Source organism: Rosa chinensis, chromosome 7, assembly GCF_002994745.2.
Source record: "Rosa chinensis cultivar Old Blush chromosome 7, RchiOBHm-V2, whole genome shotgun sequence".
Taxonomy (NCBI): domain Eukaryota; kingdom Viridiplantae; phylum Streptophyta; class Magnoliopsida; order Rosales; family Rosaceae; genus Rosa; species Rosa chinensis.
Window position 1 is genome coordinate 61,638,913 of NC_037094.1, and position 72,089 is coordinate 61,711,001.

The window sequence follows — 72,089 nt, forward strand, 5'->3', positions numbered from 1 at the left end:
TTAAAAAATTAAGAAAAATCACTCAAAAGAAATAAACATTATTTAACCGGTTAACTATCTTGTTCGTGCTAGAATTTGGTTACTCAAGTATATTCGACTTTTCAACTATTTCCATGCAAGTTTCAACAAATTGTCATATTATTGCGTCATATTTTAATTTTTTAATGAACTTAAAACATTGACAGCTTCTTGTTACGAAAACCTCATAGTCTTAATTTTACTCTTTCGACACCATATTTGACTTTGAAAGATGAAGAATGAAGCCTCATAAGGATGAGGGTCTCTACATTCTTATTCATAATTAAGCTTCTGCTTAAGCATATCTAGGGCTCAAACCTTACGCTTAAGCCTCTTCTTTATGCCTTTGTATACTTAGGTCCGTTTGAGATCACTTAAATTATTTAAAAAGCTGCTTAATATATGAGTTAAGTATAGCAAGCAACAAGAGGTGTTTGGTAAAATTTTATAAATAAATTTATTTAAAAAAATTAAGCATTTGACACCAGCCTATTGAAGTTAGTCAGAGACACAGAGGTATAACTTCTGAAAGTTCAACACTCCGACTACTTAATGTTCAAAAACAGTTATACCAAGACCTTGACCTGCCGATCTGAATACGAACTTGGGGGGCACCAATCATACATGGGAGTTAATTTCCGGATGTATTGACCCTTTTGTCATAACCCATGTGAAGATCTCAGATGTCTCAAATAATTTTTTTAATTTTGTGTGAAATTTTAGAAGAGTGAAATGACATGATAAATTCATATAGTTTTTTTTTTTTTTCCTTCTTATTTCACTAAATTAGATTTTTCTGTTGCAAGTTCTTTGTATATGCATTCCACATTTCTCATCACATGCTTGGCTGGGGAATTATGTGCAAGGCGGTGCTGTCTCTTTCTATGTACAGCATTTATGTTCGGGTACATCTCCTCTAATTCAGGTCAAGGCAAGGCATCAATGACAGAGTACACGTGTACGGTGGTGCTGACCGTCTTTCCGTGTCGTTTTTGGTTTGATCGTCTAAAGTTGAAAACCTGAAAACGACGTGGACCATGTGGATAATAATGGGTTTACGGATCATGGCCGCCGGGTATGGGTTGGTTTTGTCTCTGGGCTGGACCCCTCCGCTATTCTGCTTCCTTTTGTTTCTTTTGTCTTCTAAGAAGAAGACTCTTTTTCTTTCGTACTCTTCTCTTTGCCGTGATTGACCTTCTGTGCCATTTATTTCGGTCAGCAACGCAACACCTCTTTATTTGGCGCCTACTCCTGAGTCCTAACCCTACAAACCCCCCACGGTTCACTTTCTATTTTTGGTCGGCCTTCCCTTTTTTCTTTCAGCTCTACTAAAAATTTCAACCACTAAAAATGAAAGATCTATAGTGCTCCGGAGTATTAAAACTTTAGAGTCAAGAATCATTAGATTAGTTATTTTTTGCGGTCTACCTCACGAAATGTGCTAATTCAACGGTTCCCGACTATAGAGTTTTCCCACCAAAACAAATCCATATAAACTTGCCATTTCAAATTTTTGTTAGTGATGAAAAGATTCTCACGACCAATTCTTGAGCCATGACGGTTATGATGTAAGAACAGTTCTTATCATCAAGTTAAGCCGCAGACCCGCAGTGCCGGTGAGTTGTGAACTTGTAGCTAGTCTACAAGGGGTGCTGAGGAAAAAACTGAAAAAAGAAGTGACGCAGCCGCAACTGAAGGAGGTTGGCCAGGACGGTTGAAAGGAAAAAAATATCAACTCTGCCAAATTCCAGAAGCAAGAAAAAGCCCAAAATCCAACTTTGACCTAGTGTCGGCAACAAAAATCTGGGGAGAGCTCGAGAATTATACATTGTCTTCCCTGGTCGTATTGTTAAATATATTTGACTTGAAACTTATAGGCGGTAAGGCAACTGCACAAAATGGTGGCCGATTTCTATAAATTAAACCAGCTAATGGTAATGGGTACATTACATAAAAAGCCCCTCTGTTCCCTTATTTTTACCGCTCTTCCTTAACTGTGATAATCAAAAGCCTGCTGTTCATTTGATTTTCTAAATTTTACATTGCTTAAAGAATCAAGTCCTAATCTCTCAGAGTCGGTTTCCCTATATCTACTGCTGCTGCTACTACTACTACTGGCTACCTTTCTACACTGTTTAGTGATGTCAGAATTCAAAATAGGACCACTCACTTTGCCATCTGAATCTGCGAACCCACGGCTATCCCCAATAGGTCGACCATCCCAAAGACCTGTGGTTTCGCTGGAACTTGATGCGTACCGGTTTGAATCAGAGAGCGGCGAGTGCTTCGAACTCAAGGGTGAGGAAGAGGATGAGGAAGAAGTGTCAGAATCCGAAAAATTTCCCCAAGGGCTACTCCACCCACGTCCTGAATCACCGAATAAATAATCGGAGAAGTCATCGGTGCTGGTAGAATACCTAGTGCTATCAGTACTAGAAGAACCTCCATCAGAGCGGCTGCTGATAAGGGAAGAATTGTCACTTGATGAGTCCTCTTCTGAAATCCTTTGCAATGGTGGATAACTGGTGGAATTCTCTGGAGGATTAGAAGTTGGGAATTGAGCACCACTTGGATGTGTGGAAAAGGATTTTGATTTCAAATTGGTACTCTTTCCACTGATCCATGCAGGAAAGGCTCTATGTTTGGGATCAGAAGATATTATTCTGTTCCTTATTAATCTTGGGGCTCTTGCCGAACACCTGCATGGTAGTTTAGTCAAAAGCCGAAACAATGAAAACTAGAAAAGTTATAGAACCAAAGAGGTCCAGGCATCACCTTGAATAAAGAAGCATGTACGCCCCTTTTGCCAAGACATTTTCAAGTTCCACAGCAGTTACCTGCCCAACCATAGCCGACAAATTATTTATACTGGATATGAAATTACTAGAATATTCTGGTTATGCATTAAATAGATTAAAAAAAAAAGCAAATAATAGGACACCGAAACATGATACATGAAACAGGGCTAAATGGACCAGTATATACACTTTATAGTCCTTAGACGCATTGGAGATTAATCAATGAGTACCAAAACTTAAAACACTATGAGGCCTTTATGCTTGTCGTTAAATACATTTTCCTTGAGGTAAAACAAAAATGTAGTAGCCACATATACATTGATGTGCATAGACGTAATTAGTAAGGCAAATGCATCATAGCTGGGAATTCCTATAATTAAATGCATTGCTATCCTACATATTGTTGAGAAGCACTACTAATCAGTGAAGTACTCAGATAAGCTCAAGACTTACAGTAGACAGCCTTGATAACAAGCTTAAAAAAATGAGAATGAAAATAGAATGAAGTTGCAACCCTAATAAAAACAACAATTTTTCTATGAACATACCGTGCTATCATCAATCTTGAACCACTTGTTCTGCAAGTTCTTAACATAGCACACATAATGACCAGAAAATGCGGCATTCATGACATCCAAGTGAACAACCACCCCATAAAGCTTGTATATGGGTAATTTATCACTTGTACCACTCATGTAAGGTGCCAAGTCCAGAATTTCAGGAAACCGTACAGGCTTATTGATCTTCCCAAATTTCCCTGACTGTTTGAGGAAAAATAAAAACAATAAATATGAGAAAATACATAAACTCTAAAACACCATTTAATAAGTATCAATTACCTGAAATCGCTTCAATGCAATAGTAAGGACATTGGGAGCTTCCAGTATTGTCAACTTCTTTTTGGCCTTCTCATAAGATTTGCATCTGTGATTCATATAACAATGTAAAAGATTAAAGTTGGTGCATGTCAAAGCCAATGATTTCATACAGATAACAACTCCAATAAGGTATCAATAGTTATCCAAACTTTTAGGGAATATCAACGAGCAATCAAGAGGCAGATTACAAAATGGGTAAAGAGGGGATAAAAAAAATTACTACAAGTTAACCATTCAAAATTCTTTGTAACTATCTCAAAATTTTATCTTTCACGATTCATTATGCTACTACTAAAATAATGTGAGATTATTTTGCTAACCTTGCACACACTGAAAGTGTATGTGAGACAAGCATCATGGCACAAGAAAGAGAGTCTAGCATGATTTAAACTACATTTATAGAAAAAACTTTTGATCTCTTAGGTGTAAAGGAATACTTTCCCTGGCATCTCATCTTAAGATATTGTTTTTTGTTTTTAGTTTTCATCTATGTACCATTGAGTACACATTCTCTCTCCTTTCTCCAATATATATCCTCTATCTCTAAGTAGAAAAATGAAAAGTAAAGCAAAATGATTGTCAAAGGCGATTTACATTTTCTAATTATCTAATGCATCGGCAGAAGGACTTAACAGTTATAGCCTCATCAGCACACTTAACATATAGATATTCTATTTTGTTCTTCTTTTTTCTTTTCCTTTTTTGGAGAAAATAAATATGTTACATATAGTAAATAGGTACTCTCAAAAGCTTTAAGAAACACATCTAACCTGCCACATTGGTATTTATTTTCACCATCCAAGACCTCAGTGCCAGTAAATTGCCGAAGAGCCTCTTCCAGGGTTCCTATGTCGCCCTCGATTTCAACAGTAAGATCCATCATTCTTTCTTGCCGCTCAGACTTGCCTTGGCACCTTGTGCATTTTATCTGAGGCCATAAAATATTGTTTAAGTATTTTCCATTAACAGTTGCATGGGAACAATCAAACAGCATCCAAACTCAGACCAAATACAACAGGAGCTTCCTTGGTTGTAAAATTTGAAATCATGTTGGGTAATACTATACATTACCTTCGATCGAAGGTAGCCTCCAAAGGTAAGGCCTATTAAAGTTGTTTCCTCTTTCAAAGACCGCGAAGCATTAACCCCAGCCTCCATAAGGCAAACGGATTGCATTGTGTCAATAGCATATCTGTGAATACAACTCATGAATTAAAAACAATGTTTTGATGGAAGAAAAGTACTGGTTTGACTAATGCAAAGACTTGGCTATAGGCTCCAGATACATAGAGAGCTAGCACACCTTAGAAATTCATGAGCATCTTCTTCTCTCCCATTACCAAGTTGACTTCCGATATTTCTTAACTGGGAAAGTATTCCACTAGGAGACAGTGGAGACTTCCCTTCCTTTGCCTTCAAAATTAAACATTCAAACTCACACATGAAACACCATTCCTTGTTTGCACCTGACAAGGAGTAAGACTCATCAATGAACTTTGCATAATACAAACTGCTAGTGGCATACTAAATAAGAGCTCAATAAAATCCATAATGTAGAGCATGCTTGAAAACATACAAAATTTAGAATGGAGTCCCTGAAGCAAATAAGCAGTCAGAGGGGGAGTAAATGCCAAGCATTGGAGGACTGCATTGGCATAGCAGCTGCACAATAGGAATAAAGATCCTGTTAGAAAGGGAATTGACAAAAATACAACAAACAAGGAAACCAACAAGAGAAACAAATCAACTTAGGATCTCCACATAAGAAGTTTATATACTACTCAATAATCGATCTATTAGATAAACCTTGACAAACTGGGTTTATACTTTATATTATCAGACTCATTAAAGGATATCAGTCAAGGATGAATTGCATAACGTGATAACTCAGTAGAGAATAGTCCTAGCCAGCAGTTCCTTTTCTGATAGCCCACCAATTAGAAAGACACTACTGGACCCATAAACATGCACATGAGCACGCATATACGTTAAGGCATGCTTCATTTACACAAGCTCATATAGAATGCTTCAAGATATGTAATCACTCAATCATAAAACCAAACTAGATCTCAGTATATGCCCATGTGCCTAGCCAATCAGTGAACATGCAAGGGAAAATACAATGGTTGTAAACTTGTGCCAAGTGTTTGTTCTTAAATCTTTTCTGGGAAGGGGGGAAAACACAAACTCAACGACACAGAAATTTGATGTCCTCCAATACTTAATATATCATTACAATATAAATTAAGATAGTTTTCGGGTGGTTGCAGAACAACCCAACTTTCTTAGGTATGCCACGTTCCTATAAATACTTGCAGAAGTCTTATTTGCAAAAGATGAGCCATTTTTCAATAAATAAACAACCAGTTAATACAGTTCACACACATAGCAATCTTGCCAAATTCAGTAAATAATGTCGTTATCATACAGTATCTGGGCCATTCACAACTCTGGCACAGAAGACTAGTGGATGGTATTAGACCATACATATAACACTTACTGATACTGACTACTGATACTGACTACTATGCAACAAGACAAGTAATGATTTGCATCCACACATAGTTAATAGATAAGACTTCAAAAAGATCTACCCAGTCATATAGCTACTCAAGTTACGCATTAGGCTGAGGGCATGCCTGCCTGGGCGTCGCCCGTTTTCCAGAAAAAAAGAATATATCCACAGAACTAGCATGCATGTTCTACTCTTTTTCAAACATGTCCACAGAACTAAATATCAGATGCGGTTACCTGTTACCACAATTTATAAGGCCAGAAGGTTGCAATTCCACCTTGTTCCAATTGTAAAGCTTGACAAATACTTCATACGGAAAGAGCTCCTGCAGACACAAGACAGATAATTAGCTACAATATACTGCAAGACAGTTTGAATATTAAAGGTGTATATTCATAGTTATAGGATAAAATGTAAAACCTTCTCAGCATGTTTTCCTGCAATTTCACTCCCAACTCCCAAAGGATAGTGCTTTGAAATTTTAGGTCCTCTAAACTGATCGAAAACTTTAAATACAGAGGTCTTCGAGCCAGTCTTATCATTTGAAGATTTTGTAACCTGAGATGAACCAGTATCACTAGCCTCAACAGAATGACCATTTCCAGATTTTACACTTGGTACTGAGGAGCCTCTACCACCAGATGCAAGACAAGCATCAGAAACAGTGGATGACTGACAATCAGCTTCTCTAGACTTCAAAGTTCTACTGCAGTTATTAACATTATGATTCAACCTTTCTGAACTTGTAGGCACCACTCTACTAGAATGCAAAGCATCTGTACTTGAAACTCTTTTACTGCTAAGAGATTTATGATCATAAGAAGAGGAGAATGGCATGGATTTAGTTTCTCTGAAGTTGAAGGCATGTGAATCACTGCTAGGTCCACCATCATCATTATTCAACCCATCAAAGTTCAGGGATGGGGAGTTCCTGACCTTTGAAACATCTCCACTAGTCTTCACCAATAACTCAGCCCCAAATACAGACTTATTGGGCCCTGAAGAATCTGGAAGAGCATCATCCAATATACTGCCACTTGACTCAGAGTCTACTGTATGCTGGGGCAGAGCAGTGGATGAATCAAATGAAATGTGTAAGGAGGATCCAGAAGGAGCAATCTTGCTTTTACTAGCTACACAGGAACCGGACACATGATCATCACTCTCAGACTCAAAAGAATCGAGAGCTCTTCCCCAGAAATCAGAAGATGCTGTACAAGACTCGGTAGCTGGACCCTCCCTCGTGCCATTATGGTTCACACCTGAAGAAGTGTTTGATATCTGCTCAGTCTCCCCATTATTGCAACTAGGTTTAACCTGATTTGACTTACTTGGTTTTGCAAATCCATCAACAGAATCAACCAAGCTAGCAAACTTTGGGGATAATGGCCTAGATTGATCGATTTGCTCCAGATTAAAGGAAGTCTGCAGCATGTCAAGGGTATCATTAGCAGATTGGTGTGCATCTGCTCTGTCAGGTTCAAATGAACTAACACTTTCACTGACAGAAACATCGTCTGAAGATCCACTACTGTTTGTAGAAGTGGAAAATCCAGAAAAAGAGGTAGCTGATGATCCAGAAGGAGAATTTGTATCTTTTCTATCGGCAAGATATTCATCTTCACTATCATCATCCTTTACACACTGAACCTCGGGAGGGCAACCAGGATTAGGAACTGCAGGTTCCTCGGAGAATTTTTCAGTTGACTGGCTAGCTTCAAACTTGTCAGCATTAGTTTCAAGATTTTTCTTGGTCACCTTCAGGCCTTCATCATTTTCCCCATCAACATTTGTATCAACTATGCGTGCAGGCTGGCAATTATACCTGTGACCTTGTCGCCAGTGAACAATTTGACATTTCCCAGAACTGAAACATTTGATGCAGGTGTCACAAATCAATCTTGTAAAATATTATACCTATTATAAAAGCCTATGAGAGAGAGAGAGAGAGAGAGCATAATATGAAGAGGAGTGTGTGTGTGTGTGTGTGTGTGTGTGTCTGATGAACCTACAGTATAACAAATGAGTGACATTATAATATTATTTTTAGTTTAAACTATAAATATAATCCTCTAGCTTAAAGTTTAGAACATTATAGCCTGTTAAGGTTTCCAATGCAGTCGAAAATTTACATGTCCCTCACTTTGGTTTACAGAAAATTTAATTTTGCTCCAATTTCACCAATGTAGAACCAATATGACGTAAAAGTGGAATTAGGCTAGTATGAATGGTATACTTGTTCACTTGTGATCATTTTTCGTCAAGCAACAGGAGTTGATTTATCTTTGTATCCAATAATGATAAAAGCAAACTAAAGCTATAAATTTGTGGAAATTAGAACCACAGCGGCTTAGACAGTATTAAGCCTTAAACTCCAAGGACCGAGAGTGTAGCTCGCCATGCAATCAATTGGTAAGGGTGTAGAAACAAGAAAAGCTTGAACAGTCTCTATATGAACAAATAGGATAGTCGTTGAATAATACTAGCAATACAATCTTAAGCCTAGTCCATCATTTGATAAGCTCTATGAACACCTACCAGAATCATAACAATTAACAAACAAGTATGTATGTATTACCATCTTCAGCATTGGGAATCATAGCATTGTGCATCAATATGGATAGCTTAACTAGAAAACAAAGTTAACATTAAACAACTCCACACAATTTCTGATCAAATTAATTGGGGGTTGGCTACAAGGACATTTTTGATTCTGTGCTAAAGCCTTAATTTCTCTCTGGTGTTAATAGATGTGAAAAAGTTTCAACAAAATCTCTCAATTAGTAGGCTCTGCTCGACTGTCTAAAACTCACCATATCCCAAATATGACACCAAAAGGCTATTTTATGTTCAGTTTTGTATATAGTGCATTTCTTCAATCAGAGCACCGGACTATCGTGAAAAGAAGGAACACAAAAAAAAAAAATTACTCTCAGTAATCTCTAAATAGCTTCCTAATATTTTAGATTTTCCAAGGAATTGAAAGACAGAATCAAATTCACCACCAGACAAAAGAGAATTCCCAATCCAATCTTCTCCACCGCTTAACCTCATTCGAGCACAACAAATCAAAAAAGTGGGCATCGCATTTCAAAAAATCCAGCGCATTACAGAACAATACCACGCCAATTCATAGAATTGAAATTTCAAATTTGACGAACTCAAAATGACCAAAATCCAGGAAGAACAGAAAATACAGATATCACAGGATCACGTACCAGTACCGGACGGCCTTGCAGCGGGCACAGCGGGTGGTGGTGGGGCAGTAGCAGACGGCGCAATATGAATCCCTCTTCTCAGGAGCAAAAACGACGTCGTAACCAGTAGTGACCTCAAACTCGGCTCTAGCAGCTTCCTGTGATGCCAACACCAACAGCCTCTTGATCTCCTGACTTCTGGCCGCGGCGACGCGCCATTTGTGGCGAGCGACGAAGAATCCGATCACCGGCAGCAGGATGCAGGCCACCACTACCAGGCTCCGAAACCCTAGATCCACCGATACATGCATTTATCCTCGGCTGAATAACACGCGCATCCAAACAGAGCCCCAAAACCTAGGCTCCAATCGGACATAGATTTAGCAAAAATTGAGCCTGCGGAGCCAATCGGAGTCGGTCGGAAAGGGACAGCGGCGGTTGCGAAATTGTACAGAGAAATTCCGGTGAGGGAAATCGGAGAAATGGAGAAATGACGAAAATGGGGTCGGTTTGGTTTGCTTGGAGAGTAGTGCTTGTGTGGCCGTTGAGGAGCTCTTCTTTTCGTGACGGTTTTTTTTTTTTTAATTTCCTTTTTTTTTTGGGGGGGGGGGGGATTCGGACAATAATGAAGAAATCGTTTCAGATTTTAGGGCTTGTAAAAGATGTGAGTGAGAGTGAGAGTGAGAGAGAGAGAGAGAGAGAGAGGTAATCGGGAATATTAAATTGAATTTAAGGATTAATTAAATATTTATATTTATATTTTGTGTGGTTCGGTGAGAAAATTAATGGTCGGAGGTAAGGAATTTCGCAGCATCGAGAAACGAGAATTCTTTGCTTTTTTTGACATATTCCGGTTGGAGGGGTCCGGTTCGGACCGGACGATGGTCCCGTTTGGGCTGGGCTTTGGAGGGATGCGTGGTGTCATATGCGAAGGAGAGTCAAAGAGAGGGGAGATGGACGGTGGAGATGGGTTGTTGGTGGATGATGATGGTTTACTCACCATTTTGGGATTTTGTCATATTTTGGAGAGGGGAAAATCCACATTTATGGGATTGGGAGTTCCACAAGTAACTGCCTTGCTAGGTATAAAATCGGTGGAAAACTAGAAATAGACAAGAAATGATAATGATACGTGTTCAATGAGTTGTAAATTCATAAGTTTAGTTTTGAGTTCAGTTACGTATTGGTATGAAATTTATAAATTTACCTAATGTATCAACTCTATCGACTTGGTGGAGATGTCGAGATAAACTTACAAGCTTTTAACTTTATCTTTTGGAGTTTACTTTACCCTAGGCAATAGCAGAGATGTTGTCCAAATATAATGAAAATTAGTTTTGTAGTTTCGGAAATAGCAACATTTTTATTTAAGATCATTTTAGTACAATTTTGTCACTATCTTATATAATTTTGTCCAATAATCGAAAAGCTCAATTTCTATACATCACTATCAAGAGTTGGGATCCAACTATTTATTTTTGTCATGTTCTTTCTTTATTTCAAAATTTCCATTCTCTAGTCTAGCATTATTTTAGGTCAAGTTACTAGAAAATACCTTCTTCTTCTTCTTTTTGCCACGTCCTAAGGGGGGTGTATTGTATATGGAATTAGTGGAACTTCTAAAGAAATCTGCGGAATTTAAAAGTCTGAATATATTCAATATAGACATTTAGTAGTTCATGAAAGTTTTGAGGTATTCAATTAGGATTTTTAAAGACTTATAGGGGTATTCAATTAGAACTTCTAAAAATGAATAAAAGTACATAGGTATTCAAAATATCATTCATACTTATGGAATTAGAAAATCATAGATAATCATGGACTTTGTAGTATTAACTGTACATACCAAACTCCAATAATTTTCTAGCCTCCAGACCAAATATTTGAAAAAGTCTATCAAAGTTCCCTCTTCAAAAAAAAAAAAAAAAATGGAAGGTCTATCAAAGTTCTTCTCTCTGCGCACGAACAGGTTGGTCTTTCTCATCTCTCTTTCTTGATTTTTGTCTTTTCTCTAATCTTTTATGATATCAACGTTTTTTGATACCCAACATGTTCATTGTAGTTGTTGAATGTGGATTTTTTTTTTCAATTGCGATACTTCAAACCCTAATTGCAATAAAAATGATTTGTGAAACCCTAAAACCTAGATATTGTGGTCTACCCCAAAAACCTTGATCAGTGTTGCTATGACATACTAAATTTTATCTTATTAATTATTCTCATCGATTTGAATTATTATGGTTCAAAGAAAGGTTAAACAATTGAATTTCAATTGATTAATTAAAGATCAAGACATTGACCAATATTGTTATGATATATGTTAATCGGCGAAAGCAAAATTGATGAGAATAATTAACCATAAACATCAAGTGATCTATATTGTATCTTTATGTTGTTGGGAGATTAGGAATGAGAACAAACTAGCTAAACAGAATAACAATCATTCATTTTGGTCAATTTCTATTAGAAGATATTTGAGCATTGAAGAGGCAACAAGTTATTATCTTGTTTTGTGTTTGGATTGCATTGATTTTGTTTTTGGATTTTTATTTTTATATTTTGTACATGCTAAGAAATCTGTAGAAATCATTCATAATAAAGTTTATAGATTTTCATAAATCAATAAAAGTATGTTGCTAAAATCAATTGTTTTAAGAATTCAATAACAATCTATCAACTTTTTAAAGAATATGTGGACTTTTCAAAAAGTCTGTCATTTAAAAAAAGTCTGCACAAATCCAAATACAATACACCCTCCTAAGGCCCTAAGTGATGAATTACTATTGCAATTTGGCAACCCCTGAATCAAATTTTGGCCCCTCTCATAATATTAGTGGCTATACCTTGTGACATAAGTAAAGTTACTCTTTAACTAATATAGCTTTTGATTGTAATGAGAAGCCATTTCTAATTTGACAAAAAACATAAGAATGCAACATAATTATAAAACATTACCAATAGCCCAATATTAGTTTTTAGTTTATTTTTCAATATTAGGTCGGTTAAATTAAATAAAAATACCCAACTATTGTATTGTTGCAAAGGTGACTAGGATTACATTAGGCGTGGTCCAAGATAACATAGAATAATGAATGGGCGTGTGTGTCCGGGTCAAATATGTATGCAAAATTTTCTATGGTATTTGCTCGAGTTCCACCATTTGGACTGAAAGCTTCAACAACCGGCGAGATATTAATAAGATAAGAAATGAGAAATTATAGAAAATATGGAGGATTGACTAAAACGAAGGGAATATCTCGTTTTTTTTTTTTTTTGAAAGGAGTTTGGAATCCAGCCTAGCCGGGAGGCTCAGCCCCACGCCCGGTATCATTTTTCTTTTTGAGTGATAATTTTTTCTTAACGAGAGATGTCGTGTTTTGAGGGTACAAAATTAGCTGAAAAGACTATAATGGAATATGACGTGGAAAAGAATCAAATATAGTACACTTATTACAAGCAAAGAATTATTGGTGCCCCAAAATCTAAGCAATTATATGATGTGAAATGCGTTCTGTTACTACAAGCTAAGGTACCAGGTTTTGATTATTCTACATTTATATGTGTATCATATAAGACTAGTAATAAGTGAACTTAATCTTATCCCTTCAACATTAGAATTCAACATTCTCGAATCTTGGTGCACACAATCAGGAATATATGTCACACACAGACGACCTTTTGAGCCATATTTCCATGGAAAATTATTATCAGAAAGAGAGAGAAAAAAGAAGAAGGACTTTTAGCCTTAATTAGTTAGCTATACTTAGCTTTGACCAAAAGATCTCGTGCACTCGGCTTTAAGCCGTGTTTCGCACACACTATATATTGGGGCAAGATCGTTGCATTTTAGTCATTTAGTTACATTGATTCATCAGTTATAGCCCGAGGTTGAAAAAATTGATGGTAGGTATCCACGTGCACTCTCAATCTCTTCCATATTTTCCGCATTCTCTTCTATATTTTCTGCGATCCTAAGGTAGAAGGTAGTTGATGGTCGCGGATGCCCAATTAATACTTCGTCGTTCCTAACTGTGATACGTGGAAGTCATGAACATCGATGGTGAAAGTTCAACTCGGTCCTAAGTCCTAACCTTATACCCCCAAAGCCTCGATGCCAGCTGGTGGAAGTTTTGGAATTTTATTTCGTTTAATTACCCTAATAGTATTACGATACTAACCCTAAAAAGTTCAATTATTTTTTTAATTAGCAAAGCATCATGTACGCAATCTATAATCGAAAAGTAGATTTTCTTTTCCCAAGCATGACTAAAAGGTTATGCCCAAAATTTGCATGGTCTTTAATCTGTTAGCCAACCAGTGAAGATAATGGAACCAGCACACTCCATCCTTGTTGCTTTTTACCAAAAAGAAGCAAAAATTAATGTCCCTCCGGTCCTACATGTAATGAATCGTTTATTCATTTTCTACATATAGGAATTCTTTGGAACTTGAGCAATAGTTTATGGGAAGTAGGCAAGGCTAATTAGCTATGAAATTGAGGCTTCCTCAAACAGGTAAGGATCTATTGCTGGCGCACTCGGTTTTGGTTTAAGCAGTTTCAACTCATGTATTTGTCGATATACATAAAGCAGAATCAATGGGAAAACGAAAGAGGAAAGAAAACGAGTTTCTTGTTTGATTCTCTGCCAATTTTTTCTTGAGGTTGAAGTCATCTTTGATGAGACTAGAATTGTAAATGGGACCCTGGATATGGTGACCGATGGTTTTCAGATTAGGTTTTGATACTGATATCGTGGAGGCCACCCTAACTCGTTTTCTTTCGATCAATCATTCATTCAAGGTGCGAATGATTGTTCTCCTGAGTTCAGAAGGTATGAAGGCCCAAATGATAGCTTAGATATGGATTTGATGAAACCCATTTGAGCCTAGGGACTTGTTATTGAGGTCCAATATGACCAAAAATGATATCTTTCCCACCCCTTGAATGATATATCTATGATAAAGAAGACTGAAAACTTGTTCAAATTATCACATACTATCGCGTCGTCTTAAATAGACCATACGACACTGTGAACCTTGCCTACTGTTTGGCTCCAAAACCAATCTGGGTAGCAAACTATCTCTTTTGAGTGCACGAGTGTGCCAATTCCGTGTTGTGTAGTCCTCGAGGCGTCCCTTGACTTGACTTCTAAATCAAACGTTGTGGACGAGGAGAGCACCAACCCCAACACCACGTTCTTTCCTCTGCCTTTCGGAAAAGGACTTTCGCCTTAAGGATAAGGACTTGTGGTGTGATCTCTTGAGTCACCGAGTCGATACTTAGTGTTGTAGACTAAGCAGAGCAATCACCGGGAAGTAGGAGAAATCACGGATTTTGCTAAAGCGTGACTTTAGCTTCGTTGGGTTGCGAGGGCGTTACCCTTGCTTCGCTGGTTTCAACTAGGTTGAAAGTAGGTTTGCTCCAGAGAGACTTTGATAATATGAGAAATTAGTTGATTGAAAAGTTGTTGTTTTTGTTCCGTCTTAGCCTCTATATATCTAGGCTGCAGATTCACCTTCCTAATAGGAGTGAAATACTATATTTTAGGCCACAGTTATTGGCATTGAATCAAATCAAAACACTTATTAGTTTTGATAACTATCGTAGGCAATAATTAATGTTATTTGCCTCTGTGACGTAGCTAGAATATAGGCAAGGTTAATTGTCTCTTATATGCGAACTCTGATATGCACGTATTGCTGTTCTTGTTGAATGCAATTAAATGATAATTAATTATACCCTTCCATATATATTGCACGTCCAACACACTCCTTAATTGCATGGGAGACCTTTGATTGCTTGCATGACCCACATCTACTATTCCCTTCTTAATTGACTCACCATAGGCCTTCATTGCATGGACAATCATATATATCTAATAAGACTATATATGCCTCCCTCAATATTCACGAGCAAGGAGATTGTTTCCCTTACCCAAACTGTTCGCGTCCTTGATTGCAATATATGGGGAATCTTTGATTATTACGTTGCATGGCTCGCGTAATCTCAGCCATATATGCAACTTGCATGGTTATCTTCTCGCCTTGCACGATACTTGGTAATCAAGCAAATCAACTATCTTTAATTATCAAATATTTAATAATTAATAATAATTCAAGGAATATCCAGATTCGCTTCAGGATTGCTTGGTCTTCAAGCAGGCTTTACTTAGCCTTTAAAGAATATATTTCGAACTTGTCGAAAATATATAGCTTGGGCCACCGATATTGGCCCAGTTTCATTTGAGACACCTTTGTCAGAAAAAATATTAATTTTGGGTTCAAACACCTACGACATGTATTACATAGATTAGCACCGAGCTATCTCGTCATGATGGAAGTCGAACGATATCTCACAGGGAGGTTACCCTCCTATGCTCTCCAAAAGCCTTCTGTTTATGTATGGTTCCCCTGGGAGAACTAAGAATCACGAGAGAGCAGACCATTGCCAGATTCCAACACCTATCAATCACGGATAAAGGTCAGAGGGTAGACTGGGGTTGCCGGTTTACGACTCTTTGATGCCCAAGTCAAATACATGTAAGAATGTAGACAAAGTGGGAGTAAAGATAGAGTAGTTGCTTATCTTAAATGAGAGAAGAGACATTTATATATAGTGTTAGGTTTGGACTTGTCACCTTCCCTTTCCCATGTAGTCCTAGATGTGGCCTGTCAAAGTTGGGAATGTGAGGTTATCAAATGTATTAGGCTTTGAGCCTACCTTGTAGAGTTATGACCCAAGCCTCGGTGGCCATATGGCCGTGTGCTTCTGGTGTTTATGACCGATATGCATATGATATTAACACCTTCAAGACAAGCAATTCTACTCTACATATCCCAAATCAGAAAGATGTAATAGAGAGGAGGTTTCCTTACTTATAAAAGGGATCCCTCTTAGGGCCAGTTTAGCATAGCTTATGTTGTGCAAAAAGCTGGTTGTGTAAAAAATGTGTATGGTAAAATTTAATAAAGCAACTTATTTTAAAAGTTACACAATTAAGTTGCTGCTTATAAAAGTTGGTAAAAGGCAACTTTCATAAGCTAAAAGTTATAACTGCTTACGATTTAACCTAATTTATCTCAAATTGGACCTTAAAAAAGAGGGGCTTGATCCATGATCTCTCCACACAATTATAATGGCTACTCATAGTGAAACATTATAAGTAATTTATCTCAAATTGGACCTTAAAAAAGAGGGGCTTGATCCATGATTTCTCCACACAGTTATAATGGCTACTTATAGTGAAACATTATAAGTGGACGTAGTCTGCCTCAGGGACGAGGTGAACCACTATACTTTTTGTGTCATTCCCTATATCTATAATACTTCTTACTTAGCCTCCAGGTATGATAGAAGCATTTGGCATCGTCTGTGAGAATCACATACATGAAGTCATGTTGCTTGCCCAAGCTCTTTTGGTCACCTTGCCATGACTGGGCATAAGCCGGGACGGGACGAATTTTTGGTGGTACCGAACCCGATCTCGAAATTGTATTTCGGTACGGGCCAGGCTGGGACAAGCCGATATTCATCATTTTTAAAACTGGTACCGACTCATCTTGAACCCGATTGGTATTGGGCCGGGCCCGGGCCCAACTTTGGGATTTTAATGACAACAAAAAAACCTGCTAATAATCTAATACACATACACTTATCTTGTTTCAACTTCAAACCCAACAATTTTCTAGGTATTCAAATGAACCTGCAATCAATTATTGGGCAACATAATTCAAAGTTTCAAACCACACAATGCAACCATCAAGATCTAATATATATTCTTGGCTTCCTGCTACCAAATCAAATTGAACACAAGCAAAAGCAATATACCAAATCTAATATATACGAGTATATAACAGTTATGAGTTATGACTAATTCTAATTGACTATATCACTATAACCTGCAGAACCAAAGAATTATTGCCAACAACTCAACAAGGCAACAAGCCAACAACAGTTACCAAATCAAATCGAACAAAAGAAATATACCAAATTATACTATATACTAAAGGAGTGTTTTCCTTATGAATAGTGGATTGCCGACTTTGCCCCTGCTTCCTCTCTATATGGGTTTGCGTTGATGCAAACGACCAGCAAGATCAACAGTAGGACCACTTTCTGATTATGTTCTCCTGCTTGGCATCATACCTCTCTTCAAGACACTTATATGCAGCTTTAATATATATCTACACAACTATTATACTCACTTGGCTGCATACAAACTACCGTCAGAGAAACCTTCTGTTAGAATGATTCACATAAACCTTCTATTAGAATGAATCACAACAAATTCATGATTCATACTGTAGTTACCTTGCCTGATAACTGCCCAAATCTGGAGTAATCATACCTGCACATGTTCATATATATAATATGGTTCAGAATCGTTTCCATGCAACTTATAAAAGAAAAATGTCTCTTAAAACGTATCATCTGGTGTTAGTTGTTGCATAATAAGCACACATAATTGCTAATCAAACATAACAAGATGCAAAAGAAGTCATGGGTTCGAGTCACCATGAGGGCAGGAGTGAAACCATTTGATCATCTTTAAAAAAAAAATAAAAAAAATATAAAAAAAGAAGCTCTTTAAGCTTAATCACAAGAAATAGAGTCTTGAGTATAGCAAATATATACCGGAGGTTGATTCAGCATCAATTACTGAAACACTCCACTCAAAAGGAGTTTTTGAAGACAAAAATGCTAAGGCTGTGCACATTTTGTTACTATTCTAGATATTTCCTTTTCCAATTTCCGTATAAAAACAAAGTTCTTTTTACTCTGACATAACACATTTTCCATCAAAAGAACAATGTTACTCAACTTGGAAGGAAAATCCAAATGAGTTTTGATCATACAATTATAGTTGAAACCCAGGTTTGCAGACAACCAGTATTTTGGGTGTGGGTAATATATCCAAATTTCACATGCTAAAGGAACTTCACCTTCATGGCTAGCCTCTGAGTTATCAAAGGTAATGCCGATTAACAAATCTTCACGTTTCATCCAGGACCTTCTGTTGACATTTGAGGTTAAACAACAAAACTTAGTACAATAAGATATACCACACATGCTACCTAACTTCTTAGAGGCATAAGTCTGATCAAGCATTAAGTTTTTTTTTCTTTTGCATTGGTGCTATAATCACGTCAACCATTTTTTTTTATCATACTATGGTTTATACACTTTTGAACAATGTAAGTGGATGACCAATGAAGCCATGAAGATTTTTTTTTTTCCTAGCATGACAATCCTTTGTAATGAAATCACATCAACAATTTTTTGATGGGTTTAATTGTTGGTATATATGTAAGCTACTTCATTTTACATGTCTTTTGTTTAATTTATACATCGCTTAGTTATTTTTTGTTAATCAAACCACAAAACACAACTTTTTTCACCGCAGCATCGCGCGGTTATCTTTTCTAGTCTAATCTATAGGACAATTATGACTAATTGACTATATCTTGCATAACCAGAACAATTATTGCCAATAGCCCAACAAGGCAACAAGCCAACAACAACTAAAAAAATCATTTCAACTCAAATATCAAGTTTCAACTCAACTGACCATTTCAAGTTTTCAACATTACAAATTAACAATAACAACCAACTGATCAATCAATTGATGAAGGCATTACAAATTACAATCAACTGATCAAGACAGTATAGATTAACAATGAAACTTGAAAATTAATAGGACAAAATATTGTTTACTCCTTATACTTATAGGGTCTCGACGTTTCAGTCCCTGACGTTTCAATTTCACTTAAAAAGTTCCTGAACTTTCCAATGTCAGCTAAAAAGTCCATGCTGTCAATTTTCCGTTAAAAAATCTGTTATCTTGCTGACGTGACACTATTTCAACAGTAAAATGACTATTTTACCCTTATTGACCCCAAAAAAAAAATTACTCTTTTTTTTTTCTCTATTTTTTTAATTTGTCCCTTTTTATTCCTACTTTTTTTTTTAACTCTTTTTTCTCTATTTTTTAAATTTATTCCTACTTTTTTTATCTCTTTTTTCTCTATTTTTTAATTTGTTCTCTTTTTTTTTCCTACTCTTTTTATTTTATTTTATTTGTTCTCTTTTTTTTTTTTTTAACCCTCTTTCCTCTTTTTTTTTCCTACTCTTTTTTCTGTAACTCTTTTTTCTCTTTTTTAAAAAAAATTTTTCTCTCTTTTTTTATTTGTTCTCTCTCTCTTTTGTTTTTTTTTAATTTCTTTCTCTTTTCTGTTTACCTCTTCTTCCTCTTCCTCCTCTCTGCCTTCGGCCTTCTTTTCCTTCTCCCTGATCGCAGCTCCAGTTTTCGGCGAGCATCACCACCTCTCCTAATCACCGTTGGCGTGCCCGCCGCTCCAAGCAAGTGCTGGCCATTCCACCATCCATCCATCATCCCCGTCATGCCAGCAAGCATCACCACCTCTCCTAATCACCCCTCTCCATACAACAGTTCCAAACCAAATCGGAGCACACCCAAATCAAATCAATTCACCTTCCACCTCCCTTTCTTCGGTGCCAAAACTGTTCAAACATTTCTCTCTAAAGTTACAATCAGAAACAGCCAAATAGACCAAACATGGAGACTCGCAGGAAAACTCAAATACCTTATCCTCTTCGAATCTCTATTGGCTCATCATCTCAGCAAACCAACACCAAAGAAACATTATTGACGTCGAGAGAAAGCTTCTGATATAGCTCCGACACCACGAAGGGGCCGGAATCTGAAGGGAAGAGAACCCGACCATTCCGGCTTCCAGGAGTGGCCGAAAACTGGAGCTGCGATCAGGGAGGAGGAAAATAAGGCCGAAGAGCAGAGATGAGGAAGAGGTAAACAGAAAAGAGAAAGAAATATATATAAAAAAAAAGAGAGAGAACAAATAAAAAAAAAAGGAGAAAAGAGAGTTAAAAAAAAAAAAGAAAGAAAAGAGAGTTAAAAAAAAAGAGAAAAAAGAGTAGGAAAAAAAACAGAGAACAAATTAAAAAATAGAGAAAAAAGAGTTAAAAAAGAAAAAAGAGAAAAGAGAAAAGCGAGTAAAATTTTTTTTTTTGGGGTCAGTAAGGGTAAAATAGTCATTTTACTGTTGAAATAGTGCCATGTCAGCAAGATAACAGATTTTTTAACCGAAAATTGACGGCAGAGACTTTTTAGGTGAAATTTGAAAGTTCAGGGACTTTTTAGGTGAAATTAAAACGTCAGGGACTGAAACGTCGAGACCCTATAAGTATAGGGAGTAAACAGTATTTTGTCCAAATTAATAACATTACAACAATAGCAGCCAACAATCCAACATCAACAAAATCTGGAAATAAGTCAAATAAGTGAATAACAAGCACTGGAGGTAGTTTGCAACTCTGCACTAGTGCATTACAGTTCACACTTCACACTTCACACTTCGAAAATGAAAATTCACAGTTCACACATCAACTAACGACTATTACAATACATAAAAGTTAAGGTCGCTCCAAATTCCCAAATTCAATAAAACATAGTATCATACAGTTTCTCAAAGACTTAAACCATTAAAATTTTACCTAGAATCACACAGTTTAATACTTTAACTGAAATTTTCAAACATCAATTACATTACTAGCTGCAATAGCCTTTCCCTTCCTTTTTGCTTTTGGAATTGGAGGTGGACACACATTCCTGCTAGATGCAGTGCTTTCATGCTTTGGAAATCCATAATATCTAAATATCGGTTATTTAATGATGCACATATGCACTGAAAATAGCTAAAAAAGTACAAACAAGCTCAAGAATTCATACCTTGCTCCATGATTTCATAAAACTCAATGTTTTCAATCTAGCAATCACTAACAACCTCAGCAATATCATCACCTAACAGCTAGTTTTGCATGCAAATGAGCCCCTCCACTATTTTAGGAGTTAACGAGCTCCTAAAAGTATCAATAACTCTGCTTGATGTTGAAAAGCATGACTCTGATGCCACTGTTGAGGTCTGAATAACATCAACATCCCTTGCTAGTGCTGCTACAACTGGAAACTTTGGACCATTAATCTTCCACCAACACAGAATGTCAAAGCAGTCTTCGTCATTAGTTGGTTCCAGTGAAGCATCCAAGTACTGATCCACTTCATGAACCACAACTGCCTCTGCACTCGATTGTACAACCTTCCTCCAATCCTCTACTATTGCTGCTTCTACTTATAACAGTGTTACCTGAAGAGCTTAGGGAGGACTGCCTTTTCCTATGTCTGCTTCCATCTACAACATCCACATACTAAGAAAGAAAAAGGCAGAAATTAAGCGCCATATAATACCAACTAAGAAATTGAAAACATAGAAGAAACAAGTGAAATTCTTGATGATAGAGAGCCATAAGCATGTTTTTAATCTCCATTGTTCTGCTCTGCACCTCATCATCTTCTAAACCCTCACCAACAAACATGTGAGTCACATTCTTCAACTTGAACTTTGCTCCAAAACCAAGCCAATGATCACCGTGTGGTTGATTTCATGAAAAGAGCCATAATACTTTATCCATCTAGCGTTCATATTGGCTGCCATTTCCTGTAATACCTTCTTAGTATCAAATCCAATGACTATCTCAGGTAATATAAACAGGCTATCTATATTTCTTTCCATGGTAATCACATCATGAAAAGTTGTGTGCACAATAGGGTGCAATGATGCACTAACCCTCAAAGTCACATCATAGAACACCCTTGAGAAATCCACAAACACTTCTGCCTTATCCCAATCTTCACGTTCTAGAAGCCCCACCCTATTTCTCTTACTCCTGCTTATTTCTACGTTTCCATCCTCATCAAATTCTTCAACTGGTTCTTTAAAGTAATTTTGAAAATTGCTATCCTCATCCTCTGCCATCACAGCAAAATCCTTCTTGAATTTCAAAGCAGCTTCCAGCATTAGATATGTGATGTTCCACCTAGTTGGGATATCCAAACACACCCGTCCCTTACTTGGAATCTTTTCTCCATCTACAGCCTTCTTAAAGCATTCCAATCTGCAACCTCTTTAATCCATGCCCCACTATTAGATTTGTGATGTGAGCAGTGCATCTCACATGCATGTACTTTCCACTAAAAATTTGCTAGTAAGATGCAGAGTTATTCATCTTAGAAACAAGCCACTCTAAAGCAGACTTTTTTGCAGAGGCATTATCAACTATAATGCACATTACTTTCTCAATCCCCCACTACACTAAGCATGACTTTATAAGCTTCCCTATATTGGCCCTCGATGATTTTGAATCACACAGAAATTAATCACCCTCTTGTGCATTTTCCAATGTATGTCAACAAAATGGGCCGTAAGCTTTAGAGAGGTTTCTTCTGTCTGCCTGATTCTGTCTGTCGTGTCTTCTTTTGATTTGAGAAGGGGTATTGACAGGACCCGCCCCGAATTACACCCTGAAATCCGAGGTGGTCCTGTGGGGCCCACCTTAGGGATAACTCTACCAAAAATTCGGCAGAGTCACCTCTAAAATGGACTACCCAAAAACCTGTAAAACACACAAGACACTTCAAGCAAACCAACCTTATACTCCTGGAGCCACCCTGCTCCCAATTACCAACAACTCCACTTTCACAAAACACTAAACTCAAAAATACTAATCCCAAAGGTTAATCAGAGCAAAACTACTATACACAGGGATATAAAAGAAGAGTAAAGGATCAAGCGATCCTACACTGCGGAAGTAGTGACAACTATGCCTCAAATGTCATGTACGCCCGACCTCCACTAATTCGCCTGCAAACTGGGCATTAGAAACCGAAAGGCCCAGGGGAAAGTAGACGAAAAACGTTAGCGTGAGTGGACAAAAATAAACAATTTAAAGTAAAAGGATTTCATACTTTCCCACATTTATTCTCTTTAATAACCGATGCATGCAACAATTAGAAAAATACATTTAGCTTTAAATCCAAGAATTCCAAAACGATAAATCGACTAGCCTCGCTAGTCACCACATTCGAAAACTATATCGTAAAACCGAAATCTCATTTTTCAAGAAAATAAGACCAGCCCCGCTGGATACAGTGAAAATCGGACTAGCCCCGCTAGTCAAGCAACAATAAAATATGGGGAAGAAGTTTCACCATACGAAAGAAGGGAGCCTCCTAGGCTCGGGTCGGAGTGTCCCACACTCTGGAGCATCCCATGCTCTGCTCTTACTCGCCCACAAACACATAGTAAGTAGGGAGGAGTTCTAATAGGCTAGCTAGCAATAAATATATATATAACGACCCAGGTATGGTGGGTAAAAACTAATAAAATCCCATAAATCTTTAAGGCTTCCCCATGTCCCACGAATAAAGAAAACACGGGTACGATTCCCAACCGTACCCGGAAATTCTCGTAAAGTCGTATAAATTAACAGCGTGTCCCACACGCTAAATAAATAAATAGGTTGTCAATGAGGCATTCCCAATGCCAAAACCAATGATCAAATAAATAAACACGAAAATAATTCCATCGAAATCCCATTTCGAAAATCTTTCCAAAAATCTCAAATCCACGAATAGGAATATAATATAAATAGCATAATTCCGGAAATCACCTCGGAAATAATTCGTCGAAAATCAACATCAATTATAAATTCGAATCCGAGCATAACAACTTAATAACCGAAACTCACAACCGGTATAAATTATAATTATTCATGAGAATCATTATTTAAAAGCAAATCCATAAGATCATTTGCAATCAACTTTATATGCTCGGAAAATAATATGTTAATAAAATAGAACAAGCTTTAATAAATAAATGCATGCATCACTTATTTAAAACAAACGTCCACTCACAGTACTATTGGGCAACCACGCAAACGAGTTCCTTCATCTATCCGTAGCTCGCGACATTGCCCTGTACACAATTATATTTCCATAAACGGTAATCCGATAAAATAATTACGAACTTAAACGAAATCCGAAAATCCCTATCTCCAATACTTCTCAAATTCAACCCAAATCTCTTCCACAATTCCAATTCCTCAATTTACATATTCCATAATGAAAACGAGGGAAATCCGACGGCCGGATTTCCCATAATTCCACCACAAAACTCCAAACTTCGAAAATTCACAAACAATTCCAAACTCCTCCAAAATTCACCAAACTTCACATATATGCTCTATGATAATTATAGAATTTAACTAGCTAAAAATTGAAATTTATAAACTATCCTAGCCGCCGCTACCGCCGCCCATAGTGGCGGCGCCGCCGCCACCATCTCCGATGGCCACCAAAATTTGACAGTAGCACCTTCTCAACACACTGATTCAACTTCTCAACTACAACATTCCCAAATAACAATTAAAAACGGCCGAAATCGATCAATGAACAAAAACCCAGAAATCCTCAAGAACCCTAGAATTTCAATTCGTCGATTCGGCATCTACACAACAAATCGTGATACAAGGCCATAGGGGAAATGATCAGTGATGAAAACCGAACCTTCGACGCCGGAATGAGGACCAGAGGTGGCCGGAATCGCCGGAAATCGGCAAAAGCTTCAAACTGCAGCCGGAGGGGATTTTGCTTCGATCCGTGCTTTTCCGGTCAAATCGTCGAAAACCAAGGTTGCTAGGGTGATCGGAGGGAGGAGGCGCTCCTCTGATGACCGGTGGCACGCCGGTTGGTGGCCGGAATCGCCGGAAATCGAAGGAAGAAGGAAAATGGCCGAACCGGAGAAGAGAGAGCTCGGGGGGGGGGGGGGGGAGGAGAGAGAAAGAGCTGGGGTGGGTTTCCGGAAATGGAAACCTACCCTGGGTAAATTTCTATTTTAATCAAAAATTACCATGAACAGTAACTTCACATTCTTGGCCATAACTCTCGCATACGAGCTCCGATTTTTACGTACTACATATGCACGCGCTCGGTTTAACGTCCTCTACAACTTCCATGAAGAACATTTTCTCAAATTTTGACCCGAACAAAAAGTCAACTTTTAGGGCCACTAAAAGTACTAAACCGAAAGTAAAAGTAAAAGTAAAGGTCGTTTACCGTCCCAATGACTAGTAAACCGGTGAATTTAGGTTCGGGATGTTACAGGTATTTATAATGTAGGCGTCTCCCTCAATTTGGAATGCATTGATGACATAGCGTTAATCACATTCCTTAAATATGTAATTAAATCAATCAGTTTTAATTGATTGATTCAATTACTTTTTATTTAAGGAATATGCCAAGCAATTATGATTTGATTTAATACTTGATTTCAATCAGAATTAAACAATATAATCTGATTGATTTTTGTATGTAATACTTGATTTCAATCAGAATTAATCAATTTAATATGATTACTATTTGTATTTAATGCTTGATTTTCATTGAGATTAATCAATTTAATACAACTGATCCTCTTTAAAGAAAAGAAGAAAAAAAAATCCGAATTAATCAATTTAATATGATCAGTATTTGTATTTAATGCTTTATTTTCATTGAGATTAATCAATTTAATACAATTGATCCGTTTTAATGCTTAACTTGAGCAACAATCAATCAGCGATAATTGATGCTTCCACATCATTTAATTGATGGACTATTCATGTTTTGACATGTGTCATCCTTGAAGCTCACATAATTTTGGTGATGCAAAAGCCATGCGTACTGTTTGCAGACACATTTGCCAATTACGCTTGTTCAGTCAAAATTTCAAAGATTGACCAATTTATTTAATGAATTTTATTTTCATTAAATTTCTTGTGTTTACAGAGCTTCACTTACAGATGCAGCAGCTTGACTTGTAGCTTCATGAGTTGGATTTCCAGGTTGACTTGTAGCTTCACCAGCTTCTATTTGCAATGGAGATGTTGCTGTTGAAGAATCCTCAAGATCAGAAGCAGTTGGTTGAGGTCGAGCCATCAACTTCTTCAATGATGGTGAACTAGTGAAGAATTGATGATGATGATGCTGAATTAATGAACTGAATTGGTGATGCATTGATGATGATGGTGCTGAAATTTTGATGAGATTGGTGAGTCTATGAGAGGCCAATAAGGTGAGAGTGTGAGAGACTTAAAGATGGGGGAGAGAATTAGAGATTGAGGGTTCGATAGTTGGATGAGACCAGAACTTGGGGTTTGGATTTGGGGCTGACCGTGTTAGATTGTGTGATTTAGTGTACTCGACTCTATACTAAAAGTATAGACTCAAAATTGCACCAATGATATCCCATATAAATAGAAAATATAACAAAAAATGATTATGTGTGTGTGTGTATATATATCGGTATGGGTCGGGCATTAAATGGGTTTACAATTTACAAACCGAGGCCCGTTCCTTTTTAATGGAACGATTCAGTACGGGACAAAATAGTGAAATTTTGACCTGTAGTACCATTCTGTCTTGCTCATTTTATATACAGGCTCGGGTCGGGTTCAGTTTTCCGGTTTGATAAGCCCAGCCCTAGCCATGACACCTCAGCATGATCCCAAATTCCCAATACTCTTGATCTCAAGGGCTCTCGTACGTGATCCGAAGAGATCCCTACTAATGGCATGTCTGAAGGCCTCCTTTACCATGACACCATACTGATGGCATGACATCCTGACTAAGAGACCCAAACTCTAACTGAATAGAGTAGGGATGTATTGTACCTGGCAAAAAATCAAAAGATAAAAACTTAAGAGTCAATCTCACCTCCTCACTATACTTATCCAATAAACTCAACGAAAATTAAACCAAAGTTGTTCACGATATCGATGATTCGAAATAACCAACAAACAACACCTTATCGATGAAACTTAAAAAAGTGGGAAGAAATAGAATTTTCAAAATTTAATTTAAGAAAAAAGAAAAGAAAAATATTTTCTTAAAATGAAAAAAAAGCCCGGCCTAAATATAACGCTGTGCGGCTTAAAGCCTAGTCAGCCCTAATCTTCGCCTTTCTCCCTTTACTCTCGAACAGAGTATCAGTATTCTCTCTTTCAATCGCCGCAAGACACCTTTACGCTTATCTCTCTTCTCCTCCGATCGGCGCTCCGCTACGAAGCTCAGACCGGAGCTTCCTTCCGTCGACTCCGGTAAGACTTTTACTCCTCTTCAACCACCACACACAGAATCGCTTTCTGTATTTTCAGTTCCATTCGTTTTGCTTCGTTCGCTGTTTACTGAATCATCACGCAGTTGAATTGAATCTGAAATCTGTTTAGTCAGGGAAAAACGAACCGAAGAAATCATTTCCAATCTGTTTATTGAGTTGGCGAAACGAATTTACTTGGTTTCATTTCGATTTGCCCTAGGGTTTATCTAGATTTGTAAAATTGGGGACGAATATGCAACTCGTTTATCCGAAACCAAATATAACTATACTTATATTGTAAACATTTGGCTGTTTTTCTCTCGTATTAATAGGGTAGCTCTGTTACTTACGTTAAGGCCTTTTTTTTATGTATGTGATGAATGCAGATTCTTGTGAATTTTGTTTGAGAAAGGATGGCGTCTCGATTTTGGACCCAGGTATTTGTTCTTTACTTAATTGAATAATTTTTTTAAGTCGTAAATGTTTGCCTAATTTGGATGGGATTTTGAAAATGATTTTGTCTTGATTTATGTTTTCTGTTTTTCTTTTTCTTGTGTTATTGTAGAATGGAAGTGATTCCGAGGATGAGGAGAGTGAGTATGGAGATGGTGATATCGAGAATACAGGAGGTGACAATGCCAATGAACCGGTTTCAAACCGATATCTGGAGGTTAATGCAAGTGATAGTGATGAGTCTGATGGGGCAAAGCGCGTTGTCAAATCTGCCAAAGACAAGCGGTTTGATGAACTGTCTGCAACTGTTCACCAGATGAAGAATGCCATGAATATCAATGACTGGGTTAGCTTGCAGGAGAGCTTTGACAAGATAAACAAGCAGCTTGAGAAGGTCATGCGCGTTACAGAGTCTGTGAAAGTACCTGTTCTGTACATTAAGGCACTTGTAATGCTGGAGGACTTTTTGGGTCAGGCTTTGGCAAACAAGGATGCAAAAAAGAAGATGAGTAGTAGTAATGCCAAGGCCTTGAACTCAATGAAGCAGAAACTGAAGAAGAATAATAAGCAGTATGAGGATTTGATTAATAAGGAAAGGGAGAATCCTGAGCAGAGTGAGGACGAAAAGAGTGCAGAAGAGGAGTCGGATGATGAGGAAGTAACAGATTCTGAAATTGATCCTACTGAAGTTGTACCTTCAGGTTCTGATACTGATGTTGAGGTGGATATAGACATTGATGGGGATAACCAAACTGAGGAGGGCTGGCAGAAGCAGATGAGCAAGAAAGATAAACTCATGGATAAGCAATTCATGAAGGATCCTAGTGAGATCACGTGGGATACAGTGAACAAGAAATTTAAGGAGGTGGTGGCTGCTCGTGGAAGGAAGGGAACTGGGAGGTTTGAGCAGGTTGAGCAACTTACCTTCTTGACCAAGGTTGCGAAGACCCCTGCACAGAAGCTGGAGATCTTCTTCAGCGTTGTTTCTGCTCAGTTTGATGTGAATCCTGGTCTCAACGGTCACATGCCAATAAACGTATGGAAGAAGTGTGTGCAGAATATGCAAGTTATACTTGATATTCTTGTGCAGTACCCCAACATTACAGTTGATGATATGGTGGAGCCTGATGAGAATGAATCCCAGAAAGGACCAGATTATGATGGGACCATTAGGGTCTGGGGAAACTTGGTGGCCTTTTTAGAGAGGATAGATACTGAGTTCTTCAAGAGCTTGCAGTGCATTGATCCTCACACTCGTGAATACATTGAAAGACTTAGGGATGAGCCTATGTTCTTGGTTCTTGCTCAAAATGTTCAAGAATATTTAGAACGAGTCAAGGATTTCAAAGCTGCTGCAAAGGTAGCCCTAAGGCGTGTTGAACTTATCTATTATAAGCCACAAGAAGTTTATGATGCCATGAGAAAATTGGCTGAGCAGACAGGAGAAGATGGTGAAGGCCTGGAGCCTAAACCGGAGGAAACTCGTGGTCCATCTGCATTTATTGTAGTGCCTGAGCTTGTTCCCCGCAAACCTACCTTTTCAGAGAGTAGCAGGACCATGATGGATATTCTGGTTTCCCTCGTTTACAAGTTTGGGGATGAGAGGACTAAAGCTCGTGCAATGCTATGTGATATCTATCACCATGCTCTGCTGGATGAGTTTTCCATTTCCCGTGACTTGCTGCTAATGAGTCACCTGCAGGATAACATTCAGCATATGGACATCTCGACCCAGATACTTTATAACAGAGCCATGGCACAACTTGGTCTCTGTGCATTTCGGCTTGGATTGATCACTGAAGGACATAGCTGCCTTTCTGAACTGTATTCTGGTGGAAGAGTAAAGGAGTTGCTTGCACAAGGTGTCTCACAAAGTAGATATCATGAGAAAACTCCAGAACAGGTGCGTAGTGCTTGTGATGTTTTTCCATGCTAGGAAAAGAGTTTACTAGAGTTGGGTTTCTTTACATGTCTGAAGTAAGTGTGCACTAATTGTTCATGTTGATACTTGATCAAAATTCCACAAGTAGATACACATTTTGTCATCTTAGTACTAGCTGATGGCTCTTTAAATAAAAAAGTACTAGCTGATGGTTGTTGAAGTGTTGGTCTTATATGTTGTGGATTTGTATCTGCACCCTGCATTTAGATATGGTAAGTATCTAGCACGTTACTTTATTAGGAAGGTGTACTATCATTGGCCTAAGAATAACTTTGAAATGCATTCAAATTCACATTAAGAATGAATAATTAATTTCACGTTAAAGGTTAGACTATATGATGGGTAAGTATCTCTGACATTGTTCATGCAAAGGATTGCATATTGCATTGTCTGTGTGCGGCTAACCAGTCCAGACTTGCATAATACAGCGATGGTCCATGTTAGTGTCTTTGCAATGATTTAGGTTCCTAAGATATAAATTTATGCTGATAGAATCATCGTCTTCACAAATACGTCTATGAGTTTCTTTATCCTGTCAGTTGTATCTTTGATTGCTGGATGAACCCTGTGTGTAACAACTGTGAATTGCTGAGGCATCACCTTTAAGATCATGAGAGTAACCAATTGTATTTCAGAGAGCAAATTGGTGAAATAGGTCAGTTGAGCGAAACAGATAAATCACATCATGAAAAGTGGAAACTATGTAGTTCAGCATGGCTTTACCAATGCTGCAGTGGTTTTTTTTTTTTTTTTGTAGAGGAGTGTTTAATGCATCTTAGATTAATGGCTTTTTCCCCCCTCAGAGGTAGTACTACATTGATATCATTTCTGTAATTATAAAATTGTAATCATTATTTCTTTCTCTCATTTTCAGGAAAGGTTGGAGAGGAGACGACAAATGCCTTACCATATGCACATTAACCCTGAGCTCTTGGAGGCAGTGCATCTGATATGTGCCATGCTGCTGGAAGTGCCTAACATGGCAGCTAACATCTTTGATGCAAAGCGAAGATTGATTAGTAAGACATTCAGGCGGTTGCTTGAGATTAGCGAGAAGCAAACTTTCACAGGGCCCCCTGAAAATGTCAGGGACCATGTAATGGCAGCAACCAGGGCCCTTGTCAAGGGTGACTTCCAAAAGGCTTTTGATGTCATCAATTCTCTTGATGTTTGGAAGCTTCTGAAGAATCGTGAGAATGTTCTAGAGATGCTCAAGTGTAAGATCAAGGAAGAGGCTCTGAGGACCTACCTCTTTACCTTTTCCTCGTCCTATAAGACTCTTAGCTTGGAACAAGTTGCCATGATGTTTGACCTTTCAGAGGCGCAGACTCATAGCATTGTGAGCAAGATGATGATCAACGAAGAGCTCCTTGCAAGCTGGGACCAACCAACACGTTGCATTGTTTTCCATGACGTAGCCCACAGTAGGTTGCGGGCCTTAGCTTTCCAGTTGACTGAGAAGTTGTCAATCCTTGCAGAAAGCAATGAAAGAGCTACAGAAGCAAGGATAGGTGGCGGTGGATTAGATCTGCCTCAAAAGCGTAGAGACAACCAGGACTATGCTGCTGGGGGTGGTGGCAGGTGGCAAGACAACAATCTGTCTTTCAATCAAAGGCAAGGAGGTGGCTCTGGGCGTACAGGATATAACAGCGGAGGGAGACAATATGGCCAAGCTGCTGGAGGCGGGTATTCTAGAGACCGCACAGGTCAGTCCAGGGGAACTGGTCAGAACACTCGATATCAAGATGCTGCATATGCTGGCTCTGGGAGGACTGGCTATCAGACAGCTGCAAGGGGATCTCAGGATACTTCATCTCGCATGGTCAATCTACATAGGGGGCTCCGCGCCTAAGGAGACAGAGTTATCCGCATTTTGATCAGAGAGTATATCTGTTTTGTTTCTGTTGTCAATTGAATTTGCCCTTAAGAAAACTAGTCTTTAGTTTTTGATCGTTTTAGACGCCCAAGTTTTGGACCCAAGTAAACTTTGGGAGTTGGAAATTTGTATGCTAATTTACTATGGCCATGGAGCATGCAGAAATTTTCTTGGTTATTTGTTTCATAAGTTGCGTGCATGTTTATCCTGTTGGTGTGTACTGGATTAGATGGATGCATCATTTCAGCACTTTAACCTTTTACCACGGCTATACTAGTTTTGTTCTCAACACTTGCATATTGTTTTGATATATATAAATAGTGGATGGTCATAATCAGATCAGATCCTATATGCCCAAGCCTTGCTTTGGGATGAGAAGAGTTGAGAGTCGGGTGTTTGTCCTAATGGATAACACTAAAATTTCCATGCAAGTATTTGTGTAATTGTGTCTATAATTCGTGTTCACTGCCCAACTCAATAGAATGCATGATTTCTATTTTCTAGTGGCGCTTCCAAATACGTTGGTGTTATGAAATTGTTTATTACTTTGTAATACCACCACAGGCCGATTACAACTTCTTGCAACTCCTGCTTAGTGTCAGTGTTGTTGGCGCCTGGCGGCGGCGACAACCTAGACCGTGGAAACTCTCTCTCCTTTTCCTTTTCTGCCACACAAATCCGGCAACATAGGCTCCATGCTTGCATTTGCCTATGAGGTTCGCACTGGCTGCCAAGTCATGTTGAACAGTTGAGGTAACCAATTCCAATTACTAAAAAGGCAGTCATCGGCATTTTTTTTTTTTTTTGGAAATATGGGCTGGTACGGCTGCCCTCAAATAAGAATTTATTCTTCATTAAAATTATTAAAAATTTTAAGTTTAAATGCTATTTTTTAATTAAAAATAAATAAAAATAAAATATTATTCGTAATTTAAATTTAAATACAGAACGTTCGAGTGATTGCACAAGTGAGCGGGTGAAATATATGCTGTTGACATTTGGCCAAGAGAAAATACATTTCCAACTTGACAACAATCTTCTTTGTTCCGGATAAGATCCAATTTTTCACCGGAAGTTCCTGTTCGAATCGCCGATCAAATTTGAGCCCTAACCATGTCCGGCAACCTCGGCTGCGTGATCGTCGCCGTTGACGGCAGTGAGGAGAGCATGAGCGCCTTGACCTGGGCTCTCGACAACCTCAAGCTCCGATCCTCCTCTACTCCCGATTCCACCTCCGCCGGCCACTTCGTCGCCCTCCACGTCCAATCTCCGCCGTCAATCGCCGCTGGCCTCACTCCCGCCGCCATCCCCTTCGGTGGCCCCAGTTAAGTTTCCCCTCCCCCCCGCAATCACCATCTTCAATTATCGTTCGCATTTGACTCGATTGAACTGACGGGTAAATTGGTTCAGGCGATTTGGAGGTGCCGGCGTTCACGGCGGCGATCGAGGCCCACCTGAAGCGGATCACAGAGGCCATTTTGGCACACGCTTTGAGGATTTGCTCCGAAAAGAAGGTTAGGGTTTATAATGGGCTTAAAAGTGCTTTGTTGATGATCATGTCTAATTTAGTTGGAGGATTAAATTGGTGGGTTTTTGGGAATAATAGGTGAATGTGAAAACCCAAGTGGTAGTTGGGGATCCGAAGGAGAAGATTTGTGAAGCTGTTGAGAATTTGCATGCTGACTTACTTGTCATGGGCTCCAGAGCTATTGGCCCTCTTAAAAGGTAATTTCGGTATTTTTGTATGTTCTAAAATTTGAGTTGAAGGACTAAAACTTTGGGGCCAGAATGTTTTCCTAGGGTCATATGAGGAATTGGTGGTGGGAAGCTTTGTGTTCAAATCTTAAATGGTGGACTGAAAATGGGGACATACATTGTGATTCTCAATTAAGGAACCAAGATAAGATTTGCATGAGGAATTTAACTGATGCTCGAAGCTGGCAGTCAGTCAATTCTAGGAGGTGAAAGGGAAATATTAGACTAAGGAGAGAAGATTGGAATGCCCCAGAACCTTATAATATCTAAACTTTCTATGGAAATACAAAAGAGAAGAACATATGGACTTAATAGAAGTAGCGTGAATCTAAGAATTCCTATAAGAAGAGGTCACTTAGCGATAAAAAGGTACTCCAAGAAACAAATCCTTCTCCCGTCTTACTGATAGAATAGAAGTATGATTCAAGTCTAGTCCAGTCCAGTTTGCTAAACATAAGCATTTAATTTGTACACAGGATGTTTCTTGGAAGTGTGAGCAACTATTGTGCTAACTATGCACAATGCCCCGTGATCATTTCCAAGGCAAAGGGCGCTGCGTCATAAGGAAAGGCATCCATTTCAGTGGTCATTACTGTTTCCCCAATCTCTAGCAGCATTTTTTATTCTCATTTTTCTTCCTTTGGCATTACTTTCTGATTAATTGTTTTCGTTGGAATGTCTCATCCTGTTTTATATTGATTGAAATTTTTTGTTGCAATCCAAGTCTCTTGCTTCATTGTTGATGGACTCAGCGTGAGGGAACATGGTTCTGCTCTTGAGTCTCTTGATCTCACATTTTCTTTGTTATCCAAATTCCAACAAGCATCTGGTCAGTGTTATGTTTCCACATTTTGGCCTATCAGTCTGATCATTCTCAGCGATAGATACTGCTTTGACTATTTCATTCTCCAGTGTCTCAGAGCACTTATATTCTGATGGAATATGCTATTAGATTAAAATGAACTATTCCTGCATTTGAACTTCAGCACATGGTGGTTACCTACCCTATGTTTGTCATGAGTGGCTAGGTAGTAGATGCCAGACAGAAGCCAATCCATCTTGTTAAAAGGGTTGATGGATTTATCTAGCTCAGAATCTGTAAGCTAAAAGAGCATGGACTTTGGCTGCATATCTCTTTGGCCATTTGATTTCTGAGGGTTTTGTTTAGACTCAGAACCTATGCTTTTCCTGAGCTATTAGTCTATGACACATGTAGTGTCTTGTAATCAAAGCTACATGCATCAGTGGTCACCCAAGCTCATTTACTTGAATACTAATTACCCTTGCATCAAGAGGAGAGCTTGACACTGCTGGGGTAATCGGATAATGGCACTTTGATGGTTCTTAATTTGTGGCATTCGGCATACACAGATAAAATTAAGGATCCATGACAACTCTTAGAGTAAGATATGAATGAGGAAGTTGACTGTGGATGCTTTTTCATCTTTCCAATTGTTCCACACATCCTGAATAATATATGGTGTTCCCTAGACCTCTAACTTGGATATTTGATATAAGCCGTTAGAAAGGTCTTTGGTGTTTTATTCCTTGATGGCCAAGTTGAAACTTGAAATTCTTCAATCATTTTAAAGTTTTTCCCTTGTTCTGGTAACCTATGAAAAGCTTTTTTGGTGTTTAATTTCCTCTACGAGTCTACATAATAAATTTCCAAGCGACACATCTTCAAAGTGTGAGACACAACCTTTTGCCATGAAGCAGCAATGCCTCTGTACAGGCCTCTGCATGTCCAACACCGGTGTCTTGGTTCTTATGTACTGTTTGTAAACCTGGGATTAAGTGAAAGATATACCCAATGCTGCTCTGCTTTCATTTCTCAGAACAAGCTTTCATGATAAAGATGCATAGAAGTTTGAATGTTTGTTATGAGGTTCGGTTACATGATAATTTGGGTGCATTAGACCAAATTTCAGTTTTTGTTCTATTACTCTTGCATGCTTTTCTTGCGTTTTGATATGGTGATGAGCTATTTGAAAACACTGGTTCATTTGTAGTTCCATTTCTGAGGACGTTCAGGCCTTTGAATGCTTCATGCGAGCTGCTAAGAACTAGTACCAAGGCAATGAGTTATATTTTTGAATCAGGATTCAGGATTATGTAATCTGTGTAAATCCCTTACAATCTTCTTCTTTTTTCATACTATCAATTTGTAAAGGGAGTTGGTGCTAAGGTCAAATAGGCAGAAATTTGATATATGTAGGCTGTGTTTTTGATGTACTTTACATGCTGATGTACTTTACATTCTCAAAGAATTTGCATAGAGTGCTCTTGCATGATAGTGGGTTTTAGTTAGGGCCTCTTGAAATATGAAGCACAATGAAATAGCTTTCTTTGGATAAATTATAAGCAGAAAACAGAACAGAAAAGATTTTGTAAACTAATGAAGAACTTCTGAAATGGTTTACTACCACTTGCTGCTACTGTGTTAAAATATATTGGATTTTCACAGTGTGTGAGAAATGTTTTCATTACTTCCTTTTTTTAATCAAAATATGTGTATTACTTTATCAACTATATCTGTGCTTCGTAATAGTTTTCTTTAGCATATTCCTTGTGTGTGTTTGGCTAGTTATCTGTGTGCTTCTGGAAGTTCCTATCCTACTTTAAGACATGTTCCCCTCTAGCAACTAGTTACCTGATCAATATGTTTTTTTCATCTGTTATGCAGCATATTTTGCAGTTTCTGATAATATCCCAATCGTTGACTTAAATTTGGAAATTATATATAATCAATGGATCTCTTACTTCTGTTTATTTGTGCTTTAGCAGGGAATCTATATCCCTTGCGCTACTGCTCAGCAAGATCATCGGCAAATAGACTGCATCTGGATCTTCTTAGTAAACATTGCTTCTGGATCTACTGTGTAGGACCATCTTTTTATACTATGTAATATTTAGAAGAAGGTACAAATACAATTGTTTTCTTTTGGTGGAGAAAAGTACTGTGGATATGAACTGTAAATATATGAATACTGTGCATTTAAGTTGATGTTTGATACAATACAATGGTCCAAGACAATTGATTCTTGACCAACAGTCTTGAACCATCTTTCTACATCCTGTAAATCGGAAGAAATTACTATAAGATTGTTTCGTTCGTTGGAGTAAAATGGGGTGAATATGTTACATCAATGTCTATCAGGACATGGGTTCAACTGGTCCTGAGAGAACTGGAAGATGCTGTGGATATGAATACTGTGCAGAGTAGTAATAGAGATAGAGCGCTTCTGGTATGTTTTAGTCTTTTAGAGTTGCCTTTCTTAAGAAATTATTTTCATCCATTAATAATGGAACGTGCTCAGGAGCATGATCCAGGCAATAGAATTGGAATGCATTATTTTTTACACAATACTTGCTATTGACGCTTTCACAAAGTCATTTGCATTCCTTTCGTGGGAGTGGGGAGGTCAGAGGACAGTCATATTTTTCTGCTTGCTTACTAGCTTTCGATTGCAGTTCTCTGCACCGCAGGTGCAAGGCCCCAACCAAAACTACTTGCATCTTTTCATTTCTTCTACCACTTGCAAAGTGCCTTGCTACAATTGATTACTCATGGCCTATGCACGACAGCATGACACAACTCGAACCAGATAGTAAGTTAGCATCCGATTTTGACATGATAAACACCAGTGTAATATACAGTAGAGTTTTTATATTTTCTTTTATCTAGTATTACTGAATCATTGTACAACATTAGGCTGATTTTCAGTTGACTATATATGTACGTTGATTCGAACACCCCTGTTATTAAATTGGTCCAACTTATTGTTGACATACTCTATCACCCCTATGTACATTCACAGCTATACAAGCACCTTCCTCGCACACCACACAAGTGAGGCTCTTTTGAGATGAGTTCTACAGAAAGATCACATGAGTACCTGCATATCATAAATTCTAGATTCTCTTTAACAAGTGGGTCAACTTTCTACTGATAATAGAGTACTTGTAGTCGCTTAGAACATCCAAATCATTCTGCATTTATTTTGAAAATATTACATCCCTGAGGCATTGGTCCACTAATAAGTGGAACATAGTGATTTAGAGATATTGTGCTGTTACTTTTCCAGTTTTCTATTATCTTTTTTAGTCTGGCTTGTAAGGCAATTTTGTGTTCTGCTGCAGAAACAAACGAGTTCGTTTATATGATATGCCATTGAATAGTGTCACCTCGTGAGTATGGTGGGCTATATCAGTCATTTTCCAGTTTTCATGTTTTCTTGTCATTGTTTATTTGAATATTTATTGTTATCATTTATCAAGTATTTTGTCGTTACAGAATTAGAGGATCCAATCCAATTTCTTTTGATTTATACAGCTGTATGCTTGTTTCATACAGGAAACTTCTACACCAGTTAGTTTTCTTCAAAACTGATGCAGAATATTGAGCTGTTTTTAAACATAAAATACTGCTCCAGTTAAGAATTTTATTGTAGGTTCACATCGATCCTTACGAAAAAGTTGTTATATCGTCTGAGAAAGGAAAATACCTGAAATATCACCCCTTAACCTATAAAAGATGACTATTTTGTACTTGAAGAAATACTCAGTCGGACTGAAGTATCCATTATTTCGTTAATTTTATAGGTAATATTGTTATTTCATGAACATTATAAAAAAATAATAATGAATAACAGCCCTTAGGCAGAATGAGAGAAAATTTATCTCTCCCTCTTCTCAAATTCTAACTACACTTATTTGAGTATTTGATTGTTTTGAATGATGATGATTAGTGGTGGTGGTGGTTTCCCCAACGAAATGGTGTTCGTATTAGTGATACTTTGTTGTATGGTCATAATCTACTCGAGATAATTTACCCTTTAGTAGGTCAAATCAGATTCATAACTGAAATTTCGTGATAGCAATCATTCCCCCATTAGCTTAATCTCCACATATGAGGTTATAAGGTTCAAACTTTAATTAAGAAATTACATGCTTTAAAATAGGCCTGGCAATTCAGCCCATTACCTGTTAACCGCCCGCTAAAAACCCATTTATTTCCGCATGATAACTTAACGTGTTAATGGGCTGCCAACCCGTTAACAACCAGTTAGTTAACGGACGGAAACGGGTTGCCCGACGGAACCCATCGAACCCGATTAGAAGAGAAAAAAAAAAAAAAAAAGGTTTATTTTTTTATTTTTTTATTTTTTTATTTATTTTAAGAATTGTGAGCCCAATATGTATTAACTTTTGATTTAATGAAAATCAACAATGAAAAGAGTTATAATGGGTAATGGGTTGGAAGAGGGTTTAAAAAAAATAAAAAATAATTTTGTTTTTTTTTTTTGTTTTTTGTTTTTGAGAAGGGTTTTAATAGATAATGGGTGTGAAAAAGAGTTTAAAAAAATGCAAAAAAAAAAAAAAAAATCATTTTTATGTTAATGGGTCTTAACGTGTTTCAATGGCCAATTTATTGTTAACAGGTATTAACGGGTTTTAGTGGGTAATTGATTAGAAAAGAATTTAAAAAAAAAAAAAAAAAAAAAAAAAACCTTAGCGGTCTTAACGGGTTCCAACAGGTAACCCGCGAACCCATCGGGCTTAACCCGTTAAGATAACGGGTTATAACGGGTTGAGCCCGTTAAGACCGCCAACCCGTAACCCGCCCGTGACTGCACTATTGCCAGGCCTACTTTAAAACATCGATGAAAGATACGGAGACTTTTTCTATGATAGGCCGTGGTAGCAATTAACGCACTAGCGTTGAGTCCAATATCACATCTTGTTCTTAGCAGTGTTTCAAACATTCTACATAATACGGTCCTTTTCATGGTCAGAATCGTATGAAAATTGTAAAAAGTAGTGTGAATTGGATGATCCAGGTTAGACCAGGTGATTTTGTAGAGAAAGGGACTTGAGTGACAAAAATGACCCTTTGAGTTGACAAAAAAGTGGATGGAATTCACATTTAGTATGAGTTTCTAATGAGGACCTTATAATAAGGATCAAGTGAGGAGTTTTGAATGAATGACAAGATGACATGCATATTGAGATTTTAAAATATCAATTAAAGTTTAAAACACTCAGGGAAGCGCAGGGTGGATACTTCCTCTTTTAGTTTTGGTATGAAGACCTCTCCTACAAAGCGTCTGCAGTTTGAGGCAAAGAAGTCTTCATCCCCTACAGATGGTAAGTTAAGGGCTGGGAAGAAACATAAACCAAAGATTCTCTCAGCTACAAAGTGTCGTGCACTGCTCTCTAGGCTTGAGGAGGAGGCCTATGCTCCTTGAATATTGTCTTTTTTAGTGCTTTTTTAGTTTCATTTTGTTTTGTTTCTTTCGTTGTATTTTAACAATGAAACGGAGCTCGGTAGGGGAGGCTTAGGGTCCATCTGAGACATTTTTTTGAGTACTTCCCTACTCTCTCTCCCTACCGTTAGAGCGTGATGTGTTTGTCAGTATAGGGTTACGTTTAGGTTATCATTTTATCAGGGCCACACACGTGGCGGGTTCCTTTGTAACTTTGTTGGCCGAAGTAATGAAAGTGTTCACGTTTCTCCTAAAAAAAAACACTCATCCAATCGTTCATTCAAAAGTTCTCATTTGATCCTTATTATAAGGTCCTCATTCTCCCTACATAATATTACCTTAGATATCAAGTGGTCCTCTTTAATAGATTAGGTACCAAATTGTTCAAATGATGATACTACATGTACTATAGAAGGTATTTACCCTGATTGAGAACTTCTACTATGTTTTGAAGCATGTGATTATTAAACGGTTGCATGTACATTCTGAAGCTTCCGAGCATGGTAGAACTTCTACACTTTTGCTTGTACATTCTTAAATTCACTATACACATTGAATTTAGTAAATTTGGAGCATTACATGCTCCCGAGCATGTAGAACTTTTATACTTTTGCTTGCACATTCTTGAATTCACAATACACAGGACATTTCACTTACAAATTAAGCACTAATACTATTAGACCAAATACTACTATACACACATTGTTCTACGTAGTAGGGATACTTCCCCCCTCCTTCTTTGTACTATCTTTTTAATAATAGAAAAAAAAAGGGATATTAAGTATTGTGTATCATTTGGTATATTAAGGTCTTGATGTCAGATGCTAACCCTAAAAAGTGATTATCCCTGTGATAAAGGCGTACTATTAAGTGGGAACTCTTCAATTAATTATGTTGTTTCACCCCACACTTATTAGCGGGAACTGTGTCGAGTTGCGAGTTGGATAAGTAAGAACAACATCAGTGTATGCTCCTGAACTTTGATGACACATTCCTATTGTCATATGCCATTCATATCAGCAAGTTGGAAACTTATTGGCATCACATGTGTTCTCTTTTTGTTTGGCCCCATTGTTATAAGTGGCTCGGAATCTTCCGAGTTCTGATCGATCTTGGTGATCTGGGGGCCCTAGCTTGTTGGTGTTAGCTGTTGCTTGTGGAGAGTGGAGACTGGAGGGGAGGCAAGGGAGGAAAGCGAAGTCTTGTTTTAAGTCCGTGACCGACTGCATCCCGTGTTGGAAATCACGTACAAGACAGCTAACAAGATGTTTAACAAGTGCTGTCACGCAACGCAATTCTCTCTATTATCCAAGCTAGGCTCCAACGGGGTAGTCGCTTCTTATCTCCTCCATAATTTCTTAGTTTTTTAAACAAAAGAAGAAGAAGAAAAACCCATGTATAATGAAAATGAGCTGGATATCACAATGAAACTCTTGAACTTGTTCTTTGTCTATTTGATTTCTCGAAGGTCCGCATTCGGGACTCTTGTGCGAGCCATAGACATGCTAATGGGAAGAGCCTGTAGGCTTGTGCCATCAAAGAATTGTAATCGTGTGTATCGGGTGGCGGTGAAGTTTCTTGTCTGAGCGATGTCTTTCGCTTGATGCAAAAGGATGTTAATTAGTCCTGAAGGCGTGAAGAACCCTGCGCGATAGATGTTATTGACTACCTCAAAAACAGAAGGTGTTAATCACACTTATTGTACATTTACTTACTTGGAATGAGAGAGAATGATTACGGGGTAAAAACATTCATGCGTTTACTAACATATAAAGAAATCAGAATGATTCCGGATAAAAGAATTCATGCGTTTACTAACACATGAAGAAATCAAAATGGATGTAGGTCCCACCTCCTTATCAGGAATCGATTCCTGAATACTCAGGAATTTAATTACGAAGGGGGGAGATGAGTTTAGAAATCAATCATCCGGAATCAATACGGATTCCTTTCTTCTCTCATTCCACTTGTCTCCGATTCATGATTAGTTTCCATTCCAATTAAGTAAACGTGCCATAATAACTGTACCAAAAGTATGTAAGACTACATGGAGAGCAACTCCCATAAGAAAATATCAAGAAAAGTTGAAGAGAAAAATAATGTGGGTGGTTATTCTAAAAAAAAAAAAAAATTGTGGGTGGTTAATAAATGATTAAATAATAAAATATTTTACATGTTATAAAATGAGATAGAGTCTTTCTAAATGTACCCAGCAAAATTACAAAATTTCTATATACACTCGACAGGCTTTCCAATTATGCCCTTTTCTTAATTGAACCCAGCAAAATGCTCACAACAGTTCCATACTTCAATTGCATTGCTCACAGAAGTAGTCACTCCTAGAAGCCCTTTCTCTGCAGTTTTTCTTCCTTAATACCAATAAAATTATAAAGTTAAAGCAACATTAGTAATAATCATGTACTGCTTTTCACTTACCTCACATTCCACCTTATCACCATTTTCAATCAAATTGAGATTTCTAATTTCACCAAAGGCTGTTCAGATCCACTCTTCTTCAATTCCTCCTGCATAAGCTCATCTTCATTCACAGAATCACCACCACAACTCATATTGGGTTCGCTATCAATAGCCATATATGGATTACTACACCATTCATCCTTTTGTCTTCGCTGACCTTCTCTATCAACTTAGACTCAGCTACTTGGCTCTTAGGCCTCAATGCCGACCGAGTGTACCACATCAACGGCTTTTCAATCACAACCACTTCTCCTTTCACCTTATAATCATTTTCATTCAAATCGGGCTTTCTTCTTCAAGAGTTTGTGGGGAAGGGATGAAGATTGCTCGGTACAAATACAGGGGTAAAAGTGAAAATTGTATGACTATTATTGTCATTTCATACGAGGATATAAATATATTTTCATGCAAAATTGATTTGCTGGGTCTACATAGAAATTTGCTGGGTACATTTAGAAAGACCCAATGAGATAACTTGCTTGCTGGAAAGTAAAGAATATGAAGAGAGTAGAATAGATGGGGAAAAAAGGTGTGTCTTCTCATTCTCATTAGTTTCCTTTAAATAGGGATAGAGTTACTTGATGATCAAACTAACTTGGTGATCACTCATATGGTAACTTGGTGATCACTCATAAGATGACTTGGTGATCACTGCAAAGGTTACTTGATAACCACTCTTAAGATTTCTTGGTGATCATTCACAAGCTTCCTTTATTTACATAATGGACTCTAACTAATGAGTATTACATGTTGACCCAAAATAATTATGTGAACATCCACATAATTGTAGTATTTACAACACTCCCCTTTGGATGTTCACAAATTAATTTTGGTGTTGGACGCGCTTATTGTTGCCTTGTTAAAACCTTGCCAAGTAACAAAAACCCAATGGGAAAAAATAACCCTGGTTGAAGGAAAAAGAGTACAATGCGCATATGTCCTATTGATAATGATTTTGGGTGCTCCCCCTGATTGGAATCTCCCCCCGATCAAAGAAGACCTTCTGATAGCTTAGAAAGTCGACGCATTTCGATGCCTTTTACTAACCTCTGAAACGTACATTTTGGTAGAGATTTGGTGAAGAGATCTGCCAAGTTGACATCTGATCGAATTTTTCTAACTTCAACTTCTTGATGCTTTTGAAGTTCATGAGTGTAGAAGAACTTTGGTGCAATGTGTTTTGTTCTATCTCCTTTGATGAAACCTCCTTGAATTTTAGCTATATATACACGCTGCATTATCTTCGTGTAAGATTGTAGGAGTGTCTGTTACTGATGATAGACTGCATGTGCTTCGAATATGGCGAATCATTGATCTCAACCAAACGCATTCACGACTAGCTTCGTGAAGTGCAAGAATTTCTGAGTGATTAGACGAAGTAGCCACTAGTGATTGTTTTGTCGACCGCCATGAAATTGCCATATCTCCACAAGTAAAAACATAACCTGTTTGAGAACGACCTTTGTGTGGATCAGAGAGAAATCCAGCATCTGCATGTCCAACAATACTAGGACTATTTGTGGATTTACATGTATAAAATAAACCTATATCTGTTGTACCACGAAGGTAGTGAAAAATATGTTTTACACCATTCCAATGGAGCAATGTTGGAGCAGAGTTATATACTGTCAATAAATTGACAGCAAATACAATATCTGGTCTAGTACATCGTGCCAAATAAAGCAAGGCACCTATAGCACTAAGATATGGTATTTCTGGACCAAGGATAATTTCACCTTCTTGTCTTGAACGGATTGGATCTTTTTCAACGTCAAGACACCGAATGACCATTAGGGTGCTTAGTGGGTAGGCTTTGTCCATGCCAAATATTTTCAAAACCTTTTCAGCATAAGTTGATTGATGGACAAGAATCCCACTAGTAAAATGCTCGATCTGTAGGCCGAGGAAAAATTTTATTTTCCCAAGGTCTTTCTTTTCAAATTCTTTCTTCAAATATTCAGCAGTCTTTGTGAGCTCTTCAGGGCTCCCAATTAGATTCATGTCATCAACATAGACTGCCACTATTGCGAATCCAGAATTTGATTTCTTGATAAACATGCAAGGACATATAGGATCATTGACATATCCTTCCTTAATCAAGTATTCACTGAGACGGTTGTACCACATTTGTCCGGATTGTTTCAATCCATATAATGACCGTTTTAATTTTATGGAGTACATGTTGCGTGATTTTGTAGTTGCTTCAGGCAACTTAAGTTCTTCTGGGACTTTCATGTATATATCGGTATATAACTCCCCATATAGATATGCGGTACAACATCCATAAGTCGCATATCAAGTTTCTCTGAAACAACTAAACTTATTAGATACCTAAATGTAATAACATCCATAACAAGGGAATAAGTTTCATCATAATAAATCCCAGGCTTTTGTGAAAAACCTTGTGCAACAAGGTGTGCTTTATATTCTGCCATCTCATTTTCTCATTGCGCTTTCTCGTAAATACCCATTTGTAACTGACAGGGTTCACATTGGGTGGTGTTTGGACTACTGGTTCGTAAACACTGCGCTTTTTCAGAGAATCTAGTTCTGCTTAGATTGCATCTTTCCATTTGAGCCAATCATATCTTTGTCTACATTCATCGACAGAGCGAGGTTCAAAGTCAATGCTTTTTACGATCTCAGTAGCTAATGCGAATGAAAATACATCGTCGATGATCGTTTCTCTTAGATCCCACAATTCATTGGTGTGCACATAATTTATGGAAATTTCCTTATTATCAAGTACCTGAGCCTTTTTAGGGGCTTGTGTTCTTCATGGACACTTTGCTCTTCTGTAATTACAGAATCATGAACTGTGGATCAGACATCAACGTTTTCAAAAGCGATGTCATTATGATTCAGATGTGCCTTTGATCTCATTTTTCTAGGAACTGAATATTTTGAACCTACAGGTCTGCCACGCTTCAGGCGTGCAACAGATGGCTCATTGGTCACCACACTATTTTGTCCAATTGGGACATCAAACCTCGCAGGTGCATTAGCTGCTGGGATGTGTGATCTTGTCACTTTTTCTATATTAGTAAATGCATCAGGCATTGTGTTAGCAACATCTTGAAGATGGAGGATCCTTCGCACTTTATTTTCACTTTGTGCCGTACGAGGATCAAAATGAGACATAGTGGGTACATCCCACGATAATTCACGACGTTCTTCAGGAACAGTCTTTTCTCCCCGACTCCCCCTAACAGCGGGAATAATGTCTCATCAAAGTGACAATCTGCAAATCGTGCAGTAAAGATATCATGTATCAGAGGTTTCAAATATCTAATGATAGATGGTGAATTGAAACCAACATAGATTCCTATCCTCCATTGAGAGCCCATTTTAGTATGTTGTGGCTATGCAATAAGCACATAAACAACACAACCAAAAACTCTTAAATGGGAGATATTGGGCTGATTCCTAAAAATATAAGAATATTGATGGTTGGCTATGGGCCTCAACCGAATTAATGATGCCACATGCAAAATGGCATGTCCCCATGCAGAAGTTTGCAACTTTGTTCTCATTAGTAAAGTCCGCGCGATTATCTGCAGGCGCTTAATAAGAGCTTCTGCCAAGCCATTTTGTGTTTGAACATGAGGGACTGGATGCTCAACCTCAATTCCCAAAGACATACAATAATCAACAAATGCTTGGGATGTAAATTCACCAGCATTATCTAATCGAATTGATTTGATATAATAATCTGGGAATTGTGCTTGTAATTTAATTATATGAGCAAGAAGCTTGGCAAATGCCATATTATGTGTTGACAAGAGACAAACATGTGACCATCTTATAGAAGCATCAATCAAGACCATAAAATATTGAAATGGTCCGCAAGATGGTTGTATAGGCCCACAAATGTCCTCTTGAATTCTTTGTAAAAATGATGGGAATTAATATCAATCTTTGCAAAAGATGGCTTAATGATCAACTTTCCTTGTGAACATGCTTTACGAGGATTGTTCCTTGGCAAGATAATATTCTTATTCAACAATGGGGTCCATTGGAATTTGTGATGATCCTACGCATCATGGAGGATCCAGGGTGACTCAAACAATCATGCCAAAGCATAAATGTATCTTGATCAGTGAACTTCTGGTTCACGATATGGTATGCCTTAATTGATTTAATGGTTGTATAATACAAACTAGATGAAAGGGCAACCAACCTTTCCAATATTTGCCTTTGACTGTAAGTATTGGAAGTAATGCAAAGATATTCCACATTGTTCTCATTTGTGGTTTCTATGTGGTACCCATTCAAGCGTATATCTTTAAAACTCAATAAATTCATTTTAGATCTGGAGGAGTATAATGCCTCTTGAATGGATAATTGAGTACCACTTGGCAACAGAATATGAGCTCTTCCGGAGCCTTCAATTAGCTCTGCATGACCTGAAATGGTTGTCACTTTAGCTCTCGTCAAACTTAAATTGGAGAAATATTTTCGATCTCGAAGGATCGAGTGCGTGGTTGCACTGTCTGCAAGACATATATCTTCTCCATCCTTTAGTTGAGAGCATCCATTTTCCATATTCAAGCTTGAATATGAATAAGCCATGTATGTACTCGAAGCTTCAAGTTCGAGACTTTATTATTACAACTTCTGGTTCTGAATTTTGGTGGTTTGAACTTCAGGTCAAACACTTAGTACTCGAAACTTCGGGTTCGAGACAAACCAACTAGGAACTTCGTATTCTAAATTTTTGGTGGTTTGAACTTGGGGTTCAAACGCTTAGCACTCGAAACTTCGGGTTCGAGATAGACCAATTAGAAACTTCGTGTTCTAAATTTTTGGTGGTTTGAACTTGGGGTTCAAACGTTTAGCACTCAAAAGTTTGGGTTCGAGATAGACCAATTAAGAACTTCGGTTCCTTTAAATGAATAAGGATATAAATGTAGCATAAACAAACACAAAGATGGTAATAAGTCAAGATGAAAATGAATGTGTACTTACCTCATTGATATGTGTGTCTAGCAAGATACCTAGAACAATTTGAATATTGATGCCCACTTGCACAATGAATGTTGTAGATGCGATTGCATTATTCGAATTGTTCATATCCTCGTGGGTTGGCATAAGAAACAATGGAGAATACCATATCAACAAAGAACAAGCAAGTTAAACTCTAGATCAAGAGCAAAGTTGCACCATATGATTCTTGAAACTCCGGGAGCTTATACGAGAGAATATCGTGCTGATAACGTGTTATAAAATGAGATAACTTACTTGCTGGAAAGTAAAGAATATGAAGAGAGTAGAATAGACGGGGAAAAAATGTGTGTCTTCTCATTCTCATTAGTTTCTTTTAAATATGGATAGAGTTATTTGATGATCACACTAACTTGGTGATCACTCGTATGGTAACTTGGTGATCACTCATAAGATGACTTGGTGATCACTCCAAAGGTTACTTGGTGACCATTCTTAGGGTTTCTTGGTGATCATTCACAAGCTTCCTTTATTTACATAATAGGCTCTAACTAATAAGTATTACATGTTGACCCAAATAATTATATGGACAGCCACATAATTGTAGTATTTACTACATTACTGTCTAACTAGTGGTAAGTTGATTAAATTTTCTTGCAGCTGCTTTGCTTAATCGGTGGCTATTGTCAATATCTATATGAACCCCTTATTTCTTCACATCTTGTGTTGATTAAGCCTCTCTTTAGATATTTTAACCAACATCTTGTAACACATCATAAAAAAAAAAAAAAAAAAAAAAATTAGCACACACTTCACACTAGAGTACGTATTTTGCGAGAACAAATGTTGGTGCGGAGTGTTCTTTCGATGGCACCACTAGATTCGCCGCGCTTACCAGCCACAAGATCAGCCGCGTTGAATTGCTAAGTATAGTTTATAGGTGATTGTAGTGGTTGTTGAAGGTTTTCAAATTGAAAGAAAGTTAAAACATCAAGAACCCCTCAAGTGTTGTTCTAACTGTATAGCTTCAGATCTGCAGTAGAACTAGTGAAACTACACATGTTAGGTCACATGATCTGATAATCATACTGCAATCTATGAAATCCACCGAGACTGATTTGATAGTAAGATGCTACTATGCTATTGCTCCTTCACAGTGGCACACCTTTACCAAGTAATGACAATTCTTTGGACCCGGTTTTAGAGCAGAGCAGAGCTGTTTGGAGTTCAGAACTTAGTTGTCTTCACTCTCTTACTTCCTCAATAATTCCGATAAGAATACAGTGTATTTTGTCATTGATTATTCACGGGGTCCGTCCTCATTACCAAACAACACATGCTTACTGATAGAAATTATTATGATAGCTTGATCTATTCTAATGGAAGTTTGCATCATGACTAGATTTTAATTCAAAGACCATAGAAGATCAAAATCCAAAAATTTATGTTGATTTCATACCAACTTGTCTATATAGTATAAAACATATAAGACGAGTGAATGAACACAAATGAATTGATCTTGTTTTTGAGTGTTGGAATACATATACAACATTAGGACTGAGAGACGTCGACTGAAGATTAAGACTACATAAAACAGTTAAATATGCGTTCCAAAGACGACAATTAAGAAAATGAAATCCTCCACTCAAGAATAATTTTTCTTTTGTAGTGTTTTCGTCATTTTTGAGTCATGTGACTCATGTCCCCAGAATTCTTCAAAATATCTCCAACGAGGTCCCATTCAAGAAAAAAGGACGTACTCTGCAAATGCCAATAACTCCAAGGGTGCTACAATAATTTAACCTCACCTATCTTCATATATAAACGTCTCATTATCTTCACTCAATTTATAACATTGTAACTTTCCTAGAGTCCATTTTCTTCAGTCCAAGTCATGGACTCAAAGATTTCTTGCTTTCTCTTCTTTGCTCTTCTAATCTCTCTCACCAAAGCTGTTGATCCTTGTGCTTCCCAAAGCTATGGCTCAGGTGACCTCTCCATAATTCCAACCTATAGCAAATGCTCTCCCTTAACTTCACCCAAGACCAACCCGTTCAACACAGTCCTGAACATGGCCTCCAAAGACCCGGAGCGGTTCAAGTACTTGTCAACCCTAGTGGCCCAAAAGACCACTTCGGCTCCAATTGCTTCGGGCCAACAGGTCCTAAACATTCCCAGCTACATAGTCCAGATCAAGTTGGGCACCCCGGGCCAGCTCATGTACATGGTTCTTGACACAAGCAACGACATTGCATGGGTCCCATGCTCGGGATGCACCGGGTGCTCCTCCACCACATTCTCGCCCAACACGTCCACAACTTACGGGCCATTGGACTGTTCGGTGCCTGAATGCGCCCAGGCCCGCGGGCTTTCGTGCCCGGCTGGGTCTCCCGTCAGGTGCTCATTTAACCAATCTTACGGTGGAGGCTCTTCATTTTCTGCCTCGCTCGTGCAAGATGTCTTGGGATTAGGAAAAGATGTCATTCCGAAATACTCTTTCGGGTGCATCAATTCCATCTCTGGCGGGAACATCCCGCCACAGGGGCTATTGGGCTTGGGCCGTGGATCCATGTCGTTGCTCTCGCAATCCGGATCGCTTTACTCGGGAGTGTTCTCATATTGTTTACCCAGTTTCAAATCTTACTACTTTTCCGGGTCCCTCAAGCTGGGCCCTGTCGGCCAGCCCAAGTCCATCAGAACCACCCCACTTCTCAAAAACCCTCGCCGGCCATCCTTGTATTACGTCAACCTCACCGGAATCAGCGTCGGCAAGGTCCTCGTGCCCATTGTCCCACAATTCCTAGCCTTTGACCCGACCACCGGCGCCGGAACCATCATAGACTCCGGCACAACAATCACCCGATTCGTGCCACCCGTCTACAACGCAATCCGAGACGAGTTCAGAAAACAAGTGAACACCACATTTTCGAGTTTGGGGGCATTCGACACTTGCTTCAACACCAACAACGAAGGCGTAGCGCCGGCCATTACGTTTCGTTTCACAGGCTTGGTGTTGACGTTGCCACTGGAGAACAGCTTGATTCACAGTAGCTCGGGGACGCTGGCTTGCTTGGCAATGGCAGCGGCGCCCAATAATGTCAACTCGGTGCTGAATGTGATAGCCAACTTGCAGCAGCAGAACCTTAGGATTCTGTTTGATGTTGCCAACTCTCGGTTGGGCATTGCCCGTGAGCTTTGTAATTAAGTAGTGGAAAATTGTAGCAAGGATTTTGGGTTGTCTTTCACTTTTTGTGTTTGAATTGTCACCATGCAAAGTTTGGTGAGTGGTGACAAATAAAAGGGCAGGATGAAGCCCTGCTCGTGATGTGTTCAATTTGGAGTTCCAAGCTGTTAATTACTATATGGTAATTATTTGGGGGTGAGTAATTGGAGCTTTTGATTGCGACTCTTATGTTAACGCAAATTAAGTTTAGCTTACAAATCGGAGGCCATCACATCACAGAGTCACGGATGCACTTCTAGTTTTTACATGTTTGTTGGCAAAATACTGCGATTGGACACATTTCTGCTGACAACTCCTCGGGCGACAAAACTTCCAATAAAAAAATATAGTATAAATGGTCACACCTTTGAGAGTTTCGTCCGCACTCCGCAGAGGTCACCAATGAGAAATAAAAATGGACACCAAAAAAAGTCCTCTGACAATGAATAATTGGTCGGAAAAAGCCTGCGATAAAAAAATTCAATAAAAGGGGTCAACGGGCTCTTGCCATTTAGGATGCATCACTCCAGCGCTTCACTTAACAATACTTGTATTAATGCTCTTTCACGGTTTATGACTTTATGCTTGTTTTTATTTAGTAATTTTGCTAGCCACTAAAAGACAAGAATTTATAAACAGAAGGATTAGAAATCCTAGTTTCAACTCCAATTTCTTTAATTCGCTTATCTTTTTTGTTGGTAAATATTGTAGTTTGAAGCTTGCTTGTAGGTAATTTTATTATTTTATGTATCATATGAATTTTATGTTTTGCCATTGAATTTTTTTATAATTCGATCTAGCTTGGTTCTGAATTGCAGAAAAATACATTGATTTATTTTGACTTTTGCTCACGAATCCTCAAAACTGAATCTGCCAATTATCTGTGTCCTCCAAATATCGAAATTCGTGCCACCAAACTTGTCAACCATATCTATGCACTCATAGCTCCCAATGAAACTTAAGAAGTGATAACTCCCTGGCTCTCTATAGCTCTCTCTCAAGCCAGTGGCGGATCCAGGATTCGAAAATAGTCTAGGCTAATTATAAGTGCACAAAAATTTGATTCCACCAACCCCAAATTAAACAAATAAAACCTCAATAGAACATGTCGATATGCATAGTAAAACACAAGAGTATTCCCAAAAACTCAATTTTACATAGAACAGGTAAGAATCGAAGTATCAAACAATCAACAATATCAAATCCTCAATCTTTTTCTTAATTCGGTTTAATTTTCAGAATCAAACACGAGCCCAAGTTATACTAACAACAAGTCAAGAACAACTAATATCAAGTTATCAACATTAAAGATGATATAGAAAACTGCCAGCTACTACTGCAAAGAGTATTCGTTTGATAAACTATTCAATTAGAAAACATCAAAGATGTTGTATCCTAATAGCTAATTAGATTGGGTTAAACATTATTACAAGGAAAACAGAAAATATTGGGTTCATTGACTTCATTCAAAGAGACAATCCCAAAATCAACACAAAGCAATGCGGTCAATGCCATCTACAAGAGAGGAGGTAAATCCTACCGACCTGAAGTGAATGAACTAACCAAAACCAATGCTAAATCATACATTTCATTCCAGCTCAGAGCCACTATCCAAAGGTAAGAATGCATAATCAACAACCCCATTAAACCAAAAAACCAATCAAGAGAGAAATCAGAGAATTGATCAGAAAAGAAAAGAAATGCCCCGCTGAGTCACCGTTTGGAGCAAATCAGAAAACAAAGCCTGTAAGATTGGATGAGGAAAGCCGTAGAAGATGACTGCAATGAAAGGAACTGCAGGAAGAAGAACTAGACTCGTGGGCTCGAGAAGAACTGACTGATGTGCCATTGTGCTGCCTGTGCATTCTAGGAGGCGAGGAACTGGTTGCAGTCTTGCAGATAAGATTTTTTTTTTTCTTTTTTCTTTGGACTAATATGAGCTGATGGTAAATATACCTATACTTGAGACTTTTTAGGCTCAAATCTCATCTAGGCTATAGCCCAGAGAGCCTTCCACATAGATACGCCACTGTCTCAAACAAAGTAAGCATAGTCGTTCTGGTTCGTATTCATATGACGAAAGTTTAAACATTTTTTTTTTTGTTACCCCCCCAATATATATCTTTCTTCTTTTAATTTAAGGTGAGAATAAAAGTGGGAAATATAATTACCGTTGGCAGGAATGAATAGGGGTGGAAAGAGGAATGCAGGGGGTTGGACAGCAAGAAATGGCACGTGCTCTTTTACAGCGAAATGACAGTTGGCAGGGATTTCTTGAGCGGCAAGAACGTGTTAGCTTAATCCTCACGCTTCTTAATAATCCGTACTTGAATAGGAAACCAATCCTTATATATTTCATCCCCTGCCCAAGTTTCTGTTTCTCACCGTTGCAAACTTTTTAGAAACTAAATTGCACGAAGTGCTCAATCCCCCCTTCTTATCTTTTGATTAGGTGGTAAATTGTTCATACCCAGACGATTGGCAATCAATCCTCTTTTGGTTCGGTTTCAAAATCATAAACCTCAAACAATCTTGATCGATCTTCTTCCCTCTGTTCTGTTCTTCTAGATCAAGATTAATTTGAGGAAATGGATCAGGAAATTGAGAATACTAGAACTGATTGCTGGTTGGAAAAGATCGAAGATCCTGAAATGGAGTTGGGTTGCACCAAGTTGGTGATGGAGATCGAGGCCACAATTACATACCCAGCCAGATATTCGGAGGAAGAAGAAGATGGAGATGATGAGGACTACTCCGATATCAATCAAATTCTAGCACAAGACAGCAACAGTTATGAGGACACACTCGAACTTAACTTCTTGATGGACGACAACAATGGAACCGCCCCGACTCGATTTATGATGGAACAAATATCTAGCAAGCTCTTCGACTTGAATGTTCCCTTTAGGGATCATGAATCCATAGCAGACAAAATATTGAACGATGTCTTTGCGGTGGCAAGAGATCCCAGTCGTAAAGCCGACGGCAAGATTTTGTGTATGAGGGCCGTCATCCATGCTTTTGGGGAAGAATTGGGAGATGAGGATATGGACATTGACCCTAAATTTGTGCCTGCAAGTAAATCGGCTTTGGAGAAATTGGAGAGGGCGATCGTTGTCCAAGTCTCAACGATGTGTTCGGTTTGTAGGGAGGAGCTTGTGGCTGGTTCCGAAGCAACTCGGATGCCGTGTTTGCATCTTTACCATGAGAGTTGCATTGTAGAGTGGCTGGGTAAAAGCAAGTACTGCCCACTGTGTCGATATTCCATGCCAAGTGATTAGTCAAGGAATTTATAATTTGATACTTGAAATTTGATATGTAGTTGATGATTGTTGACCATCTATTCAATGATATTATCCATTTTGTTTTTGAGAAGAATGATATTATCCATTTGATAGACAAAATTAGACTTTAAAAAAAAAGGAAAAAGAATTGTGCTCTAAAACTAACACTTTAGCTTTATATTTTGGATCTAACCACTCTTTAAGCCCTTTATGTAGTGCTCTAAAGTCAAAGTTCTTTTAAGCTGAAACTTGATTAATCTTTTGTAATACTCCCTATAATTACATGTGGTCATCCATAAAATAACTTTTTATTTCTTTTATTTTAGTACACCTTAAAAATTAAATAAGTATACATGTCATTTTAATTGTCAGGGATAAAAATGTCACACTAGAAATAAATAATTAAGAAAAAGAAAAGTATAACATAATTTTTAAGTAGAATATTTTGAGTTTGATTCACGGATGACTAGTTGTTATTTATTTTACTTGTTATGTGAATTTAAAAGACCACTCACTCTCTCTGTGATAATTACTTACTTTCACACCTATTGGTCTAGTGCTAGTTTTCATAATCTTTTATGTTAGGAAGCTAAAAGCACTCTAAAATATATATATATATATATATATATATATATTGGAGAGATAATTTATGGTACTGTAATGCTTATCATACATTCGTTTTACTTTTAATTGAACCAAAATTATAGTCTAATTGAACTAAAACTACTAAATTGACAACAAAGTTATCACATTAGTTTTACACTATTTACATATAATTGAACTAAAATTACAGTCTTAATAACAAATTGTTCACAAACTTGTAATAATGTCCTAGATGGAGTAATTACTTTGTACAAAACTAAGATTGCACAAAAAAATGACTCATATTATCATAATGACAATAAATTTGTTATCGTGTATGTAAATATGTGTATGATATACACATAGGTATCGTAGAATTTCTCATATTTTAGAAAGCAAAATGTTCATTTTAAAGGATATATTTCTTTTAGTGAAAAATGGATAAGTGGGTTTTATTCACCATCAAAAAGAGCCAAAGTTCCAACAACAATAAATTTCAGAGAATGGCACCTAGCGCTAGCTCTTCTAGGGTTTAGGAACATGCCTTCTTTTGGAAGTAAGGAATCCTGCATGTAGCTCCTCCATTTTTGTGGAGATTATCATAGGCTTAAGTCTACTTTGTTGTGTTTTTGCCGTTGCTATGCTTTCTGGTGGAGGACTTGTATGTTTATTAGGCGGTCCAGATTCTGATATTGGGATGGTTCCGGCGTGGGTCGAAACTGAGACTGTGCATCAGGGTGATTGGACTGGTAGAATTTTTGGAGCTGTGGTGGACAACAAGTAGCGCAGATATGAGGTTGTAGATGCAATTGCAATGGCGGTTAGCTATGGCTTCCAGGTTTGGGATGTCACTGATGGGGCTGGTTTTTTGGCTACGATACTAATAGGCGGTGGCTGCAAGGGGCTGGGCTGGTGTTGCAAGTAGGACTTCTAATGGGTTTGGTGTTGCAAGTGGATCACAAGGCAGGCAAAGAAGTCCCGGGAGAAGATCAACCCAGATTGTGATGTGGGTGGAGCTAGTATTGTAGTTGGATGTTTTGCCATCGGCGAACTTAGTGTTTCGGTAGAGGCCGGTGGGAGAGACTGTAGTGGCAGCAGCTCTGGTAATGACGAGGGTGGGGTTGGCAATGGTCATAACCTAAAGAAAGTGGAATCCACTTTGGCTAGGGCTCCTTCCAAACTAGAGAGTTTGATAAACTTGGGCCAGGATTCATTGGAGTGAAGATTCGGTTGAAAATTTAGTTTTTTATTTATTTATTTTGGATTAAATTTTATTTAGTCCCTATACTCTGATGCTGTCATCGTTTCAATCCCTGAAATTTCAATTTAATCCATAAAGTCCTTGGCCTATCAATTTCACTCCAATAGGCCCACTCCATTAACAGGCTGACATGGCACAAATTTGGACACCAACTCAGCTCCATGGATGGTAAAATGTCAAGAATACCCCTAATTTCCCCCTTTTATTTTTTTTTAATCATCTCTATTTTCTTTTTGCTGCAACATCTTCCTCACCTCATTGAAAAAACCTCTTCTTCCTCACACCGAATCTCCCAAAACCCAAATCCCTGTCGCCCTTTTCCCCCACCATCGTCACTTGATCGCTCTGTTTCCTCGATCCCAAAATCGACGACATTAGTTTGCATGTCCTTCGGCACACTGACACCAGCCACCGATCAGTTAATCTTGACCGGAACGATGAAGTGGTTCAATGACCAGAAGGGATTCAGGTTCACCACCCCGGAGAACGGCGGTGAGCAGCTCTCTGTGTCCACCAATCCTCGATATGAACTATAGGCTTCCGGACTCTTGGCAACGGCGAGTCCATTGAGTTCCAGATCAGGACTGACAACATCGAGTTTCAGTATTGGTGGAGCAATTCATACTGAGAGTTCCACGTTTTTTATTTCGGATTCTTTAAGCTTGGTAAGTTGCTGCCTTGCGCCCTTGCTTCGATTTCTGGGTTCGACTCTCTTTAAGCTTGGTTCGAATTGCATATGTTTTTCCTTGTATATGAGATGAAATTTCACTATGCCAAAATCCTTATCAGACGACAGACAGAAACTGTTGTCTGATTTGGAGTGCCACCGTTCTAGAGCGAGCCGTTGTCTGTTGAAAATTCAGATAACGGTGGAACACAGTTGTCTGATAAACAAACAGGCAACGGGTATGTGTTATAACTGTTGTGTGATGGCTCGACAGATGGCTCGGCAGATGCCATGCGCAGCTGCGCAGCAGTTGAAGCGCTACCTTCAGACAACAGTGTCAGTTTTAAGCTGTTGTATGTTAAGCGTGTCAGACAACATATTTTTATTTTGTCTGTCGTCTGATTGATCTTCAAACTTCAGTTCTTGGACTACATCTGTTGTGTGATTAACTTTAGGACAACAGAGTTCAATTGATTCTGTTGTGTGATTAACTTTTACGACAACAGAGTTCAATCAATTCTGTTGTGTGATTAACTTTTAGGACAACAGAGTTCAATTAATTCTGTTGTCTGAGTATAAATTAGAAGACACTGATTTGTTAAAAATCGATGTGTGATATGATTGATTACAATGTGTTTTTGTCCTATTTTTGTTACCTGATCATTGTTTGATCAGAATTAGGCAAAATTAATGCTCTATTATTACCTAAATAATGGTACATCTAGATCGTTGATCAATTGGAAAGAAAGCACATTGCAAATGCTCAAATGAGTAATCAAACCTATTTCATATATCTCTTAATGTTAAAAGCATTTCCCAAAAGCTTATACAACTACGTAAAACATGCCACATATAGAGTTTGTGCAGGAACTTGGTTTCAATAGCCAACATATTGATACAAACTCTTGTCTTCCCACTATTCCAGGAACTTAGTCTGTGCAGCCATGGTGTCAAGCCTTTAAAGTTGAAGCGAGTGGTTTGCAATTTCTGTCCAAATGTCCAACCAAAGACACCTCAGCCAAAAAAGCCAGTCCAGAACCTATATACAAACAAATAAGCTTCAGAAAGTTGAAATTCCTTTCTATCCATCAGAACACAACCTTCTGCATGCCATCCAAAAGTGCATATAACCAATTGTTATGCTTATGATTTAAATATTGAAAGTTGCAAGTCAAGTTGTCCAAATATAAATGTACTAGCAGCCAAAAACACCAACAATAATATATGAAACATGGAAATATGTTACAGAACACTACATAACGAGTCCATGGTCTTCATCACAGTTATAATTGAAAATGAAAGAACAAGGGACATAAACATAATACTTCATAGTTACGAAGCCAGAGGCTTTTAAGTGGGAACACAAATGTACAGTATTTGAATATGGTTAGACATCAGAGCAGTGGTTAAATCGCCGCCACCATTCTAGCAACCTAGCTGCTAAAGAAAATGTACAAACCTAATATTAAATTCTCAGACCAAACCACAGGTGGTAAGCGCGGAGTTGGTGAACAAATGACACGAGGAGCCAAAGCAATGTTCTGCCCTCCTTGGTAATCACAAGGGAAAATTATTCAGCCAAGAGGGGCTGAACTTGAAAGAAAATGAAGGTCTTTCTGTCTCCAGGAGGTTGAATGGCTGTTGGTTTATGCACTTACTGATCAAGTTTATCCCCAAAGGCAATTTAACTCCCCTGAATTTCCATTTATCAAAGGAAAATGGTGCTAGCTTCTAGAGCATCACCACCACAAATCAGAATACAGAGCTCATTGTAAGAATTGAGTATGTTACTTCACTGAAAGTTGAGAAAGAATATACATGTTGTATCCTTGTCATTGCTAGTTTCAAGTATGGGATTGACTTAAGTCCAGATTACTCATATGAGTTTGTTTTCGCTAATAGGGAAGTTAGGTACTCTGTGGACATGAGGCAAGATTTTGGCCAACCAAATAATTTATACCCAACAGAACAATAAATAAACAAATACATGGTGAAGTAAGTTTACTTTGGTCATCAATTAGGACAAATATAATTCTAAATGCCTTAGAAGACAATATGATTGGAGAACACTATAGTTTCTTGCTCCTTATATATATTCAATAACTTTGATGGCAGAATTTAAGGGATGATTTATTAACATGTTTAACAAAGGAAAAAAAAAACAAATATTCTAGTAGATAACAGTTATATAATTTCAAATGTGGCCAGAACATTAACTCAACCTAGTGCTAATCATATCATCTCCAAGCAATCATCTAAAGCATACACTACTTGTGACTTGACTTCAATGTATGCATACAAAATTAAGAACAAGTAAACAAAATATAACCTCCTACTCTACGTACCTGCATACTAGAATATATTGCAAGCTCCAACTTGTAAGGCTTGGTAGGTTTGTGGGAACCACATGGAAAAACAACAACCCAACTGCAGGGAAGCCAACAGGTATAAATACAAGTGACCATTCAGACAATTAATAATAACAAGCAAGAGCTGCATAATCTTCTTCAAAGCATATCAAGCAATCTGTCATATGCTCATGAACTTACAAACCAGAAAACACTGCTTAGTATACATTAGAAAACGAATTGCAATTTGAGCTCATAATACGAATAATCCTTGAGCCAAAAAAATCATACCTGAAGTTTAACAAAAGGGTAATGGTATCCTACAGCATTGACATTCGATTTTCTTTTGAGACCCACTTTTAGAATCAGAAGCAAATTTCGACCCAGATTTGTTGTTCTTAGAACTTTGATCGATTCCTCCCTGCAACTCGAAAACCAAAACCAACTTCAGAACAACAAAAAAATCTAAACTTTATCTCAATCTAACACCTCAATGAAATCAGTTGTCTTACTACTTCCATGGTGGAAAAGAAACATAAAGCATACAATGGATTTGGTGATGTAGTTAAATATGCTTAATTGAAGCGTGCTGTGTTTGGGCAATTTCAATTGGTGTCACAATAACAAATATAGAAAGGAAACATTATATTATATTAAGCTGTGTCTACCTTTTTGTGTTCTGTAGAGGGACGAATTAACATCAAGAAGGTTTTGTTAGAACTTGGATAGCTGAATTGCATACCCAGCTTCCCTTGGTGTTAAAGGTTTAATCTTTTCGTCCCTAATTTATATCAAACAACTAAACTCCAAACTAACCACAGTAATATATCTAAATGCAACATAAAACATTATAATCTGTAAAGTAAAAGAGCAAGTCTCTCTCTTTCACTCTCAGTTCCATAGCAACATATATACCATTCTTTTTTGCAGCAACCATATCTCTCATTTGCTTCAACTCCAATTCTTCATTATCAGCTTGCATTCTTGTAGCACTCCTACGATGAATTGGAAAATTGGAAACAACCCAAGTTAGAAAATAGACAAGAAAACTTAAATAAGAAGAGAAACCCAGTAACCAGAACATAAAAAAGGTTGAGAATTTACTTACAAAATGGTGGAATCTGTAAGAGGGTCCTTTTGGTTTTGAAGAAGAGCTTGAAAAATGGTTTGTTTCACTACTACAATTATGGGATACAAGGACACCAAATAAGGACACATAATATGTGTGGAGTCCTTGAAGGGTTATAAGGACACCCAGCGTGTAAATGATAGTTTTAAAAGGGTGGAGACTATTTCAACGACACAACCGACGTGTTTAATGCTGCGTTTCACTTCGCGCGCGAGCTGGCTCCCTCCCCAAATTTCAATTCCCTCCTCCCAAATTTCACTTCCCTCTTCCCCCAAATTTTCGACTTCCCACTTTAATTGAAACCCACTAGAAGAGAAAAGATGTTGTTTCACTTCCCTCCTCATGCTCTCAGATTTCTTCTTCTCCCAAAAACCTCTCAGACCCCAGCACCACCGCGATGACCTCGACCGAGACGGAGGATGCCGTATGACGTCGCACCGCCATCAACGATTACCTGAAGAGGTTACTCCAGCACAAGGAGCTCCAAGTCCGCGTAGGTCAGATTTGCACTCCAAACCCTCTTCCATCCAACTACAAATGTTCCCAATTTGTTCAATTTTTAGTCTAGGGTTTCGATTCCGATTTTCAATTCAACCAATTTTGTGCCCTAGTTGTTAATTTTGGTTGATGTAGTTTCTGGGCAGTGGGTTTCTGTGTGAATTGGGAAATTTTAGATGGTATGAGGAATTTGTTTGGGTCTGAATTGCATGTTTCGGGTTTTGCAGTGCGAGAAAACTTGCAAGGAGCTAAGAACGATTTTGGGAAAACTGAAGATGATTTGAAGTCGCTTCAAAGTGTTGGTCAGATTATAGGGGAAGTTCTGAGACCTCTCGATTATGAACACTGTAAGTAAAGCTTGGACCTTTGTTTGTCTAGAACATAAACATAGTTCCTGGAAACTCTTGGTGATTATGATTTTGTTAGGATTGATCGGCCTCTAAGTAGAAAATGGAAACTTTTGGTGAATGTAATTTTGTTAGAGCTGCTTCGTGTTTGAGAAGTGTGGAAGTGATTATGTTTTGGATATGACTACTCTAACTATTATGAGGGCTCTTCCTAGAGAGGTAATTACGATTCTATTACTAATGATATGAATTGACATTGTATCTGTCTACTCTTGAACATTCTTGCTTAATTTGACTTGCAGGACAAATGCCATAATTGATAATCCCAGTATTAGTTTTATTCTGAAGCATAAATAATGTAGGTTGTTAAAGTGAAATCACCCATCTTAAGGTCTGGTAATTCATTCTCTATTATATATATATATATATATATATATATATATATATATATATCGTATTTGAAACTGGAGAAATGAACAAAAGTAATTACATGTGGGAAAGGAATAGATATGCAGAAGGCAGTGAGTCATATTGCTGCAGTCCAATATTTTCCCAACCATTTCTAGAAGTGCGAGGTATTTATGTTTTCTGATAATATTGGCTTTAGCATGGGTAGATTTTTGTGTTTTCCAAATAACACAATTTTAACAAATTTTGGTTACCTATTGATGAGTTAATGTTCTAGATTAAATTCTTTTTAGACAACGTCTTGCTAGTGAATCTCATATCTACTTGATCTTCAGATAGTGAATCTGGAAATGGTACACATCCACCCTTCACTTTAAAAAGTCCTATCTTTCTGAAGGCAGGGAAGAATGAAATTGCTCTACTCAGCATGACAGTTGGTCTGCAAGTACATTTTGCTTCTTCTGATTGCCATGCTATATTACCTCTTAACTGTTTATTCAGGTAATAATGGATGCAGAATCCTGGTTATTTGTAATAAAGGGATGTTTCTAGTGGGTAACCTGAAAAAGCATTTGACCACATTGATGGTCGACTCTCTAGAATATGGTCTTCTTTTTTTCTTCAAATGAAGATATAATCTTTAGAAAAGTTTCCTGGCATGTATATACATATTATAGCTGGCTCTTTAGCAGTCAATTCTTTATCTTTTTTGCCCGAATGCTACATTTTCAGTGACTTAGTGCTCTTTTCTTTGTACTCTAATTAATGTTCCAGTGTAAACTTTTTTTTTTTGTTCAGTCCTATCAGACTTTGTTTCATGAGGGAGAGTGCTTTTTGCACATTGTCTCTTTACTAAATGGTAACCTTGATGATGCTAATGGAGAGACTTTGGTTCTGGGTGTCTTCAAACTCTTACCTGTTTGCTTGCAAGCAATGACACATCAAAGGTAATTTATCTTTAGACCTAGATGGACATCTTGTCTCCTGTATTATAATGTTTTGTTTTACTTTCCTATCCAAATAAGATAATCCTTCCCCCCCCCCCCCCCCTCATTTGGTTTTGTTTCTGTTAGTTAGCCATTGTTGAATCTTTGATTGCTTCGTATATGTTAACATGGTTGATTGCAGACAATAAGTTGACCTTAGCTTATTGGTTCACCGTTTCATTACATCTTTTATATAATTGAGTAAAGGGACAAAATGATCTAAAGTTCCAAAGAATGAATGACAAAGTAGGGCTTCATCCCATTCAGCTTCTTTTTTTCTCTCTCTCCTTAACAGTTAATACACACTCATACACAGATGAACCGGTTTACAGCTGAAGTGGTCAACTAGTTGTAGAAAAATAAAGAAGTGAGTTTTGAGTTTGAATATTGATCTTGAAAGGGTGTATGTTCATGGTCGAATTTGAACGGAAGACAAAACCGACTAAAAGGATCATGATACCGTGCTAATTTGCAGTTCAGCCCCTTTTCAAAAAGAAAAATAGTTTATTGTCTATCCCCTTCTTTTGCCCTGGCAAACTTTGCCTTCTGTCTCCACAAGGATCCTTCTCAATTCTCAAGGTATAACCTTTCTCTTTCAGTCATTGAGGATCATTCACTGCCCTCCTTTCCCCAAGCATCCAAAAAGAGATCTTGCCCCCACTGAAAATTCTAAATACAGCTCTCTCTATGCATGTGCCCTGGTGCAACTACATGTCAATACAATATTGGAGGCATACATGCATGGATGAACAAATTGTCAATGATCCTGATTTGTTCCTTGCAGTTACTGTATTGTTTCGAGTTAACATAAGCATCATATACTCTGTATATTTGCTTATCCTTGTTTATTTGATGTTGTTGCAGCCTGAATTATCTGCGCTCGTAGAAGCCTTTGAACAGTGTGCTTGCAATCCTGATGTTTATGTAGAGGTGTAAGTTTTTCAATATACTCTTTAACTCTGGGCCTGCTGAAGATTGTTAAATGTGAAATTTGATTTTTTTTTTGTTCTATTCCTTGCATGTGTTGATCAAGCAAATAATGTGATTTTCTGTAATATTCAGTGCTGCAGGGTGACTCACTATAGCATTTGCAGAGGTTTCTTCTTTCTTTCCTATCTCTATATATATGCACAATTAATATGTTCAAATTTACATTTTACCAAAGGGAACGATTCAGAAATATTTTCACAGATAAGTCTTTAGATTGGACTGAAACTTTTGAATACATTGTAGACATATATGGTTGTAGTAAAGGTTGTTGGCAAGTTCGAATTGATACTAAAAATGTTCGGATGAAGATTGTCAGTGATTGCTAGGAGAAATTCAAAGGCATTTTTTTCCTCCTTTTGTGGCTTCTTTTTGTTTCCATGGTGGTTAGATCACTAGCTTATTATGTTCTTACTGAGCTCTTCATGATGCAGTGCCATTAATATTTTGATGCTCAAAAGGAAAGAAAGAATCGTAAAACAGTTCATTGGGAGATGGTTAAGGTAGATTTCTACTTTTGTAGTTTTCCTTTGATCTGATGGTAAAAAATTATTGGGAAGAAAGAAATTATTGAAACTCTAAGAAGCTCAATTTTAAATTTGGTTAGTAATACTATCTCAGTGGTTAATAAGAAGGTTAATTAGTTCAATTATGTGATACTGGGGGTTTTGCAGGGCTTACATACTGTTTTGCAGGTTGTCAAAGAAAGTGATTGTGACCCCTTCCTTGGTGATTGCAATCACTTTCTTTGACATGTGATGCTTTTCTGCACTAGAGGTATTGCTTTATGACACAAGGAACTTATCACTTGTGATCAGATTCTGTACCAGATCATGTATACTAATTTTATCTTCCCTTTGCCAGTGGAAATTTGCATTTATCTTCCCGTTTGAAATGTTCATTGCTTTGTTCCTTTTCTGCCTGTAGAGAACTGAAGTTTCTGGTGATTGTGAGCAATATCTTGGACTGGAGCATGCTAGTGTAGTTTCTGGTGAAAGTTTCTATCTGAACTCTTCACTTTCAAGAAATCAAATACACTGTAAACAATTAGAATGCTAGTATATATAGTCTCCCAAATACTCAATATCTTGAATTATTCTCATTTGTAATTGAGTATAGCTAGAAGATTTGAGATTGTATTGAATTGAATATTACTAGTTTGCAGATTGGTTTGGTTGGCCAAGTCATATGTATTGTGATATGGACTTCAATTGGAGTATAGATCATACTTTGAATATATTTTTTCTGGACAATTTTTCAGTTTTAAGGACACAATTTATGTGTCCTCTATTATATTTAAGGACATCTATTTTTCGGATGTAAGGACACAATTCAAGTGTCCTCTTATACATATAAGGACATTGTTTTTGATAATATAAGGACACAAATGAAGTGTCCTCTTATAGTTACAAGGACATTGTTTTTGATGATATAAGGACACAATTCAAGTGTCCTCTTATAGATACAAGGACACTGAATTTTTGCTTTTAAGGACACAGTTTCAGTGTCCTAGTAGGGAAAAGAGGACTCTTTTCCAGTGTCCTTGTATATGACTTACAATGACTGCTGGATAGAGGACTCTTTTTTAGAGTGTCCTTAAATGTATTAGAGGACTCTGTTCCAGTGTCCTTATATGCAGTTTTTGCAGTAGTGTTTCATATGGTAATTTGGTGGGTTTTTGTTTTTGAAAACTAGAGCACAAAATGGTGTGAATATTCAGAGACTGAAATCCCAAAGCTTCCATTGGAGTGAGAGAATAAAAGTAAGAGTGAGCAAATTGCAGAGTCTTGGGATTTGGTTATCTTCTTCTTCGTTATCATTCGTTGGCAATTGGCGATTATGAGGCTAATGAGATATATAGCTTCCGTGCCAGTTACCAACATGTAGATCCATGCCCAGAAATCAGAAATTACTAGAATTGTCACATACCTCTATCATTCAACTTCAGAATTCCCCAGGTAAAAAAGAATTAAATGGTGAACAAATTTAAGAGGAATAGTTACCAGAAGCAATGAATGAGATCGACGACGAGTGTGATTGCAAAGAGAGGACGAAGAGCTATGAAAACCCCAAATACAGTAGCCATGAAACCCCCAAATCGAGTAGCCCACACATCCCCAAATCGTCGTTGTAAACCTCAAGATCGAAGAACCCTAATCTAATCCAGTAGCCCAGAAGAACCCGATTTTCGTTCTCCTCATCTTCAACTTGAATCGAGTGTTTTGAGAAGATGGTGATGGCTAAGATGGGTTTTGTAAAGATGGTGATGGTGTTTTGCGAAGACAGATTTTGAGAAGAAGATGGCTAAGATGGTGTTTTGCAAAGATGGTGATGGTGTTTTGCGAAGACAGAGAAGATGAGTTTTGATCGAGAAGATGAGTTTTATTGGAGAAGATGAGTTTTGAGAATAAGATGGGTTCAATTCTTCACGAGAAGAAGATGGGTTCAATTCTTTAAGATAAGAAGACGGGTTCTGCTTTAAGAAGAAGAAATGGGTTTTGCTGTTTTTCTCGAAAACTATGTAAGTGTTGAAAACGGCTAAGTGGGAGATAATGTGCATTAAGTCTAGTTTTTTATTTTGTATAATCGATTCAGACAACGGATAAATAATTGGTTTTCTGATAGTCTATACTTGAAACTTCAACTTCTGAACCCAGCAAGAAAATCTCCCTCCTAGTGCAAATCACAAACTCATTTCTCCCGCCTAGTGCGAATCACAAACTCACAAAATCAATTCACACAACGAAAATAGGTCATTCCGTTGTAGGATCTTACAATCATGTACCTGCATTTCACCTAAAACTTGGCTGTTTTGGCGCTAAAGACTCATTTTGGGAACATCTAATTTTCTTCCAAACTTGCACAACACAAACAAAAAAATGTGTTGTATGATATTTTGCTCATACAACATAAACAACTATACTGTTGTACAAGGTGAGTCAAAATTTCGACCCAAATTTGAGCAAGGTGGGAGGGAAATTTTTTTTCATTCAGACAACAGACAAATCCTTATAACTGTTGTACAATAATCTTACACCAAAAAAATTCTGATTGCAGACGTCCTTATACAACCGAATCTCACTAAACCTGTTGTCTGAAGCAGTTTCAATCAACACACAACGGCAAATTTTTTTTCGTTGTCTAAAAAGTGTAGTCTGATGCAGATTTTGGCATAGTGTTTATATCAGAAATCTGTTTTGCCTTTGTCTCATATCTTTTCTGCAATGCTTTTTCAGTTTTCTTCATAATTCAATAATTCATGGGAAAGTATCAACGAGGACTGCATACTCATAAGTCATAAATGAATTTAGTTGGTCAAGGGTTGTAATTGCACTTTAACTTGTTGCTCTTATCACGCTTGGCATAGTGTGTTAATGGTTCAGTCTTGACTTGTTATTACTATATGTATGTGTATATCAGTTAGCTTTAGTAGTTGCTTTGAAATGATGAAATCATAGTTGCATTCAAGCATCTGTTTTGGTATGCTAGCCTACAGTTGGGGGTTTGGATCAGTGTTCTAAAAATCGGTCTAGGCCCCCGCTAGGCGCTGGGAGGTAGAGCACCGACTTGATTTCTTGGAAATCGGTGGAACTAGGAGGTGAGGATGTTAGGAGGGTCTTAGCGGTCCTAGGCTGCTCTGGGCTTGCCTAGGCGGTCTTCACAGCGACCCATTCCTTGTACCATCTTTGTTTTTCTTTCCTCTTCCTCTCTCTCCAGCAACCACTGCTAAGGGCAGATTTAAGGGAGAGCGAGGGTGGGTAGCTGTGCACCTCAATTTTTTGCAGACTTCAAGGTTGGAAAGATCTGTCTTTAAAAATGGCTGTGACGGCGATGAAGTGCGGAAGGAGGAAGAAGATGAGAACAGGTCTTCGTTTGTTTAAAAAACTTTATCATATTGAATGGATATGCTCGTCTTGGGAGCTTGCAATCTTAATAAATAATAACTAACTATAAGATAATGCTAAGCTCACGTGAGGATCCAATCATGATTATCTTTACTTAAAAAACAAAAAACTAAAAGAAAAGCAAAAATTATGGGCTGATTTCCTTCGTCAATTCAACAATTATATATATGTTTAAGGAAAATTAAAATTGGGAGAGAATTGAATCGTGTTTTCATTGATAATAGGGGCCTCTTTATATAGAGGATTACATGGAAACATAATCGTACATTGATTGGATATCTCCTAAGATTCTCCAAGACTATCTCTCATATAAACCCTATTTCAACTAGAGCAAGTAACCTCGTGTTTGGGCCAGACACATATTCTGGATTTACTTGAACACTCCCCCTTGTGTCGCCCAAACGTGGTGTTCCTCTCGTTGCCTCATTAAAAATCTTGCCGAGTAACAAAAACCCAGTGGGACCAAAATAACCTCGGTCGAAGGGGAAAAAAAGCACAACACATCATTCACGTTTCGAGACTATACATGTAGACACCTCCCCCTGATGTCTGCATCTCCCCCTGACGACTACGGTCATGTGAGTTCGGATAACTTCCGCAAACGATGTTACCAACATGTTTCTCGAAAGTGAAATTTAGGCAATGACTTAGTGAGTAAGTCTGCCATACTGTCCTCAAATCGAACATAGTTCGCTTTGATCTTGAGGAGAGTCTGTTGTTGCTGATTATTCTTGGTGTTGTCTCTTTTGATGTAGCCTTGCTTTATTTGTTCAAAATAAGCAGCATTATCCTATATGCTCGTAGGCTCATCTGTGGTAGACTTCAAACCACAATTGTTCGAACATGCGTAATTATGGATCCAATCCATATAGATTCACGAACCACTTCGTGAAGAGCAGTAATCTCTATATTGTTCGAAGATATAGCGACTAGGGTCTATTTTGTAGACCTCCAAGATATCATGGTCTTTACCCATGGTGAACACTTAACCAGTTTGGGAATGACCTTTGTATGGGTTAGAGAGATACCCAATATCAGCAAAACCTTCCAAAACACATGTCGTTTTGGGATGGGGATAGTGGACGCAGGCCAGTGTTGGTGGCGTTCCTGGTGTATGATGGGTCCAAATCCATCATCTCTCTGTAGGGATAAAGCATGCCCATATCAATCGTACATCTCAAGTACTGAAAGATATCTTTTACATCAATCTAATGGCGTCGCGTTGGCGCAGAGCTATATCTAGCTGACAAGTTCATGGCAAATGAGATGTCTAGTCTTGAGCTAAGTACAATAATGCGCCTATTGTACTTATGTAGGGCACTTCCACCTCTAGCACATCTTCGCCATCATCCTTCGGACGAAGAGGATCATTTTCAGGATCAAGACTATGGATGATCATGGGGGTGCTTGAAGGTTTGACCTTGTTAAAATGCCTAAGCATCTATCAACACGATGCTCAAGTTCCAAACCGAGACATAATCATGTTCTCCCAAAATCCTTCATCTCAAACTCGGATTTCAAGTGTTCAACGATTTCCCTTAACTCTTTAAGGGCTTCCAATGAAGATCATGTTTAACATGAACCACGATAGAATCCGAAACTTGTTATGGAAACACGTGGGCATATCCCTTCCCAATCAAGTATTCATCTTAGTGAGCATTTCAACCTTATTATAAACGCGCTCCGTGGTCTAGAGCCACTTGACTTGGGTAAATAAAGTTCACCATGAACCTTTATGTATATTTCGTATCTAGATCCCCATAGACATACGTAGTGACCACAATTGTAAGCTGCATTTTTAGTTATTCGGAAACTACCAAACTGACAGGGTAGTGGTGTGCAATGACTTCCATTACGGGAGAATATGTCTCATCGTAGTCGATTCCAGGGTGTTTTGTGAGAAGCCTTGCACCATAAGGCGAGATTACCATCTCTTTTTCTCATCACGCTTTCTAACGAAGACCCATTAGTCAATAGGTTTTATGTTAGGAGGTGTTGGCATCATTGGCTCAAAAACCTTTCTCTTCGTTAGAGAATCCAACTTAACCTGGATAACATCTTTCCATTTAGGCCAAATTTCTCTACGTTGGCATTCATTCATCAACGGAGCGTGGTTCGATATCATCGGACTCAAACAAACTCATGCATAACGAAATGCGCAACTACATCATCAATTATGATAGAGTTTGTATCCCACGTCTCATGTACACTAGTGTAATTTTCATAGGGCTCTATATTCTCAGGAATAGGTTCTGACGTTGAGGTGTCCCCTAACGATAACCATAACCCGGAAGATTTTCATGAGATGGATTTAGAGTCTTGATGATCAGAGGATTGGAATGTGCCAAAGTATCATTTGAACCCACGGGCCTCCCATGCATCCTAGCTGGGGTCATGGCCTATAACGCTAGAGTGCCACTCTCTTTGGCGTTGGCGCCATGCCTACCTACGTGTAGGGTGGCGCTACGTCCTCTCGTAGGGATGTACTTCCTTGCAGGCATATTTGCAGCAGATGTGTGATCTCGCCACTTTAGTACGGATCGAGATGAGACATAGTGGGGACAGACCATGACAATTCCTGTCGTTCCTGCTGAACATCTATGTTCTTATCTCCCCCTAACGACGGGAAAACTGTCTCATCAAAGTGACAATTCGCAAATCTAGCGGTAATTAGATCGCCTTGCAAGGGCATTAAGTGGTGGACGATGGTCAGAGTCTTAAATCGAACGTAGTTGCCCATTTGTCTATAAGGACCCATCATAGTGCGCTGTCGCAGCGCAATTGGCACATAAATGGCTCACTCAAATATGTGTAAGTACAATACTTGTACCTAGTTACTAGCTATAAAGCATAGGTAGATTGAGTGGCAGTGGGTCATAGACGAATTAGCATAGCTGCATGCGATATTGCATCACCCCAAGCGGATATAAGGAAATTGGTGCGCATTACTAATGTCCGAACTACCATCGTAGTCGTTTCCGCGAGACCATTTGGGTGTGTTCATGGGAATATAATGTCCAACATTAGTCCCAATGCAATAACCATCGAAAGTCTTCGACGTAAACTCTTTAGCAATGTCAAATCCAATTGACTCAATAGGATGATCGTGGAGTGAGCCCGTTGTTATATGATATATGCTAGGAGTATAGTATAAGCAGCATTTATAGGTGGACAATGGCACAACACGTGACCAGTGTGTTTGTGTGTCAACCAAAATCATGAGATATTTAAACGTCCGCAAGTTGGTTGAACTAGTCCACAGAATCCCTACGGATTCTATGTAAGAACAGAATGAGTATTTTCATATCCTCTGCATAGGATGGTCTCAGTTCTAATTTCCCTAAGGAACGAGCTTTGTAAAACGAGCAAGAGGCTTTAGAAGCAACCAATGAGGATTTTGGTTGGGCCTAAGCGTCTGAAATGCAATTTAAAGCAAAGTTGGCGATTGCAACATCACCTGAGGCGTCATCACCATGATGTACGCTATCTATGGCACCATGGATAAGGACTATGCCAGCCTTAGGTTGGTGGTCGACGGAAGCGGTGCCCTAGGCAGCAGCATCGGTCACACTTAGTCCAGAAATCAACTTTTGATTTATGCTTCGTTTCGCTTGAAAGAAATGATGTCCATATGAAGTCTTTAGTAGACGGATCATCATATCATGACCAGGATGACCTATCATGTCGTGACAAAGACAATATGTGTCTAAATCCAAGAGAACTTCTCTCATGACTTTATTGGGTTTAATAGCTCGAATAGTGACATATAGTCTACTAGAGAGACACATAAACTGCTCTAAGATGCGCCTTTGTTAGCAATTAGAGGTATTTCAAAGGAACTCATTTCCGTTCTCTACATGCGTTTTCACATGAAATCCGTTGGCTACTCATAGGTGCGATTTTCCCTAAGAGCGTAGAGAGTTTGTGCGACAGTAACCAAGGTGCCTTTTGGCAAGGGGAACTTGGGCTATTCCATGTCCTTGAATTAATACTGACGGCCCAGCCATCGTAGTCACAAAGTCATATGCTCAGAATCAAAATGGAGTCATAATGAAAAGAACTCAAAATTTTATTCATAAGCCAATGAAGTTACATCATTGTCTCTTTGACCGAAGAAAATCTAATCCAAAATGCTAGCTAATGCAAAACAATGATAGTCGTCTAATTTCTTTCAATAATTCCAAAATAAATGTGACCAGGTGAGTAGAGAGATATCGGTGGAGCAAGGTTCGCTTAAGTACCACTAATCTCAGAACCTTTCTAGACATCACACTTACTTTGGGTGAGCCTACTTTGAAGAAAGACTAAACCATTAGCATTTACTACAAAGTATATGGCAATTGCCTATTACATCTCTTGGAAAAATAAAGACTTAAACAGAATTAGCGATCTATTGATCCCAGCCAGATTTGTAGTCTTCAACCCTTCACTCTAGATCATCTTCATGATCTTCTTGTTCCACATAGTCAGCTTCTCTTGCTTCACAATATGCTTTGTAGGCGATGACAATTTTTTCACGAGCTCTACAAATGTGTGCCCAATGACCGAATACTCCACATTGAGAACGTACATCTCTTTGCTCAGACTCCATTGATTGAGGCGATTTGAAAGCGTCATTTAGATGGCTCTTAGTGTTGGTGGCACTACCAACATGGCCAGAGGCGTTGCCTCCCTCTCTCTTTCCACGTTGACCTCTTTGGTTCCGTGTTTGCCTATTTTTGGTGGTTATTTTCCTAAGTAGAGCGATTATATGAACCAGAACGTCCAGAAGTATCCCTAAGATTAGGGTTTCGCTCTTGGCGCCCTCTCTTAGGGGTGCGACTATAATTGGATTCAGGAATATACTCTGTTTCTACGGATCTTGCATTATAGTTCTTCACAAGGATGTTGTCATGCTTTTCAGCGACATTCATAGCTCCAATGAGCTCATGAAACCTTGTGATTTGTTCTGCTGTAACATCGATTCGATAGTTCTTAGCAACCATCAATGCAGAGACGGGGAAGGTAGAAAGAGTGTTCTCAATCAACATCGCATCTATGATCTCTTTACCACATAATTCCATTAAGGATTTAATACGAAGTGCTTCTGAGTTGTAGTCAAGAACTGACTTGAAATCACAGAAGCGGAGGCTATGCCATCTCACTTCTAGGTCAGGAATCAGGGAGTCACGGACGTTGCCAAATATTTCTTCGAGTGAGACCCACAGCCTTCTGGGGTCTTCTTCATTTATACACTCGTACTGGAGCGAATCATCCATATGACGAGTCATTAGGATGACGGCTTTTGCCTTATTTGCCTCTAAGGCTGCTCTATTTGCTTCCAAAGCTTGAG

The 72,089-nt window shown here is 38.1% G+C and overlaps 5 protein-coding genes across 9 annotated transcripts; 4 read left to right on the top strand and 1 right to left on the bottom strand.

Annotated features, from left to right (window-relative positions):
* Positions 1 to 1,898: 1,898 nt before the first annotated feature.
* On the bottom strand, positions 1,899 to 10,014 carry LOC112176313 (ubiquitin carboxyl-terminal hydrolase 16). The gene is made up of 11 exons (XM_024314163.2): positions 9,428 to 10,014; positions 6,630 to 8,076; positions 6,446 to 6,534; positions 5,271 to 5,356; positions 4,998 to 5,160; positions 4,766 to 4,886; positions 4,465 to 4,622; positions 3,656 to 3,740; positions 3,365 to 3,577; positions 2,794 to 2,855; positions 1,899 to 2,717 (listed from the first exon to the last, which is right to left on the bottom strand). Exons 1-11 carry the CDS (start codon positions 9,715 to 9,717, stop codon positions 2,009 to 2,011), a joined length of 3,423 nt encoding a protein of 1,140 aa, XP_024169931.1. The 5' UTR covers positions 9,718 to 10,014; the 3' UTR covers positions 1,899 to 2,008.
* A 17,240-nt stretch (positions 10,015 to 27,254) lies between these two features.
* On the top strand, positions 27,255 to 31,894 carry LOC112179525 (eukaryotic translation initiation factor 3 subunit C). Its single transcript, XM_024317958.2, has 4 exons — positions 27,255 to 27,416; positions 27,802 to 27,852; positions 27,981 to 29,771; positions 30,685 to 31,894. The coding sequence occupies exons 2-4, from the start codon at positions 27,829 to 27,831 to the stop codon at positions 31,660 to 31,662; spliced, it is 2,793 nt and encodes a 930-aa protein (XP_024173726.1). The 5' UTR covers positions 27,255 to 27,416; positions 27,802 to 27,828; the 3' UTR covers positions 31,663 to 31,894.
* Positions 31,895 to 32,640: 746 nt separating this feature from the next.
* LOC112179526 (universal stress protein PHOS34) lies at positions 32,641 to 36,514 on the top strand. 5 transcript variants are annotated; one of them, XR_005804122.1, is made up of 6 exons: positions 32,642 to 33,010; positions 33,097 to 33,200; positions 33,293 to 33,411; positions 33,474 to 33,810; positions 33,918 to 34,026; positions 36,229 to 36,514. XR_005804122.1 is itself a non-coding variant. In XM_024317960.2 (5 exons), exons 1-4 carry the CDS (start codon positions 32,800 to 32,802, stop codon positions 34,003 to 34,005), a joined length of 522 nt encoding a protein of 173 aa, XP_024173728.1. In that variant the 5' UTR covers positions 32,642 to 32,799; the 3' UTR covers positions 34,006 to 34,026; positions 36,229 to 36,514. The 5 variants fall into 5 exon arrangements, 4 of the variants coding, with proteins under 4 accessions (XP_024173730.1, XP_024173728.1, XP_024173729.1 ...); XM_024317960.2 differs by lacking the exon at positions 33,474 to 33,810; XM_024317961.2 differs by lacking the exon at positions 33,474 to 33,810 and having other exon boundaries at positions 33,918 to 34,011; positions 36,226 to 36,514.
* A 12,456-nt stretch (positions 36,515 to 48,970) lies between these two features.
* Positions 48,971 to 50,538, top strand: LOC112175502 (aspartyl protease AED3). The gene has a single exon (XM_024313173.2). The coding sequence runs from the start codon at positions 49,027 to 49,029 to the stop codon at positions 50,335 to 50,337; it is 1,311 nt and encodes a 436-aa protein (XP_024168941.1). The 5' UTR covers positions 48,971 to 49,026; the 3' UTR covers positions 50,338 to 50,538.
* A 2,405-nt stretch (positions 50,539 to 52,943) lies between these two features.
* Positions 52,944 to 53,636, top strand: LOC112178355 (E3 ubiquitin-protein ligase CIP8). The gene has a single exon (XM_024316511.1). The coding sequence runs from the start codon at positions 52,944 to 52,946 to the stop codon at positions 53,634 to 53,636; it is 693 nt and encodes a 230-aa protein (XP_024172279.1).
* Positions 53,637 to 72,089: the final 18,453 nt, after the last annotated feature.

Bases quoted from the DNA above. Each gene is read 5' to 3' on its own strand.
- LOC112179525 (XM_024317958.2), top strand. From the start codon at position 27,829: ATGGCGTCTCGATTTTGGACCCAG. The intron at 27,853-27,980 runs GTATTTGTTCTT...GTGTTATTGTAG, and splicing joins CGTCTCGATTTTGGACCCAG to AATGGAAGTGATTCCGAGGA. The intron at 29,772-30,684 runs GTGCGTAGTGCT...TCTCATTTTCAG, and splicing joins ATGAGAAAACTCCAGAACAG to GAAAGGTTGGAGAGGAGACG.
- LOC112176313 (XM_024314163.2), bottom strand. From the start codon at position 9,717: ATGCATGTATCGGTGGATCTAGGGTTTCGGAGCCTGGTAGTGGTGGCC. The intron at 3,741-4,464 runs GTTAGATGTGTT...TATGAATCACAG, and splicing joins AATAAATACCAATGTGGCAG to ATGCAAATCTTATGAGAAGG. The intron at 2,718-2,793 runs GTGATGCCTGGA...ACTACCATGCAG, and splicing joins TACATGCTTCTTTATTCAAG to GTGTTCGGCAAGAGCCCCAA.
- LOC112178355 (XM_024316511.1), top strand. From the start codon at position 52,944: ATGGATCAGGAAATTGAGAATACTAGAACTGATTGCTGGTTGGAAAAG.
- LOC112179526 (XM_024317960.2), top strand. From the start codon at position 32,800: ATGTCCGGCAACCTCGGCTGCGTGATCGTCGCCGTTGACGGCAGTGAG. The intron at 33,011-33,096 runs GTTAAGTTTCCC...AAATTGGTTCAG, and splicing joins CATCCCCTTCGGTGGCCCCA to GCGATTTGGAGGTGCCGGCG. The intron at 33,412-33,917 runs GTAATTTCGGTA...ATTTGTACACAG, and splicing joins GCTATTGGCCCTCTTAAAAG to GATGTTTCTTGGAAGTGTGA.
- LOC112175502 (XM_024313173.2), top strand. From the start codon at position 49,027: ATGGACTCAAAGATTTCTTGCTTTCTCTTCTTTGCTCTTCTAATCTCT.